We start from the raw sequence: 72,089 nt of genomic DNA, 5'->3' as shown, positions 1-72,089 counted from the left end.
AAAAGTCCTCTCACGTCACTTTTGAGTCAAGAGAAGATAGAGTCCAAGTCTCTCATGTTCTGGATTCAAATTCGGACTGCACAGACATACCTGACTCAAAATGCCAACAACTTTTTCATACGGACTCCGAATTGGGTGATTCTTTTTTGGGTTTAAAAGTAAATTCCGCGATCTTTCCAACACAATTGGATTCACCTTAAAATTCGTCCGGAGCATTGAGTTATGGACGAAACAATCTAACATTGCAGCAGAATCCGAGTCAAACTACAAGCCGAAAGGTGTTGCATCACCTCCACTTGGGCCCATGACCCTTGTACGACCTAGGGTTAGTTTTAGGCTGCCTTGGGACGTCATCGCACCTCCTTGTCCACCACCCCTTTCTCCTATATATGTAGATCCATCTAGTAGCTTTTTCCTTGGGGGATTTGTTTAGTTAAAAGTTAGCCATTGCAACTTCGCGTACTTCATTTGTGTCCAACAACCAGACCAAGATCGCTTTCGGATCCCCACCTTCATCAATATGTCATACATATTCGCAACATTCAGATTGCTTTTATCATATTCTTGCTTGTTCTTTGATTGCTTGCAGGAATAGACCTTCGTGGTTAGGTTTATCGTGCTCCGGCGTCGTCAATAACCTCTTGGAGTTGGATTAGTGATTGCTAAGGTGCAACGTCGTGCATGTTTGTAGTCGGATCGTCAAAGTCGTCTCCACCATATCGATAGTTATCATCTCATCGAAAGATCGGGACACCCTCGCCTTTATAATTTTCGGTGGGGAATTTTTGAATTTGGGAAGAACACAACAAAATCAAGCTAGAAAACAAAGGGTAGAGGCTCCAAATTCGTGATCAACCTTGCTCTGATACCAAGATGATGTAGGGTAGAAACCTAGATGCCCGATGTTTAATGAAATGGAGGGGATCCTATGAAGAACATGAGGGGAAACATGAGGGAAATCACGAGGGGAATGAGAGGATACACTCAAATCAACAAGAAATAATCACACATGTGCTAGATCCTCGAAACACAAAGAGATACATGATCCAAAGTCAACAAGGGACGATACATAGGGTAACTAGATCATCTCTGTGAGGAGGTCTTGAGGGGTCTTCCCATGAAGGGGTCTTGAATCCAAGATGGATCTTCTCCGTAGAGGCCGCAGTCTCTCTCGACGGAGTACAGCTCTATCTCAAATGAGCTAAACCTATGCTAACCCTAAAATGGAGGAGGTGGAGGAGTATATATAGTCTAGGGCCACAAAGGGTAAATGAGGGGCGAAGGGGTACATGAGCCTTGGGCCCGTTATACTGTGCGTAGACAGGCGTTGGACATCCGACGGGTGTCGATCGTCCGGTCGCTCGCGGGCGTCGGGTCATCCGGAGGAGGCCGGACGTCCGACGTTTCGGCTCGGATGAGGTGGCGCCGGATTTCCGGACGATGTCGGTCATCCGGTGGATGATGGTCGTTGGGCGTCCGACCTTGGTCAGTCGTCGAACCGCTGTAGCTTTCGTCGGCTGGTGGGGACTCGAGGCGTCGGATGTACAGTAGTGTCCGGTCGTCCAGTGGCTTTCGGATGTTCGACTGCTGTAGCTTCCTGGAAGCTCCTTCTCTTGCTCCTCGTGCTTGGTGTACTCATCGTCTTGTCCATGGTCTTCCTCTTGGTTCCTGGTCATGCATAGCCCATATGTTTGAGTTACTAGCCATGTCTCAAATGTGGAAAAGTGATGGTTCGGAGAGGAGCGAGTTCACCTTGCGTCCAATGGCGTATAGTCGAGGTCTTGTCGTATGTCCTCTTGGGGCATGGGGAATAGTCGTAGTGTACATGGGGACGATCGTAGGATGCTTCGCATCACGCCGCCTCGATGGCATGCGCGTATGACCAGAGGAACCCTTCGGGGTCCACAACACTGTCGTACCGCGGGTGCAGCGCCGGCCTGAACTTCGCGGGCCATTGCACCCGTTGCAGATCGAGGGTGAAACCGGGCAACCAGCGGCACTCCCGTATGCTTCGGGCGGCCATGCCGGCAAGGCGATGCCTGCCATGGGGGCAGCGAAGCGAGGACGGAGCGCGGGCGACGGAGGAGCAGACTTCGACACGCCCCTACCTGGCATGCCAAATGTGGGATTCAGGGCTCCACAGACGCAAGAAGGCTCAAACTATAGGGCGTGTGCGAAGATCTCAACCTCTCAAGCTTCAAGTTCGTCACCCCACAACCTAGCCTTGCCGGATTCGCATGAATGGGGAAGAAGACGAACATGGCAGTTTACCCAGGTTCGGGCCACCTTGCGGTGTAAAACCCTACTCCTGCTTTGGGATGGATTGGCCTCACGAGGGGCTCAGGATGAACAAGTACCGTGGATGAACAGCCTCGTGAGGGCTATTGTGGTGAGGGTGGAAAGGGTTGGATTAGGGATCGATCCCTTATACAGTGGTGGCTAACTTATATTTATAGTGGCCTCGGTCCTCTTCCCTTGAAACTTAGGCGGGAAGGCATCCCACAACAGCCAATTTCGAAAGGGGAAAAGTAGTACATCTAATCCTGACGATAGGTGGTCTTCGCCTACAAAACTTCTAGTCGTGACACGGCTGTGGGCTTGGTGATGACATTCATCATGTCGAGCCTGCGGTCTTGGTCCTGTTGCACCGGAATGGAAACCTTTGGGAGATTCCTCGGAAACCCACGCCTATCCTTGCCTCCTTAGCGCCATAGAGGAAACTACCTCCTCTACGCCCACTGGCGCTTGCCTAGGCTTGGTCGTCATGGCTCACGTCATCGTGGCCTCGGGAGGTTGGGTACTTGGATCTAAATCTCCACTCCTCAAGAGGTCGCCTGGGGAGGGCGCTCCCTCTGGAGGTCTTGGTGTCATCCGCCTTGCGAGGCCAGGGCCCTCGCGAGGGTCTTGTCTTGGTTGTCTTGCAGATGGGTCATACCAGGCCGTCGAGCGAGCCATGCCATGGGCCGCAGGCAGGCAAGTCTGGGTACCCTGGTTCCCAGAACACCGACAGTGACTTCGTCACCAAGAAACACTTTTTCATCGCACAACGAGCTCTACATCAAGAAAGTGAAGCTTTGGGTGATCACATGAAGCAACTCACCACCGACTTATGTCAATCTGAAGCAAGAAACCGGGACTACCTCGATGCCAAGCTCTCAAAGCAAATGTAAGAATTCCGCAACATGATAGTGAGCCGCGCATCTCCTCAACCTCTTCCCCAAGACGGCGCCACTCAAGTTGTCACTCTTCGACCTACTCTTCTTCGGATGCGAGTCCTCGAGCGCGTTCTCCTCTCCGCACCAACAATCAAGATCTCCAAGCTCAAGAAAATGCATTCCATGGCAATGGGTTGCATGATCGCGTCCGAGCACGTGAAAGAGCGAGACGTCAAGAACAAGACATCGGGCACCAAGAGCAACCTCCACAACCGCAACGTCAAGCACCTCGTGACGGAGATGCAATCCGACAAGAACAAAGGAGCCATGAAGAACAAGCGCTCGAAGCTCAATGTGCACTCGGCGAGTCCACCAGAGCCGTCGCCGAGCACAACCGCCAAGTGCGTGAACCAGAAGTACTTTGCCAAGAACGTCAAGATGAAGCCGCTCGCCGTGAGGAGCAACAAGAAAGAAGAAACCAGGCACACATGCTGCGTCCTAATCAGCAAGGCCATCAAGATAAGCGTGACATTGTCGACCCCCCTCACACCAAGCGCGATACCACCATTGTCCACATGATGAAGAACAATGCTACGACAAGATCGAGTTCACCATTCCCAAGTTCTCCAGAAGCAATGACACCGAGGAGTATATGTCATGGGCATTAAAGGTCGACAAGATATACCGTCTTCACAATTACGACGAGGAAACGAAAATTGCAATGGCCTCCCTCGAGTTCCAAGACTACGTTCTCATATGGTGGGAACAAGTGATAGCAAGACGCCAAGAGCGAGGCGAACCACCAATCACGACATGGACACAAATGAAGGATGTTATGAGAGCTCACTTCGTGCCTACACACTACACCCGAGATCTCTTCAAGAAGTTACAACTCCTCAAGCAAGGCACGAAGATGATGGAAGAATACTACCAAGAAATGGAGATTGCCATGATAAGGGCAAATGTCAAGGAAGATGACGAGCAAACTACGGCACACTTCTTGAATGGCTTCAATCATCCAATAAAGAAGATCGCCGACTTCCAACCTTACTCCAACCTTCTCGAGCTAGTTCACCAACAAATCAAGGCCAAGCTCCAAGTGCAAGATGATTTCAAATATGCCAAGTACTCGTCTAAGAACTACGACTCTTACCCTCAAGCTCCCACTATTGTAACGCCCCAAGACCGTTGCGCCAGGTGTCTTCCAGTTATTCGTTGTTGTTGCCTTGTCATTTGTTTGCATGTCATGCATTTCATATCATGTCATCATGTGCATTTCATTTGCATGTGTGTTCGTCTCATGCATCCGACCATTTTCCCCGTTGTCCGTTTTGCATTCCGGCACTCCTATGTCATCCGGCGCCCCCTTTTTGCTTCTTGTCGTGTGCGGGTGTTAAACTTTCTTGGAATAGACCGAGATTTGCCAAGCGCCCTTGGTTCACTACCGGTAGAACGCCTGTCACGTTTCGTGCCATTTGGAGTCCGTTTGATACTCCAACGGTTAACCGGGGAACCGTAAAGGCCTCGTGTGTGTTGCAGCCCAACACCCCTCCAAGTGGCCCAACAACCCATCCAAACCCCCTCCATCCTCTCGGTCGTTCGATCACGATCGCGTGGCCGAAAACCGCACCTCATTTGGACTCTCCTAGCTCCCTCTACCTATAAAAACACCCCCCCTCCGAAATTCGTGGTGCAAACCCTAACTTCCACCTCCCTTTGCGCTACCGGACAATTTCTCCGCGACGGACATGTCCACGCCGTCGTCCCCGACGAATCCATCACCGCCACATCACCTTCTCTCTCCTCCCACCATGCGAGGCCCGCCGGACCCGAATCAGGCCCGCCGGGCCCATCCGGCCGCGCCGCCAGCCCGCGCCCGCTCTGGCGTCTCCCTCACCGTGCCGCCTCCACCGTTGGCCGCCCGCCGCCGCCTTCGCCCAGCGTCGCCGTCCGCCGCTCCCCGTCGCCACACCGGCTGCCGCCTCCTCCACAGCACCGCCCCGCCGCCTCCGCCCGAGCATGCCCGCGCGCCGCCCGTGGACTCCGCTCGCCGCCGCCAGGAGCTCTGCCCGCCGCCGCCGGGAGTCCGAACCGCCTTGCGCCGCGCCTCCGCCGCCCCAAGCCTCTCTCGCCGGCACCGCTACCTTCGCCCGCTGACCCCACCGGACTCCGCACCGCCGACCCGAGCTCATCGGCCTTTTCCTCCTCCCGACGCCGTTCCCCGCCGTCGTCATAGCTGTGAGCTCGCCGGAGCGCACCGCCGCCCGGATCTGGTTAGGTGGACCAGGTCCACCCATCCCGCCAACCAAACGCCTCTCCATCCCCGGATCTCTCCATCCCGCACTGCTCCGTCCCGATTCTCCGAGGTTGAATTTCTCTAAGTCCCCAGTTTTGCAATATTTTGTGGCTAACTTCATCATGTCATAACTTTGTGCTCGCTGCTCTGTTTTGCGTGGATGAGATATCAAAATGTTCATTAGGATGCCCTCTTCATTTCGTTCCATTGTGCCATGCTCATTTGAGTCCATCTTGATGCCCAAATTGCTATTGCAAGAGTGCTTCATAATGTTAGGTGATGTTTCTTATCAGATTATGAGCATTTGTCATTTTTGCCATGTTTATTGTGTGCTGCATATGGTCATGAGCTCTACATGTGTTTTGGGCTATGCCATGCCATCTTTACAGGGGTGTATGCCATGTATTTTTTTGATCAATGTGGTGACTAGCACATGCATGCAAAGTAGCTCTCGTGATATTGCTGATTTCAGGGACTTAGAATTTCACTAAGTCATTGCTCTGCTGTTATTTTTAAGCCATGTGTTCATGTTGCTACAGAGATATCCATGCTTCTTTTGAGTATGTTCAGTAAGGATGATTGGGGCATATGGTTGTTCTCTATCCATCCATGTCCTTGTTTGCATTTATGGATTACCCTAGCTTGACTCAATCTTGCTCTACTTTTGCTATAAAATGTTCCTGGCAGATTGTTTACATGTTAATCAATTTTGCCAAGGTTGTTGTAGTTGATCCATGCATGCTATGAGATTGTTCTTGCCATGTTTAGCTTCTTGATCATGTATTCTTGCTGATAGTATGCTTAGTTTTTCATGCCATGCCTTGTGTTGAGTGCATCGAGCTCGCAAACATGCCCTCATAATTCTGTTTATGCCATGTCCAGTTTTCTGCAAAGTCTGAATCTGTTAACGAAACTTGCTATGTTTACATGGGTGCCATCATATCTTCTGGTCCTTTTTGGCTTATGGCCAGTAAGGGACTTTTGTTATATGCTTTGAGTAGATTCATGCCATGCCTTGTATTGCTTTGATCTGATCTTGTAGCATGTTGTTATCTTGGTCTAAACATTGCTTCCTGATGTTAATTCCTGACATGTTAGTATTTTCACTAAGTCTGTGATGTTGATATCTTTTGCACTTTTGCCATGCTTGTTTGAACCTGCTCTTGTGTGATTTAGCCGTAGCTCAATGTTCATCTTTTGTCAAGAATCTTGAGTAGATCACTGTCATATGCTTTGTTGCTATGTTGGAGTGCAGTAGCTTAGTTTCTTATTGCATTCTATATGGCATCGTGCTGTCAATCGCAGAATTGTGCCATTCTTGTTTTGCTTGCCATTTGCAAACCGTGCATCCAATTCCGGTGATCCTTATATCAATTTCAAACGAAATCAACTCATCTTTCCAGCGGCGCACTTGGTTTGCCAAGTTGATGCCTGGTTCAATATTTTCCTTCCGGAGCTCGCATATGCATTGCATATCACATCCCGCATATCATGCCATGTTTTGCATCATGTTGCTTGCGCATTGCACCGTGTTTGATTATTGGTCCATTGCTTGTGTTCTTGCTTTGGGTAGAGCTGGGAGACGAGTTCGTGTTCGAGGAACCTATTGAGTACGCTTACGAGGATCAAGCTTACATCAACTCGGAGAACTTTGTAGGCAAGATGACCATACCCTCGAAATCACTTCTATCTTTGCTTGCTAGTTGCTCACTCTATTGCTATGCCACGATACCTACCACTTGCTATATCATGCCTCCCATTTTGCCATGTCAAGCCTCTAACCCACCTTGTCCTAGCAAACCATTGTTTGGCTATGTTACCGCTTTGCTCAGCCCCTCTTATAGCATTGCTATTTGCAGGTGAAGATGGATGAAAGTGCAACTATCCCTAGGTGGTTTTGGTAATTCATAACAACATATAGCTCATTGAGCTAATGCTATTCCAAGATGACTATTTTAGGAAAGCTCAATGATTGGCATGGCATGGATGTGAAAGTGGAACCCTCAAAATGCTAAGGACAAAGGATTGGCTAAAGCTTCAAGCTCAAGACTCTTCGTTTTATATTTTAGTGATCCAAGATCACATTGAGTCTTTAGGAAAAGCCAATACTATCAAGGAGGGATGAGGTGTTTCTTAATGAGCCTCTTGCTTCATGTGCTTAGTGATATGCTCCAAAACACTCAACTACTTTCCCATATCCACATATGACCTAAACCCTAAGCCAAACTCGGTCATACCGATTCTTTCTATCCGGCGCCACCGAGTTTCACTTGTCATAAGCCACTGCCAAACCCTAGCAATTCGGTTCTACCGATAGGGATCTCGGTCTCACCGAGATGGGATTGCAAACTCTCTGTTTCCCTTTCGTAACTTTTCGGTCTCACCGAAAGAGCGAACCGGTCCCACCGAGATTGCAATGTAAATTCAGTGTTTCCTTTTTGTAACTTTTCGGTCTCACCGAAAGAGCAAATCGGTCCCACCGAGTTTGCCTGACCAACTCTCTGGTTAGCTAATTACCAAAATCGGTCTCACCGAGTTTGTGTAATCGGTCTCACCGAGATTACGTTATGCCCAAACCCTAACCATATCGGTCCTACCAAGTTGCATGTCAGTCCCGCCGAAAATCTCTAACGGTCACTAGGTTTACCTTTTCGGTCCGACCGAGTTTGTTGATTCGGTCCCACCGAGATTGGAAAACTGTGTGTAACGGTTGGATTTTGTGTGGAGGCTATATATACCCCTCCACCTCCTCTTCATTCATGGAGAGAGCCATCAGAACACATACACAATTCCAACTCATATGTTCTGAGAGAGAACCACCTACTCATGTGTTGAGACCAAGATATTCCATTCCTACCATATGAATCTTGATCTCTAGCCTTCCCCAAGTTGCTTTCCACTCAAATCTTCTTTCCACAAAATCTAAATCCTATGAGAGAGAGTTGAGTGTTGGGGAGACTATCATTTGAAGCACAAGAGCAAGGAGTTCATTACCTACACACCATTTGTTACTTCTTGGAGAGTGGTGTCTCCTAGATTGGCTAGGTGTCACTTGGGAGCCTCCGACAAGATTGTGGAGTTGAACCAAGGAGTTTGTAAGGGCAAGGAGATCGCCTACTTCGTGAAGATCTACCGCTAGTGAGGCAAGTCCTTCGTGGGCGATGGCCATGGTGGGATAGACAAGGTTGCTTCTTCGTGAACCCTTTGTGGGTGGTTGCTTCTTCGTGGACCCTTTGTGGGTGGAGCCCTCCGTGGACTCGTGCAACCGTTACCCTTTGTGGGTGGAGCCCTCCGTGGAATCGCGCAGCCGTTACCCTTCGTGGGTTGAAGTCTCCATCAACGTGGATGTAGGATAGCACCACCTATCTGAACCACGGGAACAACATCCATGTCTCCAATTGCGTTTGAATTCTCCAAACCCTTCCCTTTACATTCTTGCAAGTTGCATGCTTTACTTTCCGCTGCCAATATACTCTTTGCATGCTTGCTTGAATTGTGTGATGATTGCTTGACTTGTCCTACAATAGCTAAAATCTGCCAAGAACTAAAATTGGGAAAAGGTTAAGTTTTTATTTGGTCAAGTAGTCTAATCACCCCCCCTCTAGACATACTTTCGATCCTACAAGTGGTATCAGAGCTTTGGTCTCCATTTGCTTTGATCTCCATAGCTTTTGGTGGTCATAGCCTTGGTTTCACAACCTAGGAGAGTATGGCGTCTAGCGAGGGAAATTATCACCGTAGAGGTCCTTACTTTGATGGTACTAATTTTGCTAGTTGGAAGCATAAAATGAAAATGCATATTCTTGGACATAACCCCGCCGTTTGGGCTATTGTGTGTGTTGGTTTGCAAGGTGACTTCTTTGATGGGAAAGAACCAAACCATGAAGCTACCGCGGATGAGTTGAAGATGTTGCAATACAGTGCTCAAGCTTGTGATATTCTCTTCAACGGATTGTGCCCCGAAGAATTCAACAAAATCAGCCGTCTTGAGAATGCAAAGGAAATTTGGGACACTTTGATTGATATGCACGAAGGTACCGACTCCGTCAAGGAATCCAAGTTGGATGTGCTTCAAAGTCAACTTGACAAGTTCAAAATGAAGGATGGTGAAGGTGTCGCTGAAATGTACTCTAGGCTTGCTCTCATCACAAATGAGATTGCCGGCTTAGTAAGTGAAGAGATGACCGACAGATTCATCATTAAGAAGATTCTAAGAGCCTTGGATGGAAAATATGATACCGTGTGCGCATTGATCCAAATGATGCCAAATTACAAAGATCTCAAGCCAACGGAGGTGATTGGAAGAATTGTTGCTCATGAGATGTCACTTAAGGATAAAGAGGAACTTCACAACAAATCAAGTGGTGCCTACAAAGCCTCATGTGAAGCCCCTACATCATCAAGTGAGAAACAAAACTTCAATGAAGAATTGAGCTTAATGGTGAAGAACTTCAACAAGTTCTACAAGAGTAGAAGCAAAGATAGAAGCTTCAAGTCAAGGTCCTACAATGACAAAAGATCTTCTAGTCGAGAGCGAAACTGCTGTAGTTGTGGAAGACCCGGACACTACTCCAATGAGTGTACGGCTCCCTACAAGAGAAGAGAAGATTCTTTAAAAAGAAGAAGCAAAGAATCACCACCAAGAGAGAGAAGGAGTAGAGATGATCATTATGAACGAAGATACTCACGGAGAAGCAAGGATTCGGAAAGGAAGGAAAAATCATCAAGGAGCTACACAAAACAAAGACATCAAGCTCATGTTGGGGAATGGGTATCCGGTTCCGACTCCGACAGCCACTCCGAGAGAAGTTATCACTCCGACTCCGAAGATACTCAAGATGAAGGTGTTGCCAGTCTAGCACTTGTGTCAACCAACTCCTACGACATATTTGACTCACCAAATGAAGGAATTGGAAGATGCTTCATGGCCAAAGGTCCTAAGGTAACACACCCCGAGTATGTTGATTTCAATAGTGATGAAGATGACTTGTTAGGTGATGATTTGCTTGTTGACAACTCTAGTGATGAATACTATGATGAAACGTCAATTAATCATGCTAATCAAGATAAAACGAATGACAATGATGAGGATAAGATTGAGGCTCTAACTAAAGAACTAAACACTCTTAAGTTAGCTCATGAAACTATCTTCGAAGATCATCGAGAACTTTTGAGAGCTCATGAGAAATTATGCTTTGAAAAGCTCAATCTTGAGCAAGAGCATAAGTTCTTAAAAGCAATCAATGATGATCTCCGCAAGAAAAGTTCTTCTTACATTGCCAAGTGTTTACTCTTATCCACTTACATGCCTCAAGTCAAGTCTAGTAACAAGAACAAGAAAGATTCTTCCTCCAGCAGTAACAATGATCATGCTAAATCCAATATTGTTGCTTCTAGTAGTTCTCTTGATTCCACTAATGATTCTCTTAGCCAAGTTACACTTGAGAAAGAAAATAGCTTATTGAAGGGAATTATAGAGAAAGGAGTGTACAAAAGCCTTGCCGGGAGTAAGCAATTCGAGGAAATTGTGCGCAAGCAAGGAATGCACCGGAAGAATCAAGGTGTTGGTTTTGAACGAAAGTTCAACGCCAATGGATTTGAGTGGGAAGAAGATCAATACCCCAAGACAAAGTTTGTTCCTCAACAAGAGAAGTATGATACCTCTTTCAAGGGGACACAAGCTCAAGATGATCTTCCACCACAAGACTACAAGCAAAAAGGCAAGGACAAGCTTCAAGAGGAAATTGATGCATTTGAAGAAGCTCCTAAGACCTTAGTCAAGTGGATTCCCAAGACTACTTCAAGTTCCGCTTCATCAAGTACGACTACAACTCCAAGGATTCCCATCAAGATGGTGTGGATCCAAAAGAAGAAGAACTAGAGAGTTCTTGAGGGTGACTCCGTCAACATGCTTCACTCTTATCATTTTGGCAAGAACAAGTGCAATCAACTTCCACATCTTGCACTAGTTCAAGGAGTCACAAACCCTCTTGTTGGTAAGACAAGGGAAAAGGTAACCTAAAAGTTTTCATGGACATCATCTTGTGTGTGCATCACTCTATGTCTATGGATATCCTTGTTTGTTCCTTGTGGGACTAACCCATGTAGGTATTGAAAGTGCAATTCACTCAAATGGATAGCTCCAAGTGATCTACATCAACATTGAGCATCCACATCTTCAACATCTACATGAAGTCATCATCGACAAAACCCGAGGTTAGTTCATCCCTCTAAGGGGGGATATCACATCTAGGGGGAGCTTTACTCTAAGACTTGAGCTAAAGCAACTCTAAAGATGTGAACACAACAATGCTTTATGTAAAAGTGGTAACCCCACTTGAGCTTAAACGATGAGTATGACCTATGATCAAGTGTTCTCACTTGACTCCTAAGTCAATATACTCATATATAGATGACCTTGTCATTGCAAATTGCTTGATAGATGCTAGAATTGGTTGTGCATGCCTTGTCACATATTTCATTTGCCATCTTATTGTGTGAGCATGCTGGTTGCATATTTTACTCATTCGAGGACATCCACTTGTTGTTTTGATTGTTTGGTTTTATTTCCTTTTGCCAAGTGGATGGACAAGAATGCCTAAGAACCTCCTCTAGCTATCTATGCTTTTCTCGTCTCAAACTCTATTCATGCTACATCACAAAATTTGATCAAGTCAGATTCGAACCACTCTGTGTGAGGAGCGCTCAGAGTCCCTGATTCGTCATAGACTTAAACTTCCAAAACCTCTTTATGATTCTCGGTCTGACCGATACCCCACTTTCGGTCCTACCGAGATCATTATGTTGATCTAGGTTTTCGATCTCGGTGCAACCGATTTGAACCTTTCGGTCACACCGAGTTGCAACAACTATATACAGTTTTGCATCTCAGTGCCACCAAGTTGTTCCACTCGGTCACACCGATAGGGTCGGGCTATATATAGTCATGGGCAAAAATTTGGAAATTTCTCCAAACCCCTTCGCCCGTGCGATAGCCTGCTCTGCCAACGTGGTCTCCAGATCGTCTCCTCACTGCCAGCCGCCTCCAGTCACTGGTCTCCATCGCCGTCAACGGAATTCAACCCTGCCCCGCCGTAGCGAGTCTCCGCCGAACTAGGGTATGGACTCGATCTTTGTGCTATTCCCCAATCCGATTCTTAGCACATTGTGATCATCATGATTTTTGCCATGATTGAAACACTCCTATCCAGTCAATGCGTTCGTAGATTAGGTTTGATTCGAAAAATTTAGGGTTAGGTTTCCGCCGAAACTATCTCGGACCCACCGAGTTGAAAAACTCGGTCCCACCGATTTGGCTCATGCCATTGCACAAGTGAGACTCGGTCTGACCGAGAATTACTTATCGGTGTGACCGATTTTGGAACTCTGTGAAACCCTAGCAGTCTCGGTGCCACCAAACTGTGACTCGGTCTGACCGAGTTCACTAGTTTAGGTGCCAAAACTGCTTCGGTATCACCGAGTTTAAAAATCAGTAGATCCGAGATGATTTCAGTGGGAAACTAAAACTATGTTTTTGGATCATTCTTTTGCAAAAATCTCTGCATTTTGTGATGCTCATCTATTCTACCTCATCTATAAACTATTCACAGGGTCAGCAGACAGCTTGTTCATCATGTCAGACCAAAGTGATAGCCAGAACATGTCAGAACAGCAAGTGCAGATGAGTGAGGGCACTAGTCCCTCAAGTTCTTCAGATGTTGGCAGCAGGAGCACCCCTAGCAATCTGCCTAAAGCTGCCACAAGACAAAGGAAGAAGAGAACCTCAGAATCAGAGGATGAGGACTATGTGGCAGAAGAGGAAGCAACTTCAAAGAGAGTAGTGCTCGAGAAGGAACATGGCCCAGCACAGGGCACAAAGCCAGGGTTAAATATCAAAAGGCCAGCAGGTAGGCAGCCTATGCCAAAGGCCAGAGCCTCAACTCAGATTCCTGAAAAGCCTGCAACCATAGAGCCAGTTGCTGCTGAAGGAAAGAAAAGGAAGGAAAGAGTGAAGAAAATCGTAGCCGGAGTGCTTGGAAAGGCTTCCATCATGGAAGAAGAGGAAGAAGAAGAGGTAGCTGCACCAGCACCTAAGGCACCCAAGCTGATGGGTGATGCCATAAGATCAGGGGCAGCTGCTTCCAAGGCCAAGCCAGCTCCAAAGCCAAAGCCCAAGAGAAATACAAGAAGCATCCCAGCTGCTGAGAAGAACAAGGCCCCAGTGCCTGAAACTGCTGAAGAAGATGAAGAAGAGAATGTTCTTAGAAAGCTCAAGCCCAAGATCCCAGACCACAACGATGCTCATCCTGTGGCTGAGGATATGAAACTCAGGAGAGATTCAGGACTCCAGAAGTGGAGAGAAGCAGACTCGTATGCTTCAAGGAGAAGGACTGCTGTTGACTACAGGTTCCACACCAAGGAACAGCAGGACTTCTATGAGACAGTGCTGCTTGATAAGAAGCCAATAGTCTGTGATATGAGATGGGTCGACTGGGAATACATCAATGACAACGAAGAGTACTACCTTGGAGTGCAGGACAGCTTCAAGGCATGTGGGTAGAGGACTTTGTTGGGCAGAAGCTCACAAAGTGGAATGAGGAGCTTATCATGCAGTTCTACTCCACAGCACATTTCTATCCAGATGGCAGAATTGTATGGATGTCTGAGGGTACGAGGTACCAATCTACAGTTGCTGAGTGGGCACAGCTCATCAATGCCCCAGAAGAGCATGAGGATGACTTGGATGTATATGCCAAGAAGAAGATGGATCATAACTCAATGTCAAACATGTACAAGAAGATCCCAAATGAAGCACTTGATACTTTCAAGTTTGGCTCAGTACACTATCTTCTGTCAGGGCTGCCAACTATCAATTGGATACTGAGGCACACCTTGTTACCCAAGTCTGGAGATCACAAGATGATCAGAGGCCATGCAATAAACTTGCTTCATATATTTGATGTGCCACAGAAGTTCAAGGTGATGAGCCTCATGGTAGAGACCATCAAGAGGACTGCAGCAGACCAGAAGAGGAGTTGTGGATATGCCCCACAGATTCAGGAGCTCATCAACTCAAAGATGGGCACAGGCATATACTCATTGGACAAGGAACACCTGCCCATCCGTCCAGATTTTGAAGATAATCAAGTTGTTATGACTGAGAATGAACCATCATCTGCCCAAGCACAAGCCAAGAAGGAGAAGGCAAGGAAGGAGAAAGCTGCCAAGATGCCTACTCAAGAGGAGGCATCTGAATATTTCCTGAAAACCAAACAAGAGCAGCTTGGTTACTTGATTGCATCCACCCTGCGGATTGAGCAAGGACTAGCCACCCTAACTCAGAACTAGGCAAGCTTAGAGAGGATCATGGAACAAAAGTTCTATGACTTGGATGTCAAGGTGACAGAGATTCATACTGCAGTGGAGCAGCTCCAAGATGACATGCAGGAGAGGAGAGGCAGGACTACAACTGATGCCTTTGCCAGAGTGCCACGAGGTCCGAGATCGTCTGCAGTGCCAGTTGCTGACCCCAGAGCCACCACGTCTGCACCAGCTACAGCCTCAGTTCCACCAGCTCCAGCATCTACTTCAGCCTCAACTCCAACCACGTCTACAGAAGGCTTCGTCCTTGGAGTGCTCCGGACTCCACCACCACTAGAAGATCAAGCCTGAGTGTCGACTTAGCACTATGCATTTTCTAGGAACTTTTTGGTAACTTGTTGCCAAAGCGGGAGAAAATGTATAGATCATAGGCTTCGAGAGAGAGTGTTGCTTTTATTCTCTCTTGTTTTATTTGGTGGTTTTTCGAACTTTGTTTGCTTTTGTGTGAGATACTATGTCATTGCTCGTGAGACATTGATGATCACGTGTTTGATCATATGCTACACTTAATGCTTGCTTAATGCTATTATCTTATCTATCTTATGTGATCATTCACTATTCTTGGTGATGAGTGCATGTATTTCATTCTTATCATTTTAAGCGCTCCACCAAGATGTATGTGACATCGAAGAGTAACCCATGACTCTAACTCTTTGTGCATTTGCAGTCCAAAGCAAATTTTAAATATGCACAAATTTAGGGGGAGCTCTTACTTGTCACATACTTCTCAAAGCGACGATATATTTCATGCTTATTATCATTTGTCGAAGCTTTGATCTATATGTTGTCATCAATTACCAAAAAGGGGGAGATTGAAAGTGCAACTATCCCTAGGTGGTTTTGGTAATTCGTAACAACATATAGCTCATTGAGCTAATGCTATTCCAAGATGACTATTTCAGGAAAGCTCATTGATTGGCATGGCATGGATGTGAAAGTGGAACCCTCAAAATGCTAAGGACAAAGGATTGGCTAAAGCTTCAAGCTCAAGACTCTTCATTTTATATTTTAGTGATACAAGATCACATTGAGTCTTTAGGAAAAGCCAATACTATCAAGGAGGGATGAGGTGTTGCTTAATGAGCCCCTTGCTTCATGTGCTTAGTGATATGCTCCAAAACCCTCAACTACTTTCCCATATCCACATATGACCTAAACCCTAAGCCAAACTCGGTCATACCGATTCTTTCTATCCGGCGCCACCGAGTTTCACTTGTCATAAGCCACTGCCAAACCCTAGCAATTCGGTTCTACCGATAGGGATCTCGGTCTCACCGAGATGGGATTGCAAACTCTCTGTTTCCCTTTCGTAACTTTTCGGTCTCACCGAAAGAGCGAATCGGTCCCACCGAGATTGCAATGTAAATTCAGTGTTTCCTTTTTGTAACTTTTCGGTCTCACCGAAAGAGCAAATCGGTCCCACCGAGTTTGCCTGACCAACTCTCTGGTTAGCTAATTACCAAAATCGGTCTCACCGAGTTTGTGTAATCGGTCTCACCGAGATTACGTTATGCCCAAACCCTAACCATAAAGGTCCTACCAAGTTGCATGTCAGTCCCACCGAAAATCTCTAACGGTCACTAGGTTTCGTTTTCGGTCGGACCGAGTTTGTTGATTCGGTCCCACCGAGATTGGAAAACTGTGTGTAACGGTTGGATTTTGTGTGGAGGCTATATATACCCCTCCACCTCCTCTTCATTCATGGAGAGAGCCATCAGAACACATACACAATTCCAACTCATATGTTCTGAGAGAGAACCACCTACTCATGTGTTGAGACCAAGATATTCCATTCCTACCATATGAATCTTGATCTCTAGCCTTCCCCAAGTTGCTTTCCACTCAAATCTTCTTTCCACAAAATCCAAATCCTATGAGAGAGAGTTGAGTGTTGGGGAGACTATCATTTGAAGCACAAGAGCAAGGAGTTCATTACCTACACACCATTTGTTACTTCTTGGAGAGTGGTGTCTCCTAGATTGGCTAGGTGTCACTTGGGAGCCTCCGACAAGATTGTGGAGTTGAACCAAGGAGTTTGTAAGGGCAAGGAGATCGCCTACTTCGTGAAGATCTACCGCTAGTGAGGCAAGTCCTTCGTGGGCGATGGCCATGGTGGGATAGACAAGGTTGCTTCTTCGTGAACCCTTTGTGGGTGGTTGCTTCTTCGTGGACCCTTTGTGGGTGGAGCCCTCCGTGGACTCGCGCAACCGTTACCCTTTGTGGGTGGAGCCCTCCGTGGAATCGCGCAGCCGTTACCCTTCGTGGGTTGAAGTCTCCATCAACGTGGATGTAGGATAGCACCACCTATCTGAACCACGGGAAAAACATCCATGTCTCCAATTGCGTTTGAATTCTCCAAACCCTTCCCTTTACATTCTTGCAAGTTGCATGCTTTACTTTCCGCTGCCAATATACTCTTTGCATGCTTGCTTGAATTGTGTGATGATTGCTTGACTTGTCCTACAATAGCTAAAATCTGCCAAGAACTAAAATTGGGAAAAGGTTAAGTTTTTATTTGGTCAAGTAGTCTAATCACCCCCCTCTAGACATACTTTCGATCCTATAATGGACTTTGTTCCTTGTTGGAACATGACTATTGTTGGGATATCATCAATATATCTTATTTATTTTAATGCACCTATATACTTGGTAAAGGGTAGAAGTCTCGGCCTTATGCCTGGTGTTTTGTTCCACTCTTGCCGCCCTGATTTCTGTCATACCGGTGTTATGTTCCTTGATTTTGCGTTCCTTACGCGGTTGGGTTATAATGGGAAACCCTTGACAGTTCGCTTTGAATAAAACTGCTCCAGCAAGGCCCAACCTTGGTTTTACCATTTGCCACCTAAGCCTTTTTCCCTTGGGTTCTACAGACTCAAGGGTCATATTTATTTTAAGCCCCCGGGCCAGTGCTCCTCTGAGTGTTGGGCCAACCTGTCAGCCGCCGGTGACCACCAAGGGCAACTCTGGGTTGGTTTACCGGTAGTTTGGACAATCTGGTGTGCCCTGAGAACGATATATGTGCATCTCCTATCGGGATTTGTCAGCACATTCGGGCGGCTTTGCTGGTCTTGTTTTACCATTGTCGAAATGTCTTGTAACCGGGATTCCGAGTCTGATCGGGTCTTCCTAGGAGAAGGAATATCCTTCGTTGACCATGAGAGCTTGTGATGGGCTAAGTTGGGACACCCCTTCAGGGTTTTGAACTTTCGAAAGCCGTGCCCGCAGTTATGGGAAGATGGGAATTTGCTAATATCCGATTGTAGAAAACCTGACACTTAACTTATTTTAAAATGCATCAACCGCGTGTGTAGCCGTGATGGTCTCTTTCCGACAGAGTCCAGGAAGTGAACACGGTCTCGTGTTATGCTTGAACGTAAGTAGTTACAAGATCACTTCTTGATCATGATAGTTTATCGACCGTTCTTTGCTTCTCTTCTCACTCTCATTTGCGTAAGTTAGCCACCATATATGCTAGTGCTTGCTACAGCTCCACCTCACTACCCTTTTCCTACCCATAAGCTTAAATAGTCTTGATCTCGCGGGTGTGAGATTGCTGAGTCCTCGTGGCTCACAGATTACTTCCAAAACTAGTTGCAGGTGCCGATGATAACCGTGCAGGTGACGCAACCGAGCTCAAAGAGGAGCTCGATGAAGTTCGTGTTCATTGTGTTGTTTCATTTCCAGTTGATCAGTAGTGGAGCCCTGTCGGGGCGATCGGGGATCTAGCATTAGGGGTGGTCTTTCTTTATTTTTGGTTCCGTAGTCGGACCTTGATTGTATTCTGGATGATGTAATGCTTTATTTATGTATTGTGTGAAGTGGCGATTGTAAGCCAACTCTTTATCCCTTTCTTATTCAGTACATGGGATGTGTAAAGATTACCCCTCTTGCAACATGCCTACTTTGTGGTTATGCCTCTAAGTTGTGCTCCGACATGTTTGAGATATAGCCGCATCGTGGGTGTTACATTTGACACCTACTACATCGACTAGAGCATCTCCAAGCAATGGCGACAAGTCAAGTTATAAGAAAACTTCAACACCTTCAAGTCGTCCTCCTATTAGAAGCAACTTCAAGCCGAGATGACGGTGCAACAAACCCTGGGTCTGTTGCCTAGACTGTGCACATGCACAGGAACGAGATTACGGCACCGGGCCATACCAGAGTACCAGAGACCAAGATTTTCGAAGGACCAACATGCAGATCAAGAGGACCAAGATCAAGCCAGAGAAGTAAGATGTCACTGGGAAAAGAGCCTCCCTTGCCGAGCCGACGAGCTCGGCGAGGGCGGGGTTGACCCCGAAAGAGAACATCCAAGGCGTCCCAGCAGGGCCTGCCGGGACTCACGGAGGCAAAACGACCCCACCCAACTACTACGCCACGACCCACCTCGTCAATCGATGCGGTCTCAAACCGCAAAGTGACTAAGTGCAACCATTCGCCACATGCCGGTCTCTTTCTACATTGGATACCTACAAGCGACACCCATCCTACGACATGTCAGGCTAGCAGATGTGAAGCTGGCAAGATAGCCCGGCAAGGCTTGCCGGGAAAACAACGATGTGACGTCGCGCGACACATTTAATGCACCCTGTCAGCCTGCATGGTTAGGTATGATAGCACTATTTGCTATCTTATCAGTGCATAATGACTACTTTGCCATTGTGGTGACCCCTTAACCTATAAAAGGAGGCCCATGGCAACCGTAACAGGGGTTAGAAGGTTTAATCCCCACGCATTCATACGCGCGTAGCCACTGCCGCCCGGAGGCAACCCTGTCGGGCAAGTGTACTACACTCTACCACCATTCTTCCACCATCAATCCACCAAAGCAGGAGTAGGATTTTATGCCTCACGGCGGCCCGAACCTGGGTAAAATCGCCCAAGTGATCTCTGTCGTACTGCCCCATGCTCTTCTGTTCTTTGTGCAACGTGACATCCCCCCTGCCAAACCAGCAAGGGACCCTTGCTCCCATAGGTGGTCATGGTTCCCCACGACATCTATGGCGCGCCAGGTAGGGGGATTACTTGTGCAAACCTGAAAGCGTGTGCAGCACGTCATCTTCGTCACCTTCTTCATCTTCGATGACGTCCTCGGCCATGGCGCCCAAGAAAAAGTCCGGTGCTTTGTCTCATCCATCCACCTCGAAGGCTCCGCCGCCCGCGGCTGCCAATGCTTGGGGGATGCAGAAGCGCGCTAGGACGTGGATGCTGTTAGGGACTTGGTCGGAGCAGGCGGCATCGTCACCGCTTCCCCCGCGGCCGAAGGAGGAGCAGGAGACACCGGAGAGCAGCATCATCAACACCGCGATGGCCATGCTCCATGAGGTACGGGTGAAGTGGTTACTCTGTCCACGCCCTTTGCTCTCACCGATGGGCACAACCGCAGCAATGGCGCTCGCTCCGGGGTGAATCGCCACCCTACGGCCGCCCCCGCCGCGGGAGCGACCGCAGCGCGTGCACCTCCCCCGGGATGGGTCGACCAAGTCGCTAGGCCCGGCGGAGCCACTGGCCCTCAAGCGCCTTCGCCACACCACCATGCCATCCAAGTGGCCGCCCCACAATAGCTAGCACCGTTAGGAGCCAAGAAACGGTGTGATCTACATCGTCATCACCCATGCCAAGTACTACTATAGAGGCCATGGCGCGGGCTCAGCTGCTGCTATGGTTTCCGCCAATGCCCGAGCAGATGGACGAATGGCGTGCCCCAATCCAAAGTCTGCTCGGTTTCATCGAGGCTACGGTCTCGTGGCGAGCTGTCCCGCCACGGCCTCCCCAAGCGACGACGATGGCTCGTGCTGCTGGCCGTATGGACGGGGCCACCCCCATGGTGCAGTCCCCGCCACGACAGCCAGCGCGAGCGCAACAGAATCAAGAAACCGATGACATCTCGATGGCCTCTTCCGACCCTCGAGCACGTCTAGGTTGATAGTGAGCACCAGAGGACAGACGAAGGGGAGACGCGCGCGTCGTCATTCAACGACGCCGCGGCGACCACCGTCGGGCTGATGGGTGCGATGGCCTCGATGTTGACGTGCCTGCGCTCTATATTGTCAGGAGCCAACCTTTTGAGGTTGGGTGCCCTGCCTTTACTCGTGAGCTGTGGTAAGTCCGTTGGCCGTTCATACGCACGTTCAAGCTAGAGATACCCGAGAAGTACGATGAGAGGCTGAACCCGGCATAGTTTCTGAGCATCTACACCATCGTTGTTTAGGCTGCCGAGGGAAGAGATGAGAAGGTGTTTTCCAACTACTTCCCTTTGGCTCTCAAATCCAATGTGAGGTCTTGGCTAATGCACCTGCCGGAGAACTCCATTTCATCGTTGGCTGACTTGTGCCATGAGTTCGTTGGTGCCTTCACCGGCAGCCATCAAGAACCAGGCAGGCCCAACGACTTACAGCTTCTCCAACAGAAAGGAGGAGAGACCCTCTGGAACTATTTGCAGAGATTCAACAAGGTCCATAGGAACATCCCAAATACCCATCCGACCGCGGTGATAGCTGCCTTCCAATCCAATGTGCGCAACCGCAGGATCCGTTCCAAGATGAACATGCAGTTTCCCAGGACTGTGAAGGAGCTTTACACCTTGGTGGATAAGTGTGCTCGGATGGAGGAGGAAGGAAACTGCCCGGAGAGGAGGATTGCATGAACATCGATTTGGAGGATGATGACAAATCCACCAGTCAGAAGAAGAGTAAGAAGCGCAGTAAGAAACGCAAGGATAAGGTAGTGATGTTTGTTGAAGGATCAGGTACACCTAGTACTATCAAGAAGGCTAAAGCTGAAGTCCCCGGCAAGGAAGCTGCCATGTGCGCTGACTGCTGGGAGGCTGTGGCTGCCGAGAAGGTTGGGAAGGGCGATGGGCTTTAATGCAAGATTCATCGGACCAAGGGCCACGACCTTCAAGAGTGTTATCAGGTTGAGCAGCTCATTAAGAGGCAGAGGGCGGAATATGAGAAGCGTGACAAAGAAAAGGGTCAGAATGTCGCTGGCGGTACGGGCCGAGGTGGTGAAGCAAATTGCCCCAACAAACCATTCCGGAACCAAGGAAAACCCACCAGAGGTCGAGAGAAGGAAGCCTGTGATGATGAGAGTGATGGAGAGGATGAAGAGGAAACCAGTGAGCAGGAGTTTCAAAAGGCTACTGATGCCTTGTGCATTGATGGGGGTGCATCTCTGCACACCTCTCACCGCCAACTCAAACGGTGGGCACGTGAGGTCTATGTCGTGGAACCAGCACCAGGATCTCAGAAACCAATCAAATGGTCACGCACGCCCATCATCTTTAACGAAGAGGATCATCCTGGCCGTACCACTGCGGTAGGATGTTTGCCATTGTTTGTCTCTCCAATAATTCGCAACCTCAAGGTCACAAAAATGTTGGTGGATGGCGGGGCCGGCTTGAATCTGATTTCCCCGGCAGTCATCAGCAAACTTCAGATAGCGCAGGACGAATTGAAGGCCACTGACATGTTTCAAGGAGTTAATACAGGCAGGAGTCATCCTAAGGGAAAGATCATGCTGCCGGTGGTATTTGGGGGAGAGCTGAATGCAACCTCTTGAGCACTGCGTTGGTTTTCCCTTGAAGAGGAAAGGTTGATGCAGCAAAGTAGTGTAAGTATTTCCCTCAGTTTTTGAGAACCAAGGTATCAATCCAGTAGGAGACTACACGCAAGTCGCCTCGCACCTACACAAACAAATAAGAACCTTGCAACCAACGCGATAAAAGGGGTTGTCAATCCCTTCACGGCCACTTGCAAAAGTGAGATCTAAGAGAGATAATAAGATAAATATTTTTGGTACTTTTATGATATAGATTGAAAGTAAAGATTGCAAATTAAAATAGATTGGAAACTTATATGATGGAAGATAGACCCGGGGGCCATAGGTTTCACTAGTGGCTTCTCTCAAAATAGCATAAGTATTACGGTGGGTAAACAAATTACTATCGAGCAATTGATAGAAAAGTGCATAATTATGAGAATATCTAGACATGATCATGTATATAGGCATCACGTCCGTGACAAGTAGACCGAAACGATTCTTCATCTACTACTGTTACTCAACACATCAACCACTATCCAGCATGCATCTAGAGTATTAAGTTCATAAGAACAGAGTAACACATTAGGCAAGATGACATGATGTAGAGGGATAAACTCAAGCAATATGATATAAACCCCATCTTTTTATCCTCAATGGCAACAATACAATAGATGCCTTGCTGCCCCTGCTGTCACTGGGGAAGGACACCGCAAGATTGAACCCACAGCTAAGTACTTCTCCCATTGCAAGAAAGATCAATCTAGTAGGCCAAACCAAACTGATAATTCGAAGAACTCTCAAAGATAAAAAATCATACATAAAAGATTTCAGAGAAGAATCAAATATTGTTCATAGATAATCTTGATCATAAACCCGCAATTCATCGCATCTCGACAAACACACCGCAAAAGGAATTACATCGAATAGGTCTCCAAGAAGATCGAGGAGAACTTTGTATTGAGATCCAAAGAGAGAGAAGAAGTCATCTAGCTAATAACTATGGACCCGAAGGTCTGTGGTAAACTACTCACACATCATCGGAGAGGCTATGTTGTTGAGGCAGAAGCCCTCCGTGATCGATTCCTCCTCCGGTGGAGCTTCGGAAAAGGCCCCAAGATGGGATCTCTTGGGTACAGAAGGTTGCGGCGGTGGAAATAGGGTTTCGTGGTGCTCCCAGATATTTTCGGGGTATATGAGTATATATAGGCGAAAGTAGTCGGTCAAGGGAGCCACGAGGAGCCCGCGAGGGATGGAGCGCGCCTGCCCCCCTGGGTGCGCCTCCCTGCCTCGTGGCCTCCTTGATGCTTCCTCGACGTCCACTCCAATTCTCCTGGATTTCATTTGTTCCAAAAATCACTCTCCCGAAGGTTTCATTCCGTTTGGTATTCCTTTTCTGCGAAACACTGAAATAGGCAAACTAAAAACAGCAATTTGCACTGGGCCTTTGGTTAGTAGGTTAGTCTCAAAAATAATATAAAAGTTTATAATGAAGCCCATTAAACATCCGAAACAGATAATATAATAGCATGGAACAATCAAAAATTATAGATACGTTGGAGACGTATCAAGCATCCCCAAGCTTAATTCCTGCTCGTCCTCGAGTAGGTAAATGATAAAAACAGAATTTTTGATGTGGAATTCTACCTAGCATAATTTTCTATGTAATTTTCTTTATTGTGGCATGAATGTTTAGATCCGAAAGATTCAAGAAAAAAGTTTAATATTGACATCAAAATAATAATACTTCAAGCATACTAACTAAGCAATTATGTCTTCTCAAAATATCATGGCCAAAGAAAGTTCATCCCTACAAAATCATATAGTTTGGTCATGCTCCATTTTCATCACACAAGAATGCTCTCATCATGCCAATCAATGGTTTCATACTTTAGTAATCTAAAAAAATTCAACTTTCATGCAATACATGAGCGTGACCCATGGATATAACACTATGGGTGGAATATAGTATAATGATGGGGGTTATGTCGAGAGGACAAAAAAGGAGAAAGTCTCACATTGACGCGGCTAATCAATACAAGGAGTAGGAATTGCCGTGCAACGGATGCACCAGAGCTATAAATGTATGAAAGCTCAACAAAAGAAACTAAGTGGGTGTGCATCCAACTTGCTTGCTCACGAAGACCTAAGGCATTTGAGGAAGCCCATTGTTGGAATATACAAGCCAAGTTCTATAATGAAAAATCCCCACTAGTATATGAAAGTGGCAAAACAAGAGACTCTCTATCATAAAGATCATGGTGCTACTTTGAAGCACAAGTGTGGAAAAAAGAATAGTAGCATTGTCCCTTTTTATTTCTTTTATCTTTTTTTATTTGGCCCTTTTTTGGCCTTTCTCCCTTTTTTATTTGAGACAATGATCTATTAATGATGATCATCACACTTCTATTTATTTCCAACTCAATGATTACAACTCGATACTAGAACAAAATATGACTCTATATGAATGCCTCCGGCGGTGTACCGGGATGGGCAATGAATCAAGAGTGACATGTATGCTAAATTATGCATGTGGCTTTGCCACAAATACGATGTCAACTACATGATCATGCAAGGCAATATGACAATGATAAAGCGTGTCATAATAAATGAAACGGTGGAAAGTTGCATGGCATTATATCTTGGAATGGCTATGGAAATGCCATAATAGGTAGGTATGGTGGCTATTTTGAGGAAGATATAAGGAGGTTTATGTGTGATACATTGTATCATATCACGGGGTTTGGATGCACCGGCGAAGTTTGCACCAACTCTCAAGGTGAGAAATGGTGATGCACGGTACCGAAGAGGCTAGCAATGATGGAAAGGTGAGAGTGTGTATAATCCATGGACTCAACATTAGTCATAAAGAACTCACATACTTATTGAAAAAATCTACAAGTAATCAAAAACCAAGCATTACGTGCATGCTCCTAGGAGGATAGATTGGTAGGAAAATACCATCTCTCATCCCCGACCGCCACTCATAAGGATGACAATCAAAGAACACCTCATGTTTCAAATTTGTTACACAACGGTTACCATACGTGCATGCTACGGGACTTGCAAACCTCAACACAAGTATTTCTCAATTTCATAATTACTCAACTAGCACAACTCTAATATGACCATCTTCATATCTCAAAACAATCAGCAAGTATCAATCTTCTCATAGTAGTCAACGCACTTTTATGAAAGTTTTTATTATACCCATCTTGGATGCCTATCATATTAGGACTAATTCTATAACCAAAGAAAATTACCATGCTGTTCTAAAGGACTCTCAAAATAATATAAGCAAAGAATGAGAGATCAATTATTTCTATAAAATAAAGCCACCACCGTGCTCTAAATGATATAAGTGAAGCCCTAGAGCAAAACTATCTAGCTCAAAAGATATAAGTGAAGAACATAGAGTATTCTAATAAATTCCGATTCATGTGTGTCTCCCAAAAGGTGTGTACAGAAAGGATGGTTGTGCTAAACTAGAAAGCAAAGACTCAAATCATAAAAGACGCTCCAAGCAAAACACATATCATGTGGTGAATAAAAATATAGCATCAAGTAAAGTTGCCGATGGACAAAGACGAAAGAGGGGATGCCTTCCGGGGCATCCCCAAGCTTAGGCTGTTGGTTGTACTTGAATTTTACCTTGGGGTGCCTTGGGAATCCCCAAGCTTAGGCTCTTGCCATTCCTTATTCCATAATCCATCAAATCTTCACCCAAAACTTGAAAACTTCACAACACAAAACTCAACAGAAAATCTCATGAGCTCCGTTAGTATAAGAAAACAAACCACCACTTAAGGTACTGTAATGAAATCATTCTTTATTTATATTGGTGTTAAACCTAATGTATTCCAACTTCTCCATGGTTCATACCCCATGATACAAGCCATAGATTCATCAAAATAAGCAAACAACACACGAAAATCAGAATCTATCAAAAACAGAACAGCCTGTAGTAATCTGTAGGTTTCGAATACTTCTGTAACACTAACAATTCTGAAATAAATTGGTGGACGTGAGGAATTTGTCTATTAATCATCTTCAAAGATAATCAACCTAATCTCGCTCTCCAGTAAAACATGGCAGCAAATCTCGTGAGCGCTAAAGTTTCTGTTTTTTATAGCAAGATCGCTAAAACATCCCTCAAGTCTTCCCAAAGGTTCTACTTGGCGCAAACACTAATTAAACGAATGAAACCACATCTAAAGAGAAGCTAGATGAACTATTCATTACTAAATAGAACCAAAAAGAAAGAAACAAAAATAAAATTGGGTTGCCTCCCAACAATCTCTATCGTTTAACGCCCCTAGCTAGGCATAAAAACAAGAATAGATCTAGGTATTATCATCTTTGGTATGCAATCCATAAGTGGCTCTCATAATAGATTCATCAGGTAATTTAATTTTCTTTCTAGGAAAGTGTTCCATGACTTTCCTTAACGGAAATTGGAATCCAATATTTTCTTCTTTCATATCAATAATTGCACCAATCCTTCTAAGGAAAGGTCTACCAAGAATAATCGGACATGTAGGATTGCAATCAATGCCAAGAACAATGAAATCTACAGGCACATAATTCCTATTTGCAACAATAAGAACATCATTAATCCTTCCATAGTTTTCTTAATGGTGGAATCCGCAAGATGCAAGTTTAAAGAACAATCATCAAATTCACGGAAACCTAACACATCACACAAAGTCTTTGGAATCGTGGAAACACTAGCACCCAAATCAAATAAAGCATAGCATTCATGATCTTTAATCTTAATTTTAATAGTAGATTCCCACTCATCATAAAGTTTTCTAGGGATAGAAACTTCTAATTCAAGCTTTTCTTCATAAGATTGCATTAAAGCATCAACGACATGTTTGGTAAAAGCTTTATTTTGACTATAAGCATGAGGAGAATTTAACACGGATTGCAACAAGGAAATACAGTCTATTAAAGAACAATTGTCATAATTAAATTCCTTGAAATCCAAAATAGTAGGTTCATTGCTATGTAAAGTTTTGACCTCTTCAATCCCACTTTTATTAATAAGATCTAAAAACTCCGAATCATTGGGACGCCTTTTGGCTAAAGTTGACTCATCTCCAGTCCCATCATTATCAAGATTCATATTGCAAAACAAAGATTTAATAGGAGACACATCAATCACTTTTAGATCTTCATCATTATTATCATGAAAACTAGAAGAACACGCTTTCATAAAGCAATCTTTTTTGAACGCATCCTAGTGGTTCTTTCTTTGCACTCATCAATGGAAATTCTCATGGCTTTGATAGACTCATTGATATCATGCTTAGGTGGAATAGATCTAAGTTTCAAAGAACCAACATGAAGAGAAATTATATCCACGTTCCTAGCCGACTCATCAATCTTAGACAATTTTTCTTCAATCAAAGCATTGAAACTCTTTTGCAAACTAATAAGTTCTTTAATACTAGATTCAAAATCAGACGGCATCTTATTATAATTTACATAAGAATTGTTGTAGGAATTACCATAATTATTAGAGGAATTACTAGGATACGTCCTAGGATTAAAGTTTCCTCTATACGCGTTGTAACCAAAATTGTTCCTACCAACAAAATTCACATCCATAGATCCATTATTATTCTCAATCAAAGTAGACAAAGGCATTTCATTAGGATCTTTCGGTGTGCCATTGAGAATAATTAACCATAATATTATCTAGGAGTTTGGTAGCTTCTCCTAAAGTGGTTTCCATAAAAGTGCCTCCCGCGGCCATATCTAAAAGATTTCTAGAAGCAAAATTCAATCCGGCATAAAAAATTTGTATGATCATCCATACATTCAAACCATGAGTAGGGAAATTACGAATCATTAATTTCATCCTTTCCCAAGATTGTGCAACATGCTCATGATCTAGTTGCTTAAAATTCATAATATCGTTTCTAAGGGAGATGATCTTAGCGGGAGGAAAAAACTTAGAGATAAAAGCAACTTTGCACTTATTCCAAGAATCAATACTATTTTTAGGCAAAGAAGAAAACCAAGTTTTAGCATGATCTCTAAGCGAAAACGGAAATAGCTTTAATTTAACAATATCATTATCCACATCCTTCTTCTTTTTCATGTCACACAAATCAACAAAGTTGTTTAGATGGGTAGCGGCATCTTCACTAGGAAGGCAGCAAATTGATCTTTCATTACAAGATTCAGCAAGGCAGTATTAATTTCACAAGATTCAGCATCGGTAAGGGGAGCAATCGGAGTGCTAATAAAATCATTATTGTTGGTATTGGAAAAATCACACAATTTAGAATTGTCTTGAGCCATTGTGACAAACAATCCAACACACAAGCACACAAGAAGCGAGCGAAAAAGAGGCGAACGGAAAAAGAGGGCGAATAAAACGGCAAGGGTGGAGTGGGGGAGTGTAAAATGAGAGGCAAATGGAAAATAATGTAATGCGAGGGATAAGAGTTTGTGATGGGTACTTGGTATGTCTTGACTTGAGTTGGCGTAGATCTCCCTGGCAACAGCGCGAGAAATCCTTCTTGCTACCTCTTGAGCACTGCGTTGGTTTTCCCTTGAAGAGGAAAGGGTGATGCAGCAAACTAGTGTAAGTATTTCCCTCTGTTTTTGAGAACCAAGCTATCAATACAATAGGAGACTACATGCAAGTCGCCTCGCACCTACACAAACAAATAAGAACCTTGCAACCAACACGATAAAGGGGTTGTCAATCCCTTCACGGCCACTTGTAAAAGTGAGATCTGATAGAGATAATAAGATAAATATTTTTGGTATTTTTATGATATAGATTGGAAGTAAAGATTTCAAAGTAAAATAGATTGGAAACTTATATGATGGAAGATAGACCCGGGGGCCATAGGTTTCACTAGTGGCTTTTCTCAAAATAGCATAAGTACTATGGTGGGTAAACAAATTACTGTCAGCAATTGATAGAAAAGTGCACAATTATGAGAATATCTAGGCATGATCATGTATATAGGCATCACATCCGCGACAAGTAGACTGAAACGACTCTGCATCTACTACTATTACTCCACACATCGACCATTATCCAGCATGTAGCTAGAGTATTAAGTTCATAAGAACAAAGTAACGCATTAGGCAAGATGACATGATGTAGAGGGATAAACTCAAGCAATATGATATAAACCCCATCTTTTTATCCTCGATGGAAACAAAACAGTACGTGCCTTGCTGCCCCTGTTGTCGCTGGGAAAGGACACCGCAAGATTGAACCCAAAGCTAAGCACTTCTCCCATTGCAAGAAAGATCAATCTAGTAGGCCAAACCAAACTGATAATTCGAAGAGACTTGCAAAGATAATAAATCATACATAAAAGATTTCAGTGAAGAATCAAATATTGATCATATATAATCTTGATCATAAACCCACAATTCATTGGATCTCGACAAACACAACGCAAAAAGAATTACATCGAATAGATCTCCAAGAAGATCGAGGAGAACTTTGTATTGAGATCCAAAGAGAGAGAAGAAGTCATCTGCTAATAACTATGGACCCGAAGGTTTGTGGTAAAGTACTCTCACATCATCGGAGAAGCTATGTTGTTGAGGTAGAAGCCCTCCGTGATCGATTCCTCCTCTGGCGGAGCTCCGGAAAAGGCCCCAAGATGGGATCCCTTGGGTACAGAAGTTTGCGGTGGTGGAAATAGGGTTTCATGGTACTCCCAGATGTTTTCGGGGTATATGAGTATATATAGGTGAATGAAGTCAGTCAGGAGAGCTACGAGGGGCCCACGTGGGTGGGGGCGCACCTGCCCCCTGGGCGTGCCTCCCTGCCTCGTGGCCTCCTCGATGCTTCCTTGACGTCCACTCCAAGTCTCCTGGATTGCATTTGTTCCAAAAATCACTCTCCCAAAGGTTTCATTCCATTTGATATTCCTTTTCTGCGAAACTCGGAAATAGGCAAAAAACAACAATTTGCACTAGGTCTTTGGTTAGTAGGTTAGTCCCAAAAATAATATAGAAGTGTATAATAAAGCCCACTAAATATCCAAAACAGATAATATAATAGCATGGTACAATAAAAAATTATAGATACGTTGGAGACGTATCACTGAACTATCGGACTTAGAAGATTGTGTTTGATGTGGTTGACCTCCCTTTGCCGTACAATGGGATCCTTGGATGCCCAGCCTAGGCTAAATTCATCACGGCATCCCATTATGCCTACAACACCTTGAAGATGTCTGGGCCGATAGGAGTCATTTCCATCCCATCAGATGAGAAGGACGCAATCATTTGTGTGGACAAGATGTACCGAGACGCAGTCGCGACAGAGGTAGCGGTAGCAGCAGTTCCCGCCAAGGAGGACAGAGGAAAGAAGAAGGATAGCAAGGTTGCTGGCAAGGAATCTGGGAAGCGTACCCCTTCGGAGTACGCTGCGCCTATTGATGACTTACCAGAGAGTTCCAACAGCAAAAGATCCATGGTCAGTGCAACCTAAGTGAAGAAGGCCTCGGCAGGGCTGGCTGGCATTGACGGTTCTTTCACTATGAACGCCACCCTCGATGATAAATAGGAAAGTCCGATTGTTGCCTTCCTGCAAGAGAATGTCGATGTGTTTGTTTGGCAACCGTCTGATATCCCCGGTGTTCCCAGGGAGGTAATCGAGCACCACCTTGTTGTCTGCCCACATGGCTGACCTGTCAAGCAGAAAGTCCAGAAGCAGACCTTGGAGAGGTATCAATTTATTACAAAGGAGATCAAGAAGCTTGAAGCATTTGGTTTGGTTAGGGGAGTGCTACATCCAACATGGTTAGTGAATCCAATGGTTGTTCGGAAGGCTAACGGGAAGTGGAGGCTTTGCATAGATTTCCCAAATCTCAACAAGGCTTGCCCGAAGGACCCATTTCCCTTGCCGCGCATCGATCAAATTGTGGATTCCACTTCAGGCTGCTATTTGCTTTCCTTTCTGGATGCTTATTCTGGATATCATCAAATCTTCATGTCCAAATAATACGAAGAGAAGACATTGTTCATCACCCCATTTGATGTGTACTGTTTCATCCGCATGCCATTCGGATTAAAGTGTGTCGGGTTTACTTTTGCAAGAGCAGTCCAGATTGGTTTCGAGCCACAACTGCACAAAAACATTGAAGCTTATATGGATGATATTGTGGTCAAGACCCAGGATAGATCAACCCTTATCCAGGATTTAGAGGAGACATTTGTCAATCTGTGCAAGATCAACTTGAAGATCAACCCGGAGAAGTGTGTGTTTGGTTTTCCCTCTAGCAAGCTACTTGGGTTCTTTGTGTCCCATCAGGGAATCAAACCCAACCCTGACAAGATTAAAGCTATCGAGCAGATCCAGGCGCCAAGGACAGTCAAGGATGTAAGGCGTCTAATGGGGTGCGTTGCCGCGCTAAGCAGATTCATTTCCAAGTCTGCCGAGCGTGCCCTGTCGTTCTTCAAAATCCTGAAGAAGGCAGGACCCATGAAGTGGACCCAGAAGCAGATGCAGCTTTACAAGAGTTGAAGACCTACTTGTCCTCTATACACACCTTGGTTGCTCCCAAACCACAAGAACCGTTGCTGCTATACCTGGCGGCAACCAACCAAGTGGTCAGTGCAGCCTTGGTGGCAGAGAGGAAAGTGGACGAAGTAGAGAGTGAGCAAGGACCGGCAGAGCCAGAGAAGGATCAGGATAGAAATGAGCACGGCAGTGAGAGCAAACCCCAAGGACACGGCAAGGAAGAACGTGGTGCAGCGCCCAGTGTAGCTCGTCGGTTCCTTACTACAAGGGGCTAGGTCGTGGTAATCTAGCGTGCAAAAGTTGATCTTTGGTCTCATCATGGCCTCAAGGAAACTGCGCCACTACTTCCAAGCCCATGAGATCACGGTTGTCACTCGCTTCTTGTTGCAACGGATACTTCGAAACCGTGAGGCTACCAATAGAATAGTGGAGTGGGCTTTGGAGTTATCTAGTTTTGGTCTGAAGTTTGACAGCACATCAATCATCCAGAGCAGGGCATTGGCAGAGTTTATTGAAGAATGGACACCAACCCCTAATGAGGAAGTGCCAGAAATAGTCATCTCCAGCAAGGAGGTTCCCGAAAAATGGATAATGTATTTCGATGGTGCCTTTTCCCTATAAGGTGCAGGGGCTGGCCTGCTTCTCATTGCCTCCTCTGGGGAGCACGTGAAATACGTTTTCCAGATGCATTTTCCCAAGAAGAGGCGACCAACAATATAGCAGCGTATGAAGGGCTCCTTGTCAGGCTCAGGATTGCCACAAAATTGGGAATTAAGAAGCTAATTATTCGAGGAGACTCACAGCTTGTGGTGAGACAAGTCAACAAGGATTATAAAAGCCCATTGATGGAGGCATACGTTGAGGAAGTGAGGAGATTGGAGGAGCGCTTTGATGGATTACAAACAGAGAATATACCCCGTGTGGAGAACATCATGCGTGATCATTTGTCAAAGTGTGTTGCGCAGAAGCTTCCTCTGGAACCAGGAACTTTTGTTCTCCATCTTACTCAGCCCTCCGTATCCCCAACAACAATGGCCTAGAAAAGGAGAAAGATGGACTCCGGTAAGCCTCTCCTGGTACAGCCACCCACTCTTGGCAGGAACCCTACCAGAAACAACCCCTCGCCACTTGCCGGAGCGCACCCTCTAGCCGGTCCCATGGCCCCCGCGAACGAGGAATGTGTCGGATTTCGGGTTCCGCCAGACCCTTGAGGTTCGAACACTGGGGTGCGCGTGGAGATTTCGCCTCCTACCTGCCTGCACCCCTCCGCCTTGCTAGGATCTAAATTAAGGAAAGAACAACACAAGAGACACAGGATTTATACTGGTTCGGGCCACCGTTGTGGTGTAATACCCTACTCCAGTGTGTGGTGTGGTGGATTGCCTCTTGGGCTGATGATGATGAACAATACAAGGAAGAACAGCCTCGCGAGGGTCTTTTCTTGGCTGGGGCGATGAACTGCTGGGAGGAGCTCAGTCACCTTTCTCTCTCTCTCTATCTAATCTAAACCTCTCTCTCAAGAGCCTCCTTCTCCGAACCCTTCAGCTCTCTGTCCCTTTGTGTCTGTGTGGTCGTCGTCGTCGTCGTCCGTGTGTCTTGCGGGTGGCTGATCCTATTTATAGAGGCCCTGGTCCTCTTCCCAAATATTGAGCGGGAAGGGAGCCAACAATGGCGGGCTAATTTGAAAGGGGACAACTAGTACTAGCTACCCTGACAAAAGTAGTCTTCGCCTGTGCAAAGCTCTGCTGATGACGCCGTCTTGGGCTCCACGGTGACCTACGTCTCGTAGTCCTCCTGGTCTTGGTCTCGTTGCACTAAAATGGCAACCTTTGCCTGATGCCTCGGTACTCCGCGGCTGCGCTTGCCCTCTTTGCACCAAAGAGGAAAGGAGGACACTGCGCGGGCTGGCACCCGCCTGGCGCCCTTGGCCGTCATGGCTTGCATCACGGGCACCTCGCGAGGTACCCCGCCTTGATCTGTCCGCCTCCTCGTGAGCCAGCCTGACGAGGCCGTGCCTGAGGAAGCTCCGCGTCGTCCGCCCCGCGAGGCTTGGCCCCTCGCGAGGGTCTTGGGTTTGTGTTGGTGAAGATGGGCCACACTGGGCCCCCTTTTTGAGCCACCCCGCAGGCCGCAGGCAGGCAAGTCTGGGGACCCCCGTTCCCAGAATGCCGACAGTAGCCCCCGGGCCCAAGGCGCGCCCGGACTTGGCCATGCAGGGAGGCAGAAGGGCAAGAGCAAAGCGCCGCGGGCCCTAACAGTCTGCGGCCTTGGGCGCCGCGTGGCGGTTGGTTGGACGTGCGCGCCTCCACTTCCGCATGGCAACTGCATAGATTGGACAAGTCCCTGCATGCAAAGTGGGTCATGATTACCTACAATCGTGGAGGTAGGCGGTTGGCCTTCGCCGGCCATAAGTACGGAACAGTGCGCGCCCTTCCAGTCCATCCCTCCTTGCTTCTCCTTCTTCTCGATCCCTGCTCCGTCATGCTGCGATGGCTCCGATCCGCCGGTTCTCGACGGCAGAGAAGGGAAAGGCTCCCCGAGAGGAACCAGACCCACTCCCGCCGAAGAAACGGCTCGCCCCCCGTGGCTCGGACGAGGGGGGCCTTTAGGTGGTGTCGAGGCCTTTGTGCGAGCGGGCACCGCCGGGGTTCCCGCTTCCATTGTACGCCCACGTCGAGGGCCCTGAAGGAGCTGATGCTGACCGCCACGGGCGGCGCCGCCGTCGGCGCCGGCAAGTCACGAAGGTGTAGGTCGTCCCCCCTGGGGTCTACGCCGAGGGCTCCTCCCAAGAGCTCGTGCTTCATGTCGCCATTCCTCTTCAGTCTTGGATCCGCCTTCCCCCCTTCTTCGCCTCCGTCATCCCGCAGGGGGAGCCCCTGGAGCTCTGGCTGCAGCACGCCGGCTACAGCACCCTCGCGACCGAGGCAGAGATCGCGGTCGTTGTCCCGGGAGAGGTCTACATGACTCGGGGCTGGAGAGAGATCGCCCGGGTTTGCAGGGTAAGGGGCGTCTTCGCGGTCCACTTGGATTACGACGGTGCATTGGTGATGCTCTTCAAGGTCTTCGATGCGAGCGGGCGCTGGCTGGAGTGCTGCCCCGGGGAAGGTGGCCAGGACCCTGCCGCGATGAGGACTGGCCCCACCAACCGCTCCCTTGGCGGCTCCTCAGGTGGTGGAGGTGTCGGCGGTTCCAGCGACTCCGACGAGCTCTTCGCGACTCCGGAGACGAGCGACGATAGCTACGAGCCCCCAAGCCGGCGCCGCTCCTGGAGCAGGGCGGGCTCGTCAGGCCGCCGCTGACTCTGATCATGATGGGGTTGGCGTCGGTGCTTGACGGCCCACTGTTGATGATGGCATCTTTTGCAAGGACACGCGTAGTTTGTGTCCCTTTAGGATCTGTTCCCTGCGAGGAATCAAAAACGCGTCCCGTGGGGGCTTGTAAGGTGCCTGTGATCCTGTTTTGTTAATATAACCCCTGTCATAGAATTGTGCGAGTTGCTCATTCCATCTTAGCTCAGTCCTCCCTTTCGAACCTCACGAGGGCTTGGTGCTCTGCGCCAACAGGTCCCAGTCCCAAGGCGGCTTCAGCCGTCGCTGGTATGCCAGGTCGCGATGCCGTGGTTAAGGCCAGCAGGTGAGCGACCCGAAGTCCGGTAAGAGCCCCTGAGTCGCGATGCTTAGGAGGTCCCCTTTGGCGCCCAAGCAGCTTTCGCTTGGTGAGAAAGGAGAGCGGCGTCTCTAACACGGGATGGCATTAGGTGTGGGGATGGTGCCATGGTAGCTGGCGCTTCCGGGTGATGACTTATCTCGAGGATCAGGGGCCGCTCTCTGGTGTGTCGCCGGGTCTGTGTATCGGCAGGCGCGAGGTTGCTCGGCGAGGTCCTCGTGTGTCTCTCCGCCCTCGCCTTTGCTCCCCTTTCTGCTCTACATCCTCGGGTCCCGGCCCTTGAGCAAGTCTCAGCCGTCGCTGGTATGCCAGGTCATGATGCCATGGTCAAGGCCAGAGGGTGAGGGCTGGAGAGCCAGTAGGAGCCCTGAGTCGCGATGCTCAGGCACCCCCCCTTTAACGTGCAAGCGGTTCGCGCGGACGAGAGCGAAGGAGACACCGCAAGGGCCTCGCCCGACGCAGCCCCTTCAGGAGGTCCTGTAGGTCCATCATAGAAAAAACAAGGGATTGCCATGACAATTGATAGTCAGCCGTTGGTTGCTTCCGAGGGGTAGTGAGGCACTGAAGGCTTGACAAGGTGATGCTATGCGGGGCTGCCGCGGCCAGAGCTCAGCCATCCAGGTTTGTCGGCGTTACAGGCACGGACCCATGCGCAAGCGTCGTGCCGTTTGGGAGCAGCTCCGTTAGTTGGCGTCAGCTGAGCAGGCAACTAGGTAAAACACATTAGCCGCGAAGGAGTGGATTCGTTCAAATAGATGCTGGGAATGCGGACAACACTGGGTCAGGCCCGAGCAACTTGGGGATCATGCAGCCCGAGGGGCGCCCCCAACAAGGTAAGCTAACAACATGGAATAAAAAAGGGATACACGCCGCAGGGACGGACCCACGCGGCTTGGGAATAATGCAGCCCTGGGGGGGCACTCCCAGCTGGAAGTAAAACTAGAAAGGTGTTACCCGATGATGTTGAGGACGAAGGAGTGTTGATGTAGCAGGCTCGGTGGGCTGCGGGAGCCGATCCTCACGAGCCCCCAGGCCCAGGGGCCTCGGGAGGCTCCGGAGGCGCTGGCGGCTCCTCGCGGGCCATCTCCATCCCTGCCAGGGCAGCGGAACGCCTGGCCTCTCGTGCCTCCGTGACGCCCCTCATGAGGCACTGGTACGCGTCATCCGCGCTCGGCAAGCCGTAAGGCATGCGAACGTAGCTGTGGGGTGGGCCTCCGCAGCGCCCCACTCGCGAGGCCAGAGGCGCTCCAGAGAGGCGACTCGGTTGAGCCCTGGTATGTCGACGCAGACGCGCAGCCCACCATCCTTGCCTGGATGGGGGGCCACTGCTGGTAGGCGGCGGCCGCCTTTCATGACTCTTGACTCCTGTAGCTCCTGAATGGCCTTGCTGACGAACTCCTGAGGGTCTGGATCTCCTTTCCTTGCTCCTTCCTGAGGGGAACGTGCTTCGAAACATGCCTCCATGTGGTGCCCAAGCGCCTCCCTCGTGACCCTAGCTAGGTCGGTGGCCCTCCAGGGGAGAGCCCCCGAGCCCTGCCTGAGGAGGGCGCTGGGCGCGCTTTCCTATGCGATGGAAGGAGGCTCCCCCTGGGCAGGCGCTGGCCCAGAGGGGCCTGCCTCCTGAGTGGTCGGGCCAGACGATGTCTTCTTCTTCTTAGGGGCTTTCTCGGGAGGCCTCCTACTTCCACGATCCGGGTCTTCCAGTGACGCGGCCTGAAAGGCTCGTTCCAGGGAACACACCGCGTCCTTCTCTTCACAGGGCACCGTGATGACTCTGCCACTTCCTGGCATCTTGAGGACGTTGTAGCCGTGGTGAGTTACGTCCATGAACTTGGCCAGCGCTGGGTACCCAAGGATGGCGTTTACGGTAGGCGAATGTGAGCGACGTCAAAGTCGATGAGCTCGGTGCGATAGTTGTCGCGTGCCCCGAAGGTGACAGGGAGGCGGACCTGCCCAATCGGGACCGTGGAGCCGTCGGTGATATTGGAGAAAGGCTTGGTTGGCTGAAGCTGGCTGTAGGGCACTTGGAGGTTGTTGAATGTTTCCACGGACAGGACGTTGAGCCCTGCCCCGCCATCGATGAGGGTCTTGGTGACCACCACGTTGCTGATGATTGGGGAACAAAGCATCGGGAGGACTCCGGCTATAGCCGCACACTTGAGCTGATCTGCTGAGCTGAACGTGATGGCGCACGCCGACCACCTGAGAGGGCGCGTGGCTTCGAGCCTGGGGAGGACTGCGTTCACTTCGCGGGCGAACTGCTTGAAGATGCGCTGGGAGGCTGGGGCTTGTGCCCCGCCCAGGATGCAGGCGATCGTGCGCGGATCCTGGAAGCCCCCAGCCCCCTCGTCCTGGTGGCGGTCCTCGTTCCTCCTTGGATGCGGCGGCAGCGGTGGGAGGCCTGCGTTGCCTTGCGGGCAATCCTCGCGAGGCTGATCCCTCCAGTCCCCTCGTGAGGCTGATCTCTCCAGCCTCCCTCGCGAGGCGGGTCTTGCCAACGATCCTCGCGTGGTTGGTCGCACCACCCTTGGCGCGGGCCACGGTCTTCCCAGCGTCCTGCGTTCCTTCCTCCTCCTCGGCCGTAGCCCCGGTCACTGCAGTCAGGGCGACGGCCGATCCTTCCTTATCGCACGGCTCTGAGCTCTTGACATTCTTTGGTGTTGTGGGTGTGGAGGTCATGGTACACACAGTACCGGCCGCCCTTGGAAGGTTCGGGCTGATCTCTGCCTTGCTTGGTGTCTGGTTCTGCCGCGAGCACGGCAGCCCCCTTGCGCTTCACATCCTTGGCCTTGGGCTTCTTCTCTTCTGGGTCCGCGGCAGGCAGCTCGAGGAGGGAGAGACGCCCTTCCTCAGCCCTGGCGCACTTGGTTGCCAGGTTGAACAGCTCCAAGGAAGTGCACAGGTCTTCATGCATCGCCAGCTCCTCCTTCATCTTGACGTCGCGCACGCCGTTGGAGAAGGCCGAGATTATGGCCTCCTCGGTCACCTTGGGAATCTTGAGGCGCGCGTTGTTGAAGCGCCTGATGTACTTCTGCAGGGTCTCCCCGGGCTGTTGCTTGATGCGGCGCATGTCGCTTACGGCGGGTGGCCGGTCGCGAGTGCCTTGGAAGTAGGCGATGAAGCGGGTGCGCATCTCGTCCCAGGAGGAGATTGTGCCTGGAGCCAGGTTCAGGAGCCAGGTGCGGGCCCCATCCTTGAGTGCCATGGGGAACTAGTTCGCCATGACCTTCTCGTCTCCGTTGGCAGCTTCGATGCCCAGCTCGTAGAGCTGGAGGAACTACGCAGGGTCAGCCGTGCCGTTGTAGCGAGGAGGCAAGTCCGGCTTGAACTTGCCGGGCCACGCGACGCTGCGCAGCTCGGCGGTGAAGGCGCGACAGCCTGCTGTGGCCACGGGAGGTCTTGGATGCCGGGGAGCTTAGTCTTGCATGTCCCCACGCGCTGCAGCCGGGAGCAGCGCGGGGTCTTGATGCGCGGGAGCAGGAGCATGGTCACGACGTGCAGGAGCAGGGAGCGCCCGGGCAGCGTCTTGCGGGCGAGGGACTTCTTGACAGCTCTGCTCTTGCCGCGCTGGCACCTGATGGAGCGGGTTCCGCCCAGGGGCCATGCGCCTTGGAGCCATGGCGCCTTCCTGAGGAGGAGGCGGTCGGGGCGCCACCAGAGCTTCATTGCCCGCGCATGGCGGGGTGCGGTGCAGCGGAACGGACGGCACAGGAGAGCCCCCTGCGGCGGGGACGAGCTCGGCGACGCGGTCGAGCCATTCTTCATAGACGTCGTTGACGGGGCGGTAGCGCAGGAGCTCGTTCGCCGCGATGAGTGCAGCTCGAGCCTCCATGGGCGCGCGGAGCACGCGGGACGAAGAACCAGCTGGGGTGAGCGAGGGAGTTGCGGTGCGGCCGTCTTGCCGCACGGGCGGATGCTGGGACGATGCTTGCTGCTCGTCCCCCGCCGGGCCGGTGGCGGCGTTGACGGCAGGTGACGGGGAACGGCGAGGACGCCCGCCGACAGGGGCCGTCTGGGCGACGCGGGAGGCGAGCGCGGCCCGGCGCTCGGCGCGGGCCCGACGAGCGTCAGACATGGGCGTGATGGTCGGAGGAGAACGGGGTGGTGGAAGACGAATCCCGGCGCACCCCTACCTGGCATGCCAAATGTCGGATTTCGGGATCCGGCAGACCCTTGAGGTTCGAACACTGGGGTGCGCGCGGAGATTTCGCCTCCTACCTGCCTGCACCCCTCCGCCTTGCTAGGATCTAATTTAAGGAAAGAACAACACAAGAGACACAGGATTTATACTGGTTCGGGCCACCGTTGTGGTGTAATACCCTACTCCAGTGTGTGGTGTGGTGGATTGCCTCTTGGGCTGATGATGATGAACAATACAAGGAAGAACAGCCTCGCGAGGGTCTGTTCTTGGCTGGGGCGATGAACTGCTGGGAGGAGCTCAGTCACCTTTCTCTCTCTCTCTCTCTATCTGATCTAAACCTCTCTATCAAGAGCCTCCTTCTCCGAACCCTTCAGCTCTCTGTCCCTGTGTGTCTGTGTGGTCGTCGTCGTCGTCCGTGTGTCTTGCGGGTGGCTGATCCTATTTTTAGAGGCCCTGGTCCTCTTCCCAAATATCGAGCGGGAAGGGAGCCAACAATGGCGAGCTAATTTGAAAGGGGACAACTAGTACTAGCTACCCTGACAAAAGTAGTCTTCGCCTGCGCAAAGCTCTGGTGATGACGTCGTCTTGGGCTCCATGGTGACCTCCATCTCGTAGTCCTCCTGGTCTTGGTCTCGTTGCACCGAAATGGCAACCTTTGCCTGATGCCTCGGTACTCCGCGGCTGCGCTTGCCCCCTTTGCACCAAAGAGGAAAGGAGGACACTGCGCGGGCTGGCAGCCGCCTGGCGCCCTTGGCCGTCATGGCTTGCGTCACGGGCACCTCGCGAGGTACCCCGCCTTGATCTCTCCGCCTCCTCGTGAGCTAGCCTGACGAGGCCGTGCCTGAGGAAGCTCCGCGTCATCCTCCTCGCGAGGCTTGGCCCCTCGCGAGGGTCTTGGGTTTGTGTTGGTGAAGATGGGCCGCGCTGGGCCCCCCTTTTGAGCCATGCCGCAGGCCGCAGACAGGCAAGTCTGGGGACCCCCGTTCCCAGAACGCCGACAGAATGTGCCCTCGCAGTTGAGGAGGTGCTGCTAGTCCTTGTTGCCGAGCCCCAGGCTCCAACTTGGGCAAGGCACATAGTCCACTTCCTCCAAACCGGAGAACTTCCCGGTGACCAAGATGAAGCTAAAAGAGTAGCCCAGAGGGCTAGTATGTATCAGTTTGTCAATGACACTCTGTACAGAAGGAGGCTCAACGGTGTAAACTTGAAGTGCATCTGCCGGGAAGAAGGAAAGGAACTGCTGGCTGAGATACACAAAGGCATGTGCGGCTCCCACATTGGATCGAGGGCATTGGTTGGGAAAGCATTCCGACAAGGATTCTATTGGCCCAGAGCCCACCAAGATGCGGTTGAGCAAGTCACCAGATGTGAAGCCTTCCAGTTCCATTCCAAGAATATCCACCTGACTACCCAAGCTCTTCACACAATCCCTTTATCATGGCCATGTTTGGTCTGGGGGCTCGATATCCTCAGCCCTTTCCCCCGATCAATCGGGGGCTTTGAATTCTTGTTTGTTGCTATCGACAAGTTTACAAAGTGGCCGGAAGTGACTGTCATGAGAAATGTGACTGCTCAGTCAGCTATCAAATTCTTGAAAGAATTGGTATGTCATTTTAGAGTCCCGACAAGGATCATTACTGATAACAACACCTAGTTCACGAGCCGTGCATTCATGCAATACGTTCATACCATTGGAAGCAAGATCACATTTTCCTTTGTTGCACATCCCAGAAGCAATGGACAAGCTGAGAGGGCGAACGCTGAAGTACTGTGAGGACTCAAACAAGAACCTTTGATATGCTGCAGAAGCACGGCAGGCGGTGGATCATTGAGCTGCTGGTGGTTTTGTGGTCCCTCAGAACAACACCAAATCAAGCTACCAGGCAGACTCCCTTCTTCCAAGTCTATGGGGCAGAAGCAGTTATCCCCGCGGAACTCATTTACGGGTCGTCTCAGGTGCTTGCCTAAGATGACGTAGCGCAAGATCAGCACCGGCGTGATGAAACTGTGCTACTCGAGGAGAACCGTCTTCGGGCTGCTATGCGTGTTGCACGCTATCAGCGGGCCCTGCGTCGCTACCATAGCGGCAGGGTTCATACGCGGTGTTTTGAGGAAGGTGATCTTGTCCTAGGCGCGTTCAGTCCGCCAAGGGTACAAACAAGTTAACGCCGAAGTGGGAAGGCCCTTACTGGTAGTACGAGTCACCAGACCTGGCATAGTCCGTCTGGAGACCGAAGATGGCATTAAACTGCAAAACTCATGGAATATTGAGCATCTCCGCAAGTTCTACCCATAAGGCGTGGTTGTTGGGCCCTGCCCGGCAGCCACCCTTTTGTATAGGCCTTGCCTCAGTTGCATGTAACCCCTTGTACAAAGCCAGGCGATGACCCTGAGCACTAGAGAAATAAAGGAAGTGCCGGGGAGCCCCAACCAAGTTGCATGCATGCATAAGCATTCCAAGAGCATTGCATAAGCATTTCATAAGCATTTGCATATGCATATAGATAGGATCGCATCTTGCATCATTCCCATCTGCATGAAGCTGCATGTTCCTGCCGTGAACTTGGCCTCTACAAGGAGTTGGGAAGATGGACCAGCACTACGATCCCCGGCAAGCCAAATAGATAAGTTCTACCTCCTGTCCATAAAGTGTTCTGTAAACTGAAACTTGTGCATGGGAAAACCTTGACGCTCTTTAAAACTGAGGTGCTCCCATCCTTGACTCGAACATTGCTTCGGTCAGGATGGTCGCAAGGGCCTTTGGAGAAAAGAGGTTAGCGGGGGCTGGTCCCTTTATTTTCTGCCCGGTAGGCTCAGTTCTCCGGCAAACAAAATCAAAAGCGTACTAGCAGGATAGCATGTCGGGGGAAGACTCCTTTATTTAACTAAAGAGGCACCCCACCTCTGCATGGACATATACATGCACGAGTTCCCCGCAAGGTTCATCTTTTTCATTAATATGCTTATATTACAAGTACAAATCTTACACAACACAAACATGGACTTGAGGGATTGCATTATTTGAATCAAGATTTAGCAAGTGCCAACAAGTTTAAGATTGAAAAAAGATAGGCGCCCCGTAATGCCTTTGCCCTTGTCCATCTCCTTTAGGAAGAGGTCAAGGAGGCAGGAGGTGGACCCGGCTAGGATTCGGCGTCTCCCTAGGATCAGGATGGCGCCGCTCCTCGGCGGGAAGGAAGAAACCAGACGGCAGGCACAAATGGTGATGCTGCCGAATGACCAAATGGGTGACGCAAACTCACCGGCAAACATAACTCGTCGGAATGGTCACCCTTGTTCTTGGCGTGTCATGGGTTGCCGCCGCTGTCCGCATCACTACCACCCGAAGACCTCAGCACGACAGCCGCGCTGGATGCCATGCGCTCTGGTACATCCCACAGAGAGCATGGTCGCCCCCGACTGTCCTAACATCAGAAGCCATCGCATGTTCCAAGGACGTGTATGAGAGCAAGAATCCCTCCCACACGGCGAGGGGACGACACCCATGGGGAATCAGGTTCACCTTTGCTAGCGGCGACCCTCTTTCATGACCCCTCCCCAGCATCGTGAAAGTAAGAAGAATGGGGAGTGACCGACTACCGCACGCCATGCCTACCACGGGCTTCGACACGATGTCGGTCGCGTCCCCTCCCACTAGAGTCATGGCCACGGGCGGCCCGGCGATGAGCGCGCCGGAGTCGCCATCTCCGGCGTTGTTGACACACCGCCTAAGTACCCCCATCGGGTCCGCATGAAGCTCTGAACTAGAGCCCGGGGCCTGGCCCCAGGCCCTCCTCTCTAACATGACCAGGAGAAGTAGAAAGCGGAAGAAAGGGGATGCAAGGGTGAATGACTCCACCCTCCCTACACCCCTCCTTTTATAGGTGGGCCAAGGAGGGGAGCCGCTCCCTCAACGAGCGACCACTGTCCTCCTCCCCCAGTTCAAGAAGACCGAGCCCTCGCCTTGACGCTCTCCCGCGCCACGCGCCTCCGTTACCTACCCCGCACAATGCAAGCTACATACGTGGCTAAGAATAAAGGCGTGGTGGGAAGAGTGAATTGGTAGTTTCTACCCTGTGCACACACAAGTCATTCACGAGCCATTACAAGGGCGGCCCCACCACTATAGGCTTTACATGACGTGCGGAGAAACCAGAAACTGTCCAAGATTCAAGATTAATGAAGAAGCAAAGAAGACCTCAAGAAGACGAGTCTCTTCCGCGCCCTGCCTGTGCACTTATTAGGACCTACCCCGACGATGCTCGGCAAAACGTTCGGAGCAGGCCCGAGGGCTTCTGTCAGTGCAACAAACCCTGGGTCTGTTGCCCAGACTGTGCACAGGCACGGGAATGAGATTACGGCACCAGGCCATACTAGTGTACCAGAGACCAAGATTTTCAAAGGACCAACATGCAGATCAAGAGGACCAAGTTCAAGCCAGACAAATAAGATGTCACCAGGAGAAAGCCTCCCTTGCTGGGCAGACGGGCTCGGCGAGGGCGGGGTTGACCCCGGAAGAGAATGTCTAAGGCGTCCTGGCAGGGCCTGCTGGGACTCGCGGAGGCAAAACCACCCCACCCAACTACGCTGCCATGACCCATGTCGTCAATCAATATGGTGTCAAGCCGCAAAGTGACTAAGTGGCAGCCATTCTCCACATGGCGGCCTCTTCCTACAGGGGATACCTACAAGCGACACCCGTCCTGCGATGTGTCAACTAGGCAGGTGTGAAGCTGGCAAGATAGCCCGACAAGGCATGCCGGGCAAGCGACGATATGACATTGAGTGGTGCATTTAATGCACCCTGTCAGCCTGCAGGGTTAGGTATGGTAACACTGTTGCTATCTTATCAGTGCATAATGACTACTTTGCCATTGTGGTGACCCCTTAACCTATAAAAGGAGGCCCACGGCAACCATAACAGGGGTTAGAAGGTTCAATCCCCACGCATTCATACGCGCGTAGCCACTGCTGCCCCGAGGCAACCCTGCCGGGCAAGTGTACTACGCTCTACCACCATTCTTCCACCATCAATCCAACAAAGCGGGAGTAGGGTTTTACGCCTCACAGCGGGCCGAACCTGGGTAAAATTGCCCGTGTGACCTCTGCCGTGCTACCCCACACTCTTCTGTTCATTGTGTAATGTGGCATCCCCCCTGCCGAACCAGCAAGGGACCCTTAGTCCCATAGGTGGCCGTGGTTCCCCATGACAGGAGAACTTCATCATCATCTACTCCAACCGATGAGACCGACAAGACAAGTTCCATCAAGTGTTTTACTTGCCAAGGCCGAGGACACAAGACATACCAATGCCCCATCAGGCGCACCATGATCGCCAACGATGATGGAACCTATGACTCAACGAGTGAGGAAGAAATGGGAGCCCTTGAGCACGTGGCCATGCAGCAACACGTGAATGACGATGAACAATTCTTTTGTGACCATGATTCGAGCCTCGCTTTCATTGTCTCCAAGGTCTTGACATTTGAACACGAACAAGACGAAGACCAACGATGCAACATCTTCCACACCCAAGCGGGCATAAATGGGCGTTCCATGAAGGTCATCATCGACGGAGGAAGTTGCCACAATCTGGCAAGTGAATAGCTATGTTCCAGGCTACAATTGATTAAGATGAAGCATCCTAGTCCTTACAAGGTCCAATGGCTTAGCGACTCTAGCACAATTCAAGTGGAGCACACCATGCAAGTTTATTTTAGGATTGGCGCCTACGAGGACACCATGTAGTGTGATGTGGTTCCTATGTCGGCGTGCCATCTCCTTTTAGGGATACCTTGGCAATTTGATCGCGGCATCATCCACAACGGAAGAACAAACCACTATGGCTTCAAGATGAAGGGAAAGGAGTACATGCCATGACCTATGTCACCAAGCAAGCATCCACCCATAGTGGAGAGAATAGTGAGAGAGTAAACCACCAAAGCGAGAGTGAGCGCCACAAGCCAAAAATGAGTGCCTCCACGATGAGTGACAAGAAAAACTTAGTGCGTTTAGCTACCAAAAGAGACATGAGAGAAGTGTGTGAGAACCCATCTAGTGTCACACACTATGCCCTAGTGTGCAAAGACGAAGTGGCAAGGCCTAACACTTCTAACCATCTTACTCTAGTGTTGCCTAATTTGTTGCAGGAATTCAGGGACGTCTTCCCCAACTAGCTACCTCCCGGCCTTCCCCAACTATGAGGCATCGAGCACCGGATCGACCTCATCCTCAGTGCACCCATACCAAACAAGGGTCTGTACCGCATTAACCCCGAAGAAACTAAGGAGACACAAAGGCAAGTACAACAACTCATCAACAACGGCCATGTACGTGAAAGCTTAAGCCCTTGTGCCATTCCGATTATACTTGTGCCTAAGAAAGATGGTAGTTTTTGCATGTGCTCAGATTGTAGACCCATAAATGCTATCACCGTTCACTATAGGCATCCCATTCCTCGCCTAGATGATATGTTAGATGAGCTTAGCGGTGCCACCATTTTCTCAAAAATTGATCTTAAAAGTGGCTATTAGCACATTCGCATTCAAGAAGGTATTGTGTGGAAAACCGCTTTTAAAAACCAAATTCGGCTTGTACGAGTAGTTAGTTATGCCTATGGGTTTATCTGAAGCACCTAGTACTTTCATGCGTGTCATGCATTATGTTCTTCGCCCATACATTGGCGTATTTGTTGTGGTCTACTTCGATGATATAGTCGTGTTTAGCAAATCTCTAGCTCATGTCACTCATCTTAGGACCGTTTTGCAAACTCTTAGAAACGAGCGTCTTTATGCTAATATGGAGAAATTTACATTTGGTGTTGATAAGCTTGTTTTCTTGGGTCTTGTTGTGTCTTCTAAGAGTGTTCATGTAGATGAAGGTAAAATTGATGCTATTAAAACTTGTCCACAACCAACCAACTTGCAACAAGGGCATAGTTTCCTTGGGTTAGCCAGATTCTATCGTCGATTCGTTAAGGACTTTAGCGCTAGCTATTGCATCACCTTTGCATGCCTTGAGTAAGAAGAATGCACCTTTTGTTTGGGGACCATCCCAAGATACCCATTTCATGAGCTTAAGAATTTTCTTACTCGTGCCCCGTTGCTTGCCTTACCCAATTTTGATAAAACTTTCGAAGTCCATTGTGATGCTAGTGGTAATGGTATTGGTGGGGTTTTAATGCAAGAAAAGCGACCCATTGCATACTTTAGTGAAAAAAAATTCGGCGCTCAACTTAACTATCCCATATATGACAAAGAATTATATGCATTAGTGCGAGTATTGCATGTTTGGGAGCATTACCTTCGCCCACATGAAATTTTCATACACACCGATCATGAAACACTTAAATACCTTAAAGGTCAAACCAAGTTAAACAAACGACATGTTAAATGATGTGAATTTATTGAATCTTTTCCTTATGTGATCAAGTACATTAAGGGTAAAGAAAATGTTGTGGCGGATGATCTTTCCCGCAAGTGCATGTTAGTTACTCAACTTGAATTGATTGTTATTGGGTTTGAGCATGTTAAAGATATTTATGCACATGATTCTTCATTTGCACTTCCTTATGCCAATTGTATTGCTAATACTTGTTGGGAGAACTATTATCTCAATAATGGCTATCTAATGCATGCTAACAAACTTTGTATACCCGAGTCTTCGCTTTGTTTGTTACTTTTGCAACAGGCTCACGGCAGAGGCCTTATGGGAAATTTCGGGCGTGACAAGACCTTCCCCACACTCTCATTCAATTCCTTTTGGTCAAACATGTTCCATGACATTGCACGCTTCACCACTCGATGCTCTACATGCCGCAAAGCTAAGTCAAAAGCTCAATCTCATGGTTTACATATGCCACTTCCTATTCCGTATCAACCATGGGAAGATATTATCATGGATTTCATACTTGGATTGCCTAGGACTCAAAATGGAAAAGATTATGTAATTGTTGTCATGGACCGATTCTCTAAAATGGCAAATTTCATCCCATGCAATAAGATAGACGATGCTTCACATGTTGCAAATATTTTTTCTAGGGAAATCTTGAGGTTACATGGTGTGCCATGGACAATTATGTTGGACCAAGATGTCAAGTTCCTAAGCTACTTTTAGAAGACAGTATGCACCAAGCTCGGCATCAAGGTACTATTCTCGATGGCCTATGACCATCAAACTGATGGCCAAATGGAAGTCACCAACCGGACACTATGCAATGTCCTACATGTATTAAGCAAGAAGAATATCAAGGAGTGGGAGGAGCGCTTACCCATCGCCGAGTACGCCTACAACCGCGCAAGGCACTCTACTACCAGCAATTCCCCCTTCAAGGTCGTCTACGACTTCAACCCTTTGTTTACCATGGACATCCTCGCTCTACCGCTTCAAGCATGAGCAAACATGGACGCAAGTGCAAGAGCAAGTTATATCAAGAAGGTGCATGAAGATACAAGGGCCACAATCGAGCGTCAAGTACACCGCCCCGCCACCAAGGTCAACATGAATAAGACACCCATGGTGTTCCAACTTGGAGATGTTGTATGGCTACATCTTCGCATGGACCGTTTGCCCAACGAGCGCAAGTCCAAGTTACTCCCACAAGCTGATGTCCCATTCAAGGTGCTTGTCGGCGTCCTGGGAACGGGGGTACCTATACTTGCCTGCCTACGGCCCAGGGCATGGCTCCACCAACGGACTGGTACAACTCGTCTTCACCAGCAACCACTCAAGACCCTCGCGAGGGGCCAAGCCTCGCGAGGCAAACGACACCAAGACCTCCTCCGGGGCGACCTCGCTAGGCTGGCTCCTGAGGAGAGGAGATATCTATGCAAGGTGCACCTCGCGAGGTCCGCATGACGTGAGCCATGACGACCAAGGCCAGGTGGGCGCAGAGTACTTCTTTCCTCTTTGATGCTAAAGGGGAAAGCGCAGGCGAGGAGTCCCGAGGAAGCAGGCAAAGGTTTCCATATCAGTGCAACAAGACCAAGACCAGCAGGACGGCAGGACGGAGGTCACCATGGAGCCCACGACGGCGTCACCACTAGAGCCTTTGGAAGGCGAAGACCACCTTTTGTCAGGATAGCTTGTACTAGTTGCCCCCCTTTGAAATTGGCCGTTGTGGGATCCCTTCCGGCCTAAACATTTGGGAAGAGGACCAGGGACTCTATAAATAGGACTATCCACCACCTTAGCAAAGGACGGATCATTGAGACCATTCTCACACACACACAAGCTCACAGAGCTCAACAACACCTCTCCTCAGGAGGTTGTTCATCCCTTGTACTAGTTCATCCACATCCTATGAGGCAATTGATGACCCACAAGTATATGGGATCTATCGTAGTCCTTTCGATAAGTAAGAGTGTCGAACCCAATGAGGAGTAGAAGGAAATGGTAAGCAGTTTTCAGTAAGGTATTCTCTTCAAGCACTGAAGTAATAGGTAACAGATAGTTTTGTGATAAGATAATTGGTAACGAGCAACAAGTAACAAAAGTAAATAAAGTGCAGCAAGGTGGCCCAATCCTTTTTGTAGCAAAGGACAAGCCTGGACAAACTCTTATATGATGTAAAGTGCTCCCGAGGACACATGGGAATATCTTCAAGCTAGTTTTCATCACGTTCATATGATTCGTGTTTGGTACTTTGATAATTTGGTATGTGGGTGGAACTGTGCTTGGGTGCTGCCCTTACTTGGACAAGCATCCCACTTATGATTAACCTCTATTGCAAGCATCCGCAACTACAAAAAAGTATTAAGGTAAACCTAACCATAGCATGAAACATATGGATCCAAATCAGCCCCTTACGAAGCAACGCATAAACTAGGGTTTAAGCTTCTGTCACTCTAGCAACCCATCATCTACTTATTACTTCCCAATGCCTGCCTCTAGGCACAAATAATGGTGAAGTGTCAGGTAGTCGACATTCACATAACACCACTAGAGGAGAGACAACATACATCTCATCAAAATATCGAACGAATACCAAATTCACATGACTACTAATAGCAAGACTTCTCCCATGTCCTGAGGAACAAACGTAACTACTCACAAAGCATATTCATGTTCATAATAAGAGGGGTATTAATGTGCATATAGGATCTGAACATATAATCTTCCACCACATAAACCAACTAGCATTAACTACAAGGAGTAATCAACACTACTAGCAACCCACAGGTACCAATCCCGGACTTGGAGACAAGAATTGGATACAAGAGATGAACTAGGGTTTTGAGAGGAGATGGTGCTGGTGAAGATGTTGATGGAGATTGCCCTCTCCCGATGAGAGGAGCGTTGGTGATGACGATGGCGATGATTTCCCCCTCCCGAAGGGAAGTTTCCCTGACAGAACAGCTCCGCCAGAGCCCTAGATTGGTTCCACCAAGGTTACGCCTCGTGGCGGCGGAGTCTCGTCCAAAAAGATGGCTTATGATTTTTTCCTCATCAAAAGACTCCATATAGCAGAAGATGGCCATTGGAGGGTCACCAGGGGGCCCACGAGGTAGGGGGGCAAGCCCATGGGGGTAGGGCGCGCCCCCCACCCTCGTGGGTAGGGTGTGGCCCCCCTGGTGAACTTCTTGCGCTCGGTATTTTTTATATATTTTGAAAATGACTTCCATGAAGTTTCAGGACTTTTGGAGCTGTGCAGAATATGTCTCTAATATTGCTCCTTTTCCAGCCCAGAATCCCAGCTGCCGGCATTCTCCCTCTTTATGTAAACCTTGTAAAGTAAGAGAGAATAGGCATAAGTTTTGTGACATAATGTGTAATAACAGCCCATAATGCAATAAATATCAATATAAAAGCATGATGCAAAATGGACGTATCAACTCCCCCAAGCTTAGACCTCGCTTGTCCTCAAGCGAAAGCCAAAATCGAAAAATATGTCCACATGTTTAGAGATAGAGGTGTCGATAAAAATGAAATACGGACATGAGGGCATCATGATCATTCTTAGAACAACAACTTATATAATTCTTCTCATATGATCTCTTATGCTAGAGTAACAATTAAATCACAATTTCAAGTATGAATCATAAACTTCATTGAAAACTAACAAACTATAATCTCAGTCATTGGAGCAATTGCAATTTATCATAACATAGGAAAGAGTCAATATAAGAGCTTTTCAGCAAGTCCACATACTCAACTATCATATAGTCTTCCACAATTGCTAACACTCACGCAATACTTATGGGTATGGAGTTTCAATCGGACACAGAGAAAGATAGGGGCTTATAGTTTTGCCTCCCAACATTTTACCTCAAGGGTAATGTCAACAATACTAGTTCATGAAAACTCACATCCGATTAGCCATATATACCAGGATCTTTCCAACATGTTGTGCTTGCCGAAAGATAAAATTTAAAAAGGAAAGGTGAAGATCACCATGACTCATATGTAAGGTAGGAGATAAAAGTAAAATATAGGCCCTTCCCAGAGGGAAGTAGAGGTTGTCATGCGCTTTTATTGTTGGATGCACAAAATCTTAATGCGAAGGAACGTCACTTTATATTGCCACTTGTGTTATGGACCTTTATTATGCAGTCCATCACTTTTATTTCTTCCATATCACATGATCGTATAAAGCTTATTTTCTCCCACACTAATAAGTCATACATATTTAGAGAGCAATTTTTATTGCTTGCACCGATGACAACTTACTTGAAGGATCTTACTCAATCCATAGGTAGATATGGTGGACTCTCATGGCAAAACTGGTTTAAGGGTATTTGGAAGCACAAGTAGTATCTCTACTTGGTGCAAAGAATTTGGCTAGCATGAGGGGGAAAGGCAAGCTCAACCATGTTGGGTGATCCATGACAATATAATTTATCTCAGATGTAAGAAAACATAGCCCATTACGTTGTCTACCTTGTCCAACGTCAACTCTTTAGCATGTCATATTTTAATGAGTGCTCACAATCATAAAAGATGTCCAAGATAGTGTATTTATATGTGAAGACCTCTCTTTCTTTATTACTTCCTATTAATTGCAACGATGACCAAAACTATGTTTGTCAACTCTCAACCACTTTTATTCATCATACTCTTTCTATGTGAGCTCATTACTCTCCATAAGATCCATATGATCTCTTTTATTCTTTTTATTCTTTCTCTTTTCTTTTATTCACTCAAGATCATGGCAAAATAATCAAGCCCTTGACTCAACACTAATATTTATTATATAGCTCATGGACTCGATTACATAGAAGGATCATAAAGCAAAAATCACAACTAGATCATACTAAAAACTTTATGCTACTAGATCAAGATATTATCAAAAGGATCGAACTAAGAAAAATGGTGAAGATAAAAGTGATGGTGATACGATACCGGGGCACTCCCCCAAGCTTGGTAGTTGCCAAGGGGAGTGCCCATACCCATGTGATTATATCTCTCTTTTCGGGGATGGTGATGTGATATTCTGGGCGATGATGCCCCTCAGGATATAATTTTCCTCCTCGAGCTTATTGACTTGCTGCTTGAGGTCCATTATTTACTTTCGAAGCTTTCCTATAACAGCCAAAGCTCCCTCCACCCAAGGGTGCTGCATAGCTGCGGGAGATCCAGTGACACTCTTTTTCATATTCTCATAAGAAAGAAATCTAACATTGGAAGGGATAACTGAGTTTGGAATAGCCGAGCTCTGCAGTTCCCCCATTCCGAATCCACCTCGGAAGCGAGAAGTGACTTCTTGATTCTCCTCAATGGCATCTATTCTCTTCAAATCAGCCTCCATCTCTTCCTCCGTTGCTGGCCCAAAGTGGTCAACATTGTTGTTTGTCATTGATCTAGGTGCTGGATGAGACACCCGGCTCTCCCCGACTGACTCTTGCGAAGACATCTTGCTCTAATCTGCAGCAGCAATAGCTCGAAACACAAACAGAGGATAATTGTGTGATACGGGAGTCAAAACCTCCGGGAGATTATATAATGAATTTTTACCGACCAAAATACGTGTCGTGTAAGAAAAATGAGTTCGGAGAGCACACGAGGTGCCCACAAGGTAGGGGGTGCGCCCTCCACCCTCGTGGAGCCCTCGTGTCCTTCCCGGACTGCTTCTTATTTTTCTATTTTTCTAAATATTCCAAAACGGAGAAATATTTCCATAAAAACTGTTTTGTAGTCGGTTTACTTACCGTACCACATACCTATTCCTTTTCGGAGTCTGAAATGTTCCGGAAAGTGTCCCTTATGTATTCCTCCGGGGTTATGGTTTCAATAACATAGGTTTCAACATTTATGGGATTACCTGAGATATAATGTTTGATTCTTTGACCGATCACCACCTTCAGATTTGTGCCTTCAAAATTGTTGATTTTTATGGCACCGGAACGGTAGTCCTCCTCGATAACGTAAGGACCTTCCCATTTAGAGAGAAGTTTTCCTGCAAAAAATCTTAAACGAGAGTTGTATATCAGTACATAATCACCTACATCTAATAACTTTTTCTATTCATGCTCAGGTACACAACGTCTAATAACACCATCTACTCCTTCTTTATAAAGATGTGGGTCATCCCAAAAGTAATGTCTCAAATCATAGAAGAACCTTTTCTTTTGCTGGTATGTGAAACTAGGTGGTATTAATTTAGCAACAATGTAATTAGCAAAATCAGCATACCATGGAGCAGTATGAGAAACATTTATGACATTTAGTTGTTCATCAGGAAAGCTATCATCAATAGGTAGTGGGTCATCAGGAACATTCTCTAGCCTAGACAAGTTGTCTGCAACTGGGTTCTCAGCTCCCATTCTATCAACAATATGCAAATCAAATTCTTGTAGCAGGAGAACCCATCTAATAAGTCTAGGTTTAGAATCTTTCTTTTCCATAAGATATTTAATAGCAGCATGATCAGTGTGAATAGTTACTTTAGAATCAACAATATAAGGTCTGAACTTATCACAAGCAAATACAACTGTTAGGAATTCCTTTTCAGTAGTAGCATAATTTCTCTGAGCATTGTCTAGAGTTTTACTAGCATATTGAATAACATTTAATTTCTTATCAACTCTTTGCCCTAGAACAACACCTACAGCATAATCACTAGCATCACACATAATTTCAAAGGGTAAATTCCAATCAGGTGGCTGAACAATAGGTGCAAAGATTAATGTTTCTTAAGTATTTCAAATGCTTCTACAGAATCATCATCAAAGACAAATGGTATATCTTTTTGTAATAAATTAGTCAGAGGCCGAGAAATTTTTGAGAAGTCCTTAATGAACCTCCTATAAAAACCGGCATGACCAAGGAAACTTCTTATACCTTTGATGTCCTTGGGACATGGCATCTTTTCAATAGCATCAACCTTGGCTTTATCAACTTCAATACCTCTTTCAGAAACTTTATGCCCAAGACAATACCTTCATTAACCATAAAGTGGCACTTTTCCCAATTCAAGACAAGATTAGTTTCTTCACATCTCTGAAAAACTCGATCAAGGTTCCTCAAGCAATCATCAAAAGAGGATCCATAAACGAAGAAATCGTCCATGAAAACCTTACAAATCTGTTCACAAAAGTCAGAGAATATAGCCATCATGCATCTTTGAAAGGTAGCAGGTGCATTACATAAACCAAAAGGCATACGTCTATAAGCAAAAGTACCAAAAGGGCAAGTAAAAGTAGTCTTTGATTGATCATTGGCTGACACAGGTATTTGAGAGAAACCAGAATAACCATCTAGAAAGCAAAAATGTGTATGTTTGGATAATCTTTCTAGCATTTGATCGATAAAAGGTAAGGGGTAATGATCTTATTTAGTAGCTTTATTTAATTTGCAGAAATAAATTACCATCCTATAACCTGTAATAATTCTTTGCGGGATCAACTCATCTTTATGATTAGGAACGAAAGTAATACCTCCCTTCTTAGGGACACAATGGACAGGACTTACCCACTGACTATCAGCAACGGGATAAATTATACCTGCCTCATGAAGCTTTACTATTTCCTTGCTACCTCTTGAGCACTACGTTAGTTTTCCCCGAAGAGGAAGGGATGATGCAGCAAACTAGCGTAAGTATTTCCTTTAGTTTTTGAGAACCAATGTATCAATCCAGTAGGAGGCTACGCGCGAGTCCCTCGCACCTGCACAAAACAAATAAATCCTCGCAACCAACACAAATAGGGGTTGTCAATCCCTATAGGGCCACTTATGAGAGTGAGATCTGATAGATATGATAAGATAATATTTTTGGTATTTTTATGATAAAGATGCAAAGTAAAATAAAGGCAAAGTAAATAGCAAAGGAAATAACTAAGTAGTAGGAGATTCATATGATGAAGATAGACCAGGGGGCCATAGGTTTCACTAGTGGCTTCTATCGAGAGAATAAGTATTCTACGGTGGGTGAACAAATTATTGTTAAGCAATTGACAGAATTGAGCATAGATATGAGAATATCTAGGTATGATCATGTATATAGGCATCATGTCCGAGACAAGTAGACCGACTCCTGCCTGCATCTACTACTATTACTCCACTCATCGACCCCTTTCCAGCATGCATCTGGAGTATTAGGTTAAAAACAGAGTAACGCCTTAAGCAAGATGACATGATGTAGAGGGATAGACTCATGCAATATGAGGAAAACCCCATCTTGTTATCCTCGATGGCAACAATACAATATGTGCCTTGCTGCCCTTACTATCACCGGGAAAGGACACCGCAAGATTGAAGCCAAAGCTAAGCACTTCTCCCATTGCAAGAAAGATCAATCTAGTAGGCCAAACCAAACTTATAATTCAAAGAAACTTGCAAACATAACCAATCATACATAAAAGAATTCAGAGAAGATTCAAATATTATTCATAGATAAACTTGATCATAAACCCACAATTCATCGGTCTCAACAAACACACCACAAAAACAAGATCACATCAAATAGATCTCCACAAAAGAGGGGGAGAACATTGTATTGAGATCCAAAAAGAGAGAAGAAGCCATCTACCTACTAACTATGGACCCGTAGGTCTGAGGTAAACTACTCACACTTCATCGGAGAGGCTATGGTGTTGATGTAGAAGCCCTCCGTGATCGATGCCCCCTCCGGTGGAGCTCCGGAACAGGCCCCAAGATGGGATCTCGTGGATAATGAAAGTTACGGTGGTGGAATTAGGGTTTTGGCTCCGTATCTGATCATTTGGGGGTACGTAGGTATATATAGGAGGAAGGAGTACGTCGGTGGAGCAACAGGGGCCCCACGAGGGCGGAGGGCGCGCCTGGTGGGGGTGGGCGTGCCCCCTACCTCATGCCCTCCTATTTTCTTTCTTGACCTAGGGTCCAACTCTCCCAGATCATAATCTTCCTAAAAATCACGTTCCCGAAGGTTTCATTCCGTTTGGACTCCGTTTGACATTCCTTTTCTTCGAAACCCTAAAACAGGCAAAAAACAACAATTCTGGGCTGGGCCTCCAGTTAATAGGTTAGTCCCAAAAATAATATAAAAGTGGATAATAATGCCCAATAATGTTCAAAACAGTAGATAATATAGCATGGAGCAATCAAAAGTTATAGATACGTTGGAGACGTATCATTCCTTTCTTACCACTTCATTCATCTTAGGATTCAGCCGTCGTTGATGAGCACGAACTGGTTTGGCATCTTCCTCCAAATTTATTTTGTGTTGACACAGAGTGGGACTAATGCCCTTAAGATCATCAAGAGTATATCCAATAGCAGCACGGTGCTTCTTCAGAGTTTTCAATAATCTCTCTTCTTCATGCTCTGAAAGGTTAGCACTAATAATAACAGGATATATCTTTTTCTCATCAAGATAAGCATATTTAAGAGTATCAGGTAACGGTTTGAGCTCAAACACGGGATCACCCTTGGGTGGAGGAGGACCCCCTAGGATTTCAACAGGCAAACTGTCTTTCAGGATGGGCTCCTATTTAAAGAATACTTCATCTATTTCCCTTCTTTCATTCATAAGCATATCATTTTCATGGTCTAGCAAATATTGTTCTAAAGGATCACTAGGAGGTACGACAATAGAAGCAAGACCAATAATTTCATCTTTACTAGGCAATTCCTCTTCATGGTGTTGTCTACGAAATTTAGAGAAATTAAATTCATGAGACATATCACCTAAACCAATAGTAACAACATCCTTTTTGCAATCTATCTTAGCATTAACTGTGTTTAAGAAGGGTCTACCAAAAATAATGGGACAAAAGCTATCTTGTGGGGAGCCAAGAACAAGAAAATCACCAGGATATTTAGTTTTCCCACACAAGACTTCAACATCTCTAACAATTCCCATTGGTGAAATAGTATCTCTATTGGCAACTTTAATTGTGACATCAATATCTTCTAACTCAGCAGGTAGAATATCCTGCATAATTTCTTTGTATAAGTCAAAGGTATTGCACTAGCACTAGCACCCATATCACATAAGCCATGATAACAATGATCTCCTATTTTAATAGAAATAACAGGCATGCCTACCAAAGTTCTAGGTTTATCTTTAGCACAAGGTTTAGCAATTCTAGCAGTTTCATCACAGAAATAAATAACATGCCCATCAATATTATCAGAGAAGAGATCTTTAACAATAGCAATATTAGGTTCAACTTTAATTTGCTCAGGAGGTGTATAGGTTCTAATATTGCTTTCACAAACCACAGTTGAAGCTTCAGCATGATCTTTTATCCTAACAGGAAAAGGTGGTTTCTCAACATAAGAAGTAGGAATAATAGGATCATTATAAGTGATAGTCTTTTCTTCAACTTCAATAGGTGTAGCTACTTTTACTTCTATGGGAGGATGATATTTAAACCACTTCTCCCTAGGGAGATCAACATGAGTAGCAAAAGATTCACAAAAAGAAGCTACTATCTCAGAGCCAAGTCCATACTTAGTGCTAAATTTACGGAAAACATCGGTATCCATAAAAGATTTAACACAATCATACTTAGGTGTCATACCTGACTCCTTACCTTTGTCGAGGTCCCAATCTTCAGAGTTGCGTTTAATCCTTTCCAATAAATCCCATTTGAATTCAATAGTCTTCATCATAAAAGAGCCAGCACAAGAAGTATCGAGCATGGTGCGATTGTTATCAGAAAGCCAAGCATAAATTTTTTGAATAATCATTTCTCTTGAGAGCTAATGATTGGAGCATGAATATAACATTTATTTAAGACCCCCCCCCCAAGATTGAGCGATGCTTTCTCCTTCGCGAGGCCAGAAATTATATATATAATTGCGATCACGATAAACAAGATGCATAGGATAAAACTTCTGATGAAATTCCAATTTCAATCGTCTGTAGTTCCATGACCCCGTATCATCACATAGCCTATACCATGTCGATGCATCTCCCTTCAAAGATAAAGGGAAGACCTTCTTCTTAATAACATCTCCGGGCACACCTGCAAGCTTAAATAATCCACAAACTTCATCCACATATATTAGGTGCTCATCAGGATGCATTGTTCTCCTGCAAAAGGATTAGCTAGCAGTTTTTCTATCATACACGAAGGAATTTCAAAGCAGACATTTTCATTTTCAGTAGGTTGAGGAGCAACTCTTTGCTCTACTTGTCGGGGTGAAGATACCCCGAACAAGCCCCTCAGAGGATTATTTTCCATAGTAACAAGTGACAGAAAATTTCAGCACACTATATAAATTTTTCCTTACCAAATTCCACCTACCAAAGGCGCTTCACTCCTCGGCAACGGCGCCATAAAAGAGTCTTGATGAACCACAAGTATAGGGGATCTATCTTAGTCCTTTCGATAAGTAAGAATGTCGATCCCAACGAGGAGCATAAGGAAATGATAAGCGGTTTTCAGCAAGGTATTCTCTGCAAGCACTTAAATAATAGGTAACAAATAGTTTTTTGATAAGATAATTGGTAACAAGCAAGAAGTAACAAAAGTAAATAAAGTGCAGCAACGTGGCCCAGTCCTTTTTGTAGCAAAGGAAAAGCCTGGACAAACTCTTATATGATGTAAAGCGCTCCCGAGGACACATGGGAATATCGTCAAGCTAGTTTTCATCACGTTCATATGATTCGCGTTCGGTACTTTGATAATTTGGTATGTGGGTGGACCGGTGCTTGGGTGCTGCCCTTACTTGGACAAGCATCCCACTTATGATTAACCTCTATTGCAAGCATCCGCAACTACAAAAAAGTATTAAGGTAAACCTAACGATAGCATGAAACATATGGATCCAAATCAGCCCCTTACAAAGCAACGCGTAAACTAGGGTTTAAGCTTCTATCACTCTAGCAACCCATCATCTACTTATTACTTCCCAATGCCTTCCCCTAGGCCCAAATAATGGTGAAGTTTCATGTAGTCGACATTCACATAACACCACCAGAGGAGAGACAACATACATCTCATCAAAATATCGAACGAATACCAAATTAACATGACTACTAGTAGCAAGACTTCTCCCATGTCCTCAGGAACAAACGTAACTACTCATAAAGGATATTCATGTTCATAATCAGAGGGGTATTAATGTGCATATAGGATCTGAACATATAATATTCCACCAAATAAACCAACTAGCATCAACTACAAGGAGTAATCAACACTACTAGCAACCCAGAGGTACCAATCCTGGACTTGGAGACAAGAATTGGATACAAGAGATGAACTAGGATTTTGAGAGGAGATAGTGCTGGTGAAGATGTTGATGGAGATTGCCCTCTCCTGATGAGAGGAGCATTGTTGATGACGATGGCGATGATTTCCCCCTCCCGGAGGGAAGTTTCCCCGGCAGAACAGCTCCGCCAGAGCCCTAGATTGGTTCCGCCAAGGTTCCGCCTCGGGGCGGCGGAGTCTCGTCCGGAAAGATGGCTTATGATTTTTGTCCTCATCGAAAGATTCCATATAGCAGAAGTTGGCCATCGGAGGGCCACCAGGGGGCCCACGAGGTAGGGGGCGCACCCAGGGGGTAGGTCGCGCCCCCACCCTCGTGGGTAGGGTGTGCCCCCCTGGTGAACTTCTTGCGCTCGGTATTTTTTTTATATTCTGAAAATGATTTCCGTGAAGTTTCAGGACTTTTGAAGCTGTGCAGAATAGGTCTCTAATATTGGTCCTTTTCTAGCCCAGAATCCCAGCTGCCGGCATTCTCCCTCTTTATGTAAACCTTGTAAAATAAGAGAGAATAGGCATAAGTATTGTGACATAATGTGTAATAACAACCCATAATGCAATAAATATCGATATAAAAGCATGATGCAAAATGGACGTATCAGCAATCCACCACACCACACTGGACTAGGGTATTACAGCACAACGGTGGCCCGAACCAGTATAAACTCTCGTGTCACTTGTTCCTCGGGTTCAGTGAGCAAGGCCTAGAGATCATTGCGAGAGTGAGCGAGGAAGAGAGAGATCTTCAGGCGCACCCCATTGCTCGAACCGCAAGGGTTTATCGGAACCCTCAATCCGACATTTAGCACGACAGGTAGGGGTGCGCTAAAGCTGGTCTTCTGTTGATTCGCGCTCCACTGCTCCACTGCATCCATGTTTGATGCTTGCCCAGCCTGTGCTGAGCGCCGCAAGGCCCTCGCGACCCACGTCGCTCAGACAGCGCCCATTGCAGGACCTCCCCATCGTTCTCCATCACCTGCTGCCAACACCGCCACCGGCCCGGCAGCAAATGAGTAGAAGGCCTCATCGTTGCACCCCTCAGTGCGGCGGGACAGATGCACTGCCACCCCATCGCCGACTCCGGCCGGCTTGTCATCCCATGCTTGTCGCGCGCCCACAAATGCGCAGGACGCGCCGCTCATGGCACATGAGCTCCTGCGTTACCGCCCAGTCGACGACCTCTACGACTACTGGCTGGACCGCATCGCCGAGCTTGTTAGCACTGCCGGGGGCTCTCCTGCGCCATCCCTCTTGCTGCATCGCCCACCTCCAGCCGCAGGCGACGTAGCTCACGGAGCGCCTCCGCTGCCTCTGCATCAAGACGACGCCCTTGCACCGAGACGCATAACTCAGAGAGCGCCCCCGCTGCCTCCGCATCAAGACGGTGTCCTTGCCCCAAGACGCGCAGTCCCAGGAGGTGAACCGCCATGCCGGGCGCCCGCGCATGAAGAAGGAAGCTGCAAAGAAGTCACGAGGCCACAGGAAAACGCTCCTGCACTCCCTGCACCACCACGTCAAGACCATGCGCTGCGCGTGGTGGTAGCGCACGGGTACCAAGACCAGGCTCAACCACCACGACGAGCTCCGGTGACTACTGCAGGCTGCCGTGCCTTCACTCCTGAGCTGCACAGCTCGTCTAGCCATGCAAGTTCAAGCCGGACCTTCCTCCATGCTAGGACGGCACCCCCGACCCTGTGGAGTTCTTGGAGCTCTACGAGCTGAGCATCGAGGTAGCCAACGGAGACCAGAAGGTCATGGAAAACTGGTTTGCCATGGCCCTCAAGGATGGCGCGCGCTCGTGGCTCCTGAACCTGCCCACAGAATTGATCTCCTCCTGGGGTGAGATGCGTGAGCGCTTCGTCACCAACTTCCAGGGCACTCACGACCGCCAGCCAGCCATAGGCGACCTGCGGCGCATCAAGCAGCAACCAGGGGAAACCCTGCAAAAGTACATCCAGTGCTTCAACAACATCCGCCTCAAGATCCCCAAGGTGACGGACGAGGCTATCATCTTCGCGTTCTCCGATGGCGTCCGCGACATCAAGATGAAGGAGGAGCTCGCCATCCACGAGGAGCTATGCTCGGCCCTGGAGATGTTCAACATGGCAACCAAGTGCGCAAGGGCTGAGGAAGGGCGCCTCGCCCTCCTCGAGCTCCCAGCTGCTGACCAGGAGGACAAGAAGGCAAAGATCAAGGACGTGAAGTGCAAGGGGGATGCCATGGTCGCGGCGGAGCCAGAGATGAAGGGCAACCGCGACCACCCCGAATCGTCCAGGTCCAACTGCCCCTTCTACGGCTTCCACAATGTTCACAGCCACAACACCAATGATTGTCAGGAGCTCAGGGCCATCCGAGGTGGGTGCTTTGGTCGACGCCCCGAGTGCGGCGACTGGGGCTACGGCCGAGGAGGAGGACGAATTGGAGGACGCTAGGACGACCGCGGCCCTCACCAGGAGTGGCGCAACCGGCCTCGTGAGGACTGCTGGCAGGACCCGCCTCGATAGGGCGCCTCAAGGATCAGCCTCGGGAGGATCGTCCTCAGGCAAACACAGGCCTCCCTCCGCTGCCACCACCGCCGAGGTGAAATGACGACCACCATCAGGACGAGGAGGCTAGGGGCTTCCAGGAACCATGTGCCATCGCCTGTATCTTGGGTGGTGCTCAGGCCCTAGCCTCTCAGCGCGTCTTCAAGCAGTTTTCTCGGGAAGTGAATGCGGCCCTTCCCAGGCTCAAGGCCACGCGCCCACTCCGGTGGTCCAAGGGCGCCATCACCTTTAGCTCAGTGGATCAGCTCAAGTGCGCAGTGACGACCGGCACTCTCCCAATGCTCTGCTCACCCGTCATCAGCAACGTTCAAGTCACCAAGACCCTCATCGACGGCGGCGTAGAGCTCAATGTCCTGTTCGTCGAGACATTTGACAACCTTCAGGTGCCATATGATCAGCTACAACCTACAAAGCCTTTCTCAGGAGTGACCGACGGCTCCACCACCAGGATAGGGCAGGTCCGCCCCCTTGTCACCTTCGGCCAGCGTGACAACTACCACACTGAGCTCATCGACTTCGATGTCGCCCACATCTGCCTCCCGTACAATGCTATCCTTGGATATCCAGCCTTGGCCAAGTTCATGGCAGTGACTCACCACGGCTACAACGTCCTCAAGATGCCAGGGAGTGGCGGCATCATCTCGGTCACCTGCGAGGAAAGAGATGCGGTGTGCTCCCTCGAGCACGCTTACCAGGCTGCAGCGGCCGAAGTCCCCGACAACAGAGGCACCCCGCACCCTCCTGAGGCCAACCCCAAGAAGAAGAAGTAGCTACTCCGCCAAGGACCTCAGGAGGGCGGCGTCTCCAGCAAGACCACCTCAGGACCTGCACCCGCAGATGGGGCGCCTCCTTCCCTCGCATAGGAAGGCGCGCCTGGCGCCCTCCTTAGGCTGGGCTCGGGGGCTCTCTTCTGGAGGGCCTCTAACCTAGCCAACGTCACGAGGGAGGCGCTCGGGCACCACATGGAGGCGTTCTTCACTGCACGTTTCCCTCAAGAGGGCATGAGGCGTGGAGCACCTTGTGCTCAGGAATTCATCACCAAGTCGATCCAGGAGCTTCAAGAGGCAGGGACCATACGTGGCAGAGGTCGCCCGCCATCCAGCGCAGCTCTCCACCTTGGCAAGGGCGGCGGGCTACGTGTCTGCATCTCAGCGACGATTCTGGCCTTCACGCGTTGGGCGGTGCGAGGGTCCCCCTCACAGCTACGTTCGCATGCCTCTCGGCCTGCCGAACGTGGTTGTCACCTTCCAGCGCCACCTGCGGAGCATTCTGGCGGCTAAGGAGGCCAGGCATCATGTTGTCCTGGCGGAGGTTGCGTCAGTTCCTTAGGAGCCACCAGGGCCTGCGGAACCCCCTAAGGCTCAGGACCCTGGCGGCTCGTGAGGGGCAACCACTCCAACGCGTGTCTTTAGCTACCCCGACACCACTCCAGCATGGTATCACGTGACTCTTTCCAGTTCATTCAGTAAGGGGCGCCCATCGGGCAGCATTATCCCCAAGTCGCATGGGCCTGTCCCTGCGGCGTGTATCCTTTTGCATCTTTAGCTTACTCTGTTGGGGGTGCCTCACGTGCCGCATCATCCCCAGGCCGCTCAGGTCCGTCCCAGTGGCATGTATCATTCTCGCATCTATCTGAACTAATTTTCCTTCTCGCATGAATTGCTCCATAATCACTTCTCACCTAGTGCATGCTCTTCGCGGCCCCCTGCGCTGCCAATCGGTCATTTGCTTATCCCGCAACGGGAGACTCACATGCTGGCACGGTGCTTGTGCTCCGGTCCGTCCCTGCAAAACTGATAAACTTGTGCGATCGAGCTCTGGCTCACGGCCCACTTCGCGTATGCCACCTCACTGGATCCTCAGTGCCTTCATCTTCTCGCGGAAGTAGCAATGGCAGGATGCAAGCACAGCTATGGGCCACTCTCTCTTACACTAAGCCATAGGAACCTCTGGAGCCTAGCCGCGGGATGTCCCCAAAAGCTGCTCCCTTTCATGCTTTTCGCTTGGGTGTTAAAGGGAGGGCTCCTGAGCATCGCGCCTTGGGAGCTCTTACTGGCTCTCCAGCCCTCGCCCTGGCCTTGACCATGGCATCGTGACCTGGCATACCCGCAGCGGCCGAGCTCGCTCGGGGGCCGGGACCCGAGGACGCAGAGCAATCAGGGAAGTATGAAGGGTGGGAGCTGGCGTGGACACAACTTGGCAGCGTCGCCATTAGCGGCCATGAACCGGACGCCAAGCAAGGAACCAATCCAAGATCGCTAAGATAAGTCGCGTACGCAAGGTAGCTCAGCTTGCAACTTACGATTTTCTACTCCTGTAGACTCGCTCTGGCAATGTCGGCTGCGTTTTCTACCTTCAAGGAGCTGCTTGCACGCTAAGGGGGACCTCTTGAGCATCGCGCCTCAGGAGCTCTTACGGGACCTCGGGCCGCTCACCTCCTGGCCTTGACCACGGGATCGCGACCTGGCCTAACAGCGATGGATGAAGCCTGCCTGGGGACTGGGACCTGTCGGCGTAGAGCACTATGCTACCCTGAGGATGAAAAGGGGGACAATGCCAGAGGTAGACATGCAATCACGGATTCCGCAGTGAAGATAATATTGATGCAAAGCATTACAGATTCTTTACATGCCCCCACAGGGTTCGTCATGATTCCTCGCAGGGAAAAAAAGAAGGAAGTTTCTAGGAGCACTATCTAACAGTATCGCCGCTGGCACAACCATCAACAGTGGGCCACGAGGGACCGGTGCCAACCCCATCCAAATCAGCGACGACGACGAGCACACGCCGCCACAATGCTCCAGGCACGACCTGATGAGGACATCAATACCATTGTTACACCCACAGCCCCTACTGTTACATATACTGGACCAATTACTACAGCTCGCGCACGCCAATTAAATTACCAGGTACTTTCGTTTCTTGGTAATGATTCTAATGTTCATGAGATTATGATGCTGCCTAAATTGGATACATTTGTTTTGCTTTCAAATGAAGGGCCTAGCTTGGAGAAGGATGAACATTGGAGCAAGAACACGCATGAAGTTGATGGCATGCGCAAGGGGATCAAGAACGGAGTTACAAGTGATGATTTCAGGACTTTGAAGCCGCCATAAGGAGTGCATGAAGCCATGGACGAAATATACAAGATGCCACTTCATCATATTCGTCCATAGGCTATTCTAGGTGCTGCGTCACCTTATTAATGGGCCAGGCCCATGTAATTTCGAAATACTTAAGTATAGGCTATTTTTAGAGTCCGTATGTGTGGGGAAACAAGAGTTAGGGTTGGTTTCGGACCCCACCCTCAAGGGCCACGAAATTCCCCTCTCTTCCTCCATATATACAGCCCTTAGGGCGTCGTTTAGACTTTGGGTTTTGTTTAGATTAAAAGTTTGCCATAGCTGCAACTTCGCGTACTTCATTTGTGTCCAACGACCAGACCAAGACGTCACAGAACCCCACCTTGATCAATAAAGCTTTCATCTTATATTCGCAATATCCAGATTGCAATCTCAGTTTCTTGCTTGTTCTTCGTTTGCTCGCAGGAAACAGGCCCTCGTGGTCAGGTTGATCGTGCTCCGGCGTGGTCAATAACCCCTCGGGAGTTGGTTTAGCGATTGCTAAGGCGCGACGTCTCGTACGTTCGTAGTCGGATCGTCAAGGTCGACTCCCACAGAAAACGATAGCCACCATCTCATCGAAACATCGGGACACCTTTGCCTCTATCAAGTGGTATCAGATTTCCAGGTTGCTCGGTGAGATTTTACAGTTTTTCGTAGATTAGATCGAGTCTGTTCTTCATACCTGCAGTCCATGAAAAAGCCACACAGAAAAAATTAGGGTTAGTTCATCATATCCGAACCAATCTGAGCCTTTGCATAATCTTTTTAGGGTTTTTGCTTTGTTGAATTTGCGGTTGCATCGTCGTGTCAAGTTGCTGGTCTTAGAGTCTAGTCTTTTAGAGTTTCGAGTTCTGGTCATAAGTTGTCACGCCGCCGCCGCACCATCATCATCTCCCATCTACCACTTTTGCTTATCCGCCACCGCTCTGAATCCTTATCCATATAGCACCACCGCTACCATATACCACCACCGCTGCCATATACCACAACCATATATCCACCACCAATCCGAGTTCTTCTCATATTAGGTTTGTTCTTGAGATCAATCTCAATTCCGATTCGTGTTTCCTTGCCTGCGTAGGTCTCGGAAAAAAAAAATATTTTTAGGCTTTTAGGCCAAAATTTTCACGGGCAAAAATATTTTTTCCCTATCCTATTTTTAGGCTTTTCTGAGTCTTTTGAGCCACGTGCCATCATAGTGATTTTTTGTCGCACTTTTTCGTCGTCGCTGCCATGATTTCCGAAAAAAAAGTGAAATTTTTTTTTTCGTGCCCATCCTATCAATTTGACGAGGGAAGAGTTTTGAGACACTCGCCATTATAGTAATTTTTCGCAAAAAAAAAGAGGAGCGCAAAAAAAAAGAGGAGCGCAAAAAAAAGCGAAAAAAAAAGTTCCAGAGTGTGCTTTTCCCTTATTTACGTGCAGCGCCGTGATTTTGTTAGTGTTCTAGGCTCGCGTCTCTAGCACGGTCTAGCCTAGGACCAGCACAGTACCGTCGTTGAGCGTTTATTCAACTTTGCATCTCTGAATTGATTATTGCTGACCCTTTTTGCTACCATACTATAAGCCTTCCCAGCTCCACATACCTCTACGTCGTGCGTTTGACTCTCCCTGGCAATCGCTCTATCCAAGCTTTTGAGAGTTTTGACTACAACGGTTGCCGATCACCGCCTGCTGCTGGGTAAGAACTGGTAAGAATTTGAGATTTGCTTGACGGATTTGTGACACCCGCCACCACCACCTCTTGTTAGTATTCTGTAGGATCATATTCTTGTGTGTTTTCTATTGTTGCTAACCATGGCAGGCTCACAAGCCGACGAGACTGACTGGGAGAACATGACGAATCAGGAGTTGCATGATAAATTTCAGCAAATGATGAATGGACGGGTGCAGGATGTGCTAAACAGATTTGAAGAGGCCATGGAGAAGATAGATGACATGGAGAAGACGTTCGAAACAAAGCTCGATAACAGGTTTAATGAATTGCTCGCGCGTCTTCCACCACCACCACCGGCTGCACCTAACGCACCTCTACAACAACAACAACGACGACTACCTACACATCGTGAAACAGCCCTCCGCCGAGCGAGCCGTCTCCCTCTTGCACCTGGCCAAACTGTTGGTGCTGCTGTTGCTACTTCTGTGGCTCCTGCTGCTGATGCGGAGGAGGATGATTTTGCTGGCGATTACGAGGATGAGGTTGATCAAAATCAGAACTACGTGCCACCACCAGCACAGCAACCATCAGGTCGTCCACATGCAAATAATGGCAATGGTAGGGCTCACCCTCAGGTACGAGATCATGACCATCTCCCTAAACTAAAATTGAATATTCCACCATTTGAGGGTAGATATGTTCCTGATATATATCTTACTTGGGAGTTAGAAACTGAACAACGATTTACATGTTTACAATATCCCGAGGAGAGACGTGTTCCTGCTGCTGTTTGTGCATTCACTAGTTTTGCATGTGTTTGGTGGTCTGAGCATTGTAGATTATATCCCATTCCTGCTACTTGGGCTGCTTTGAAAACTGCTATGCGTACTCGTTGGGTTCCACCATATTATCAACGTGAATTACTTCAAAAATTGCAGCGCTTAAGACAGGGAAAAAATTCTGTAGAAGAATATTATCAGGAATTACAAACTGGCATGATTAGATGTGGTATTGTTGAGGAGAATGAAGCTATGCTTGCACGTTTTATGGGTGGATTAAATAGAGAGATTCAGACGATTCTAGAGTATAAGGAGTATACTAATATCACTCGTTTATTCCATCTTGCTTGTAAAGCTGAACGTGAAGTGCAGGATCGACAGGCATTGGCGCGGACTAACTTTTCTGCAGGTCGACCTTCTTCATGGACACCACGTGCATCATCTACTTCCACACGTTCTGCTTCACCGGCGCCTCCGTCGGCTGCCACCTCCAACCGTGATACAATAAAGCAGGCACAATCACCACTATCTGCCAAGAGCACACCTTCTGGGCCTGCAAAGAGCTCTTCTTCATCCATGGCATCAACAGGGCAAACACATGATATTATTTGTCGACGTTGCAAGGGTGGAGGTCATTATGCGAGAGAATGCCCATCTAAGCGTGTGATGATTGTTACTGAGGATGGTGGGTATGAGTCCGCTAGTGACTATGATGAGGAGACTTTGGCTCTTATTACACGTGACGAACTCGGTGGAGACAATTCTGATCATGAGACGCAATACATGGCTCCTGAAGATGCTGACAGGTATGAAAGTTTAGTTACTCAACGTGTTTTGAGTGTGCAGGTTACACAAGCTGAGCAAAATCAGAGGCATAATTTGTTCCATACAAAGGGAGTTGTGAAGGAACGTTCTGTTCGCGTGATCATAGATGGAGGGAGTTGCAACAACTTGGCTAGCATCGAGATGGTGGAGAAGCTATCTCTCACCACAAGACCACATCCACATCCTTACTACATCCAATGGTTCAACAACAGCGGCAAGGTTAAGGTAACACGTACTGTTCGTGTGCATTTTAGTATCTCTACATATGCTGATTATGTTGATTGTGATGTGGTACCGATGCAAGCATGTTCCTTATTACTTGGTAGACCATGGCAATTTGATAAAAATTCTATTCACCATGGTAGACACAATCAGTATACTCTTGTTCATAAGGATAAAAATATTACTTTGCTTCCTATGACTCCTGATTCCATTTTGAAAGATGATATTAATAGAGCTAATAAAGCAAAACAGGAGAAAACTAAGAGTGAGAATCAGATTGTGGCAAAAGAATTTGAGCAACAAATGCAGCCTAATAATAATAAACAATCTAGTGTTGCTTCTGAAATTAAATTGAAAAGTGCATGTTTACTGGCCACCAAATCTGATATTGATGATCTAGATTTGAGCAAATCTGTTTGCTATGCTTTTGTGTGCAAAGAGGCATTATTTTCATTCGAGGACGTGCCTTCCTCTTTGCCTCCTGCTGTCACTAACATTTTGCAGGAGTTCGCCGACGTCTTTCCACAAGACGTGCCACCGGGATTACCACCTATTCGCGGGATTAAGCATCAAATTGACTTAATTCCCGGTGCATCATTACCCAACCGGGCACCATACCGTACCAATCCAGAGGAGACGAAGGAGATTATGCGTCAAGTACAAGAACTGCTCGACAAAGGTTATATACGCGAATCCCTTAGTCCTTGTGCTGTTCCTATCATTTTAGTGCCGAAAAAGGATGGTACGTTGCGTATGTGCGTTGATTGTAGAGGCATTAATAATATTACTATTCGTTATCGTCATCCTATTCCTAGGCTAGATGATATGCTTGATGAATTGAGTGGCTCTACAATATTCTCCAAAGTTGATTTGCGTAGTGGTTACCATCAAATTCGTATGAAATTGGGAGATGAATGGAAAACAGCATTTAAAACTAAGTTTGGATTATATGAGTGGTTAGTCATGCCTTTTGGGTTAACTAATGCACCTAGTACTTTCATGAGGTTAATGAACGAAGTTTTACGTGCTTTCATTGGACGATTTGTGGTAGTTTACTTTGATGACATATTGATTTATAGCAAATCTTTGGAGGAACATTTGGAACATTTACGTGCTGTTTTTATTGCTCTACGTGATGCACGTTTGTTTGGTAACCTTGGAAAGTGCACCTTTTGCACCGACCGAGTATCTTTTCTTGGCTATGTTGTTACTCCACAGGGAATTGAAGTTGATAAAGCCAAGATTGAAGCTATTGAGAGTTGGCCGCAGCCCAAAACGGTCACACAAGTGAGGAGTTTCCTTGGCCTCGCTGGTTTTTATAGGCATTTTGTGAGAGATTTCAGCACCATTGCTGCACCTCTCAACGAGCTTACAAAGAAGGATGTACCTTTTGTTTGGGGTACCGCACAGGAAGAAGCCTTCACGGTATTGAAAGATAAGTTGACACATGCTCCTTTACTCCAACTTCCTAATTTCAATAAGACTTTTGAGCTTGAATGTGATGCTAGTGGAATTGGATTAGGAGGTGTGTTATTACAAGATGGAAAACCTGTTGCATACTTTTCTGAAAAATTGAGTGGGCCTAGTCTGAACTATTCTACTTATGATAAAGAATTATATGCTCTTGTTCGGACCTTAGAAACATGGCAACATTATTTATGGCCCAAGGAATTTGTTATACATTCTGATCATGACTCTTTGAAACACATTAAAAGTCAAGCAAAACTGAACCGTCGACATGCTAAATGGGTTTAATTCATTGAGACTTTCCCTTATGTGATTAAACACAAGAAGGGTAAAGAAAATGTTATTATTGATGCCTTGTCTCGTCGTTATACTATGCTTTCACAACTTGACTTTAAAATATTTGGTTTGGAGACCATCAAGGATCAATATGTTAATGATGCTGAATTTAAAGATGTATTGCAGAATTGTAAGGAAGGGAGAACTTGGAACAAGTTCGTTCTTAACGATGGATTTGTGTTTCGTGCTAACAAGCTATGCATTCCAGCTAGCTCCGTTCGTCTTTTGTTGTTGCAGGAGGCGCATGGAGGAGGATTAATGGGACACTTTGGCGTCAAGAAGACGGAGGATATACTTGCTACACATTTCTTTTGGCCAAAGATGAGACGGGATGTTGAGCGTTTTGTTGCTCGCTGCACTACATGTCAAAGAGCTAAGTCACGACTCAATCCTCATGGTTTATATATGCCTTTGCCTGTACCTAGTGTTCCTTGGGAGGATATATCTATGGACTTTGTTTCAGGTTTACCTAGAACAAAGAAGGGGAGGGATAGCATATTTGTTGTCGTGGATAGGTTCTCGAAAATGGCACACTTTATACCATGTCATAAAAGCGATCATGCTGTTAATGTTGCTGATTTGTTCTTTCGTGAAATTATTCGCTTACATGGTGTGCCAAATACTATTGTTTCAGATCGTGATACTAAATTTCTTAGCCACTTTTGGAGATGTTTATGGGCTAAGTTGGGGACTAAGCTGCTTTTTAGTACTACTTGTCACCCCCAAACTGATGGACAAACTGAAGTAGTCAATAGAACATTGTCTACTATGCTTAGGGCTGTTTTGAAGAATAACAAGAAAATGTGGGAAGAATGCTTGCCTCATATTGAATTTGCTTATAATCGTTCATTGCATTCTACTACTAAGATGTGCCCTTTTGAAATTGTGTATGGTTTCCTACCTCGTGCACCTATTGATTTGTTGCCTCTTCCATCTTCGGAGAAGGTTAATTTTGATGCTAAAGAACGTTCTGAATTGATTTTAAAAATTCATGAGTTAACTAAGGAAAACATTGAGCGTATGAATGCTAAATATAAACTTGCTGGAGATAAGGGTAGAAAACATGTTGTGTTTGCACCTGGAGATCTTGTTTGGTTACATTTGCGTAAAGATAGATTTCCTAATCTGCGCAAATCAAAGCTAATGCCACGTGCTGATGGTCCTTTTAAGGTTTTAGAGAAAATAAATGATAATGCATATAAACTTGAGCTACCTGCAGATTTTGGGGTTAGTTCCACTTTTAATATTGCAGATTTGAAGCCTTATTTGGGTGAGGAAGATGAGCTTCCGTCGAGGACGACTTCATTTCAAGATGGGGAGGATGATGAGGACATCAATACCATTGTTACACCCACAGCCCCTACTGTTACATATACTGGACCAATTACTAGAGCTCGCGCACACCAATTAAATTACCAGGTACTTTCGTTTCTTGGTAATGATTCTAATGTTCATGAGATTATGATGCTGCCTAAATTGGATACATTTGTTTTGCTTTCAAATGAAGGGCCTAGCTTGGAGAAGGATGAACATTGGAGCAAGAACACGCATGAAGTTGATGGCATGCGCAAGGGGATCAAGAACGGAGTTACAAGTGATGATTTCAGGACTTTGAAGCCGCCATAAGGAGTGCATGAAGCCATGGACGAAATATACAAGATGCCACTTCATCATATTCGTCCATAGGCTATTCTAGGTGCTGCGTCACCTTATTAATGGGCCAGGCCCATGTAATTTCGAAATACTTAAGTATAGGCTATTTTTAGAGAACGTATGTGTGGGGAAACAAGAGTTAGGGTTGGTTTCGGA

The sequence above is a fragment of the Triticum urartu genome, chromosome 5A (genome assembly GCF_056163025.1).
Source record: "Triticum urartu cultivar PI428250 chromosome 5A, HENAU_Tu73, whole genome shotgun sequence".
Taxonomy (NCBI): Eukaryota; Viridiplantae; Streptophyta; class Magnoliopsida; order Poales; family Poaceae; genus Triticum; species Triticum urartu.
Note: the sequence above shows the minus strand (reverse complement) of the source record.